The sequence below is a fragment of the Castanea sativa genome, chromosome 5, assembly GCF_040712315.1.
Source record: "Castanea sativa cultivar Marrone di Chiusa Pesio chromosome 5, ASM4071231v1".
Classification (NCBI taxonomy): domain Eukaryota; kingdom Viridiplantae; phylum Streptophyta; class Magnoliopsida; order Fagales; family Fagaceae; genus Castanea; species Castanea sativa.
In genome coordinates, this window is record NC_134017.1 from 10,713,667 (window position 1) to 10,765,157 (window position 51,491).

At 34.7% G+C, this 51,491-nt stretch overlaps 2 protein-coding genes across 2 annotated transcripts; one reads left to right on the forward strand and one right to left on the reverse strand.

The window, feature by feature from the left end:
* The first annotated feature begins 19,288 nt into the window (after window positions 1-19,288).
* LOC142634119 (histone chaperone ASF1B-like) lies at window positions 19,289-22,872 on the forward strand. The gene is made up of 3 exons (XM_075808397.1): window positions 19,289-19,563; window positions 21,812-21,927; window positions 22,031-22,872. Exons 1-3 carry the CDS (start codon window positions 19,455-19,457, stop codon window positions 22,382-22,384), a joined length of 579 nt encoding a protein of 192 aa, XP_075664512.1. The 5' UTR covers window positions 19,289-19,454; the 3' UTR covers window positions 22,385-22,872.
* A 5,991-nt stretch (window positions 22,873-28,863) lies between these two features.
* Window positions 28,864-34,981, reverse strand: LOC142637269 (protein HOTHEAD). The gene is made up of 6 exons (XM_075811546.1): window positions 34,792-34,981; window positions 33,680-34,058; window positions 30,588-30,898; window positions 30,026-30,411; window positions 29,296-29,864; window positions 28,864-29,087 (listed from the first exon to the last, which is right to left on the reverse strand). The coding sequence occupies exons 1-6, from the start codon at window positions 34,865-34,867 to the stop codon at window positions 29,033-29,035; spliced, it is 1,776 nt and encodes a 591-aa protein (XP_075667661.1). The 5' UTR covers window positions 34,868-34,981; the 3' UTR covers window positions 28,864-29,032.
* Window positions 34,982-51,491: the final 16,510 nt, after the last annotated feature.

Below are 51,491 nucleotides of genomic sequence, written 5' to 3' on the forward strand. Positions count from 1 at the left end.
GTTACTTTATCTATTTTACCTACTCATTTTACAAAACATGCTGCTGTAGTGGATCTATTTTAGCTTTCAACACAATAAAATAATATAAACACCACAATAAAATAATATATATATCACAATAAAATAATATATCAATTACAATAAAATAATATATCCACTACAATAAACAACAATCATAACCACCCGCAACAGCTACCGCTGCCACTACCGCCGTCACCGCCACTAACTCTTCCACCGCCACCGCAATCGCTACCGTAGCCACTACCGGTGCCGCCGCCGCCACAATAATCTTTATTTTTTCTTCCTCTATTCATTCTCAACAATTATATTTTCAACAAAAAGTGTTACATCCACAATATTTTTTGTAATACTTTCACAAGAATCATAACAAAATCTTATATGGAAAGTTGTTATTAGTTCTAATTTGAATCCACCATTGAAATTATATTTTTACTCACCAATATTAGCTAATTAATTAAAATTTATTGTAAAAATATTGTGAAAATATTGTGGTAGTATTTTTAAATTTCTTATTCTTTGCCTTTCTTTCATCCATACATTTCCCTTTTTTTTCTTTTTTTTTTTCCTCTTGCATTTTGTCCACCACACACGTATACCCATAGGATTCCATCCTCTCCTTTTTTTTTCTTTACTTTCCCCTTTCTCCAGAACCTCCCTCACTCTTTCTTTCTCCAGCTCTCATTTTCTACTTTTTTTTTTTTCTTTTTTTTTTTCTTTTTTTCTACTTGATTCCATAAATTCGACGGTGGCTAAGCATGGTGGGTCCGTAGTGGTGCTGTGGTTTGGGTTCGTGTGTTTGGGTCCGTGGATTTGGTCCGTGGAATGGGTCTAGGTCCGTGTAGATCGGTGGTGGTGGTGGGTTTGCTCATCGGTGGGTTTTTTTTTTCTCTATTTTTGAGATGGGTTTGGTGATTGGTGGTAGTGGGTTGATGGAGTTGGTTTTGGTTGTGTTGATGGTGATGTGGGTTTAATGGGTTTTGGGGTTGCTTTGGTTGTTGTTGGTGGTGGTTCATGGTGCATTTATGGGTTTAGTGGTGGTGGATTTGTGGGTTTTTGTGTGTTGGAGGTGGTGGTGGTGTGTGTATGGTGTTGGAGAGGTTGCTGATTTTTTTTTTTTGTTTTTGTGTGTGATTGTTGGGGTGTGTGTGGTGGTGAGGTGGTGGGTGGCTGAACTCCTCTTTCTCATGTGGTGGTTGCTGGAGACATAGAGACAAAGAAGAGAGGAAAGAGAGAGATGGGAGAAGATGTGGTGGTGGTGGTGGTAGGGATTGCTGTGGTCGGAGCTGGGTTTGTGGCGGCGTTGGTCGACGGCGTGAGAGGTCTGAAAGTTGAGAGATTGTGAGAGTTCTGAGAAGAAAAGAAAAAGAAAAAAAGAAAGGAAAAAAAATATTTTAATCCGGCTGGAGGAATAAAAAATTGATTTTTTTAAGCTCTCAGCTATAGTGCTCATGTATCTATACATGTGCACCGTAGCAATTAAGCTAAAAAATTTAGCTATACCTCCATTGTTGCAAGGGGATTTTTTGTGTTTTGGTGGAGCTAATATAGCTATTTAGCTCCACTGCTACAAGTGGACCCCAAAGAGTCCAATAGTGTGTGTGTGTGTTTTTTTTTTTTTTTTTTCGGTGTTGGGTACAACTCCAAATGTTTTTTGTTTTTTAATGCTATTGTAATGGAGCAGACCCAGCTATCTATCTTGTAAGAATTCATTGGGTTTGATGGAGAATGAAAATAAGGTAAAACCTACAAAACGGTGGTGTGGTTGTGATCGTATAAACTTCTAAGAGCTTGAGGGGAGAACCTTAGCCTCCATTGGGAGTGTGGTCGTGCAAAAATGGTGTTGCTGATGTCGACACAATACCAAAATGGAGGCCTTTTGTTCAATCATCAATGAAACACGAATCCGCAAAAAACCAAAGCTAAAGTTCAAAAGCATTAAAAAGTGTTTGATGATTGATGAAAGTATTAAAAGCCAGAGAGAGAAAGGTAGAGGTTACTGGCCATTGGGATTGTGAGTGAACTTGAGAGAAGAGTGTGGCAATTTTTATTCATATCTATGAACCCACCCATTACCCACATTTATTTGGATAAGTCTTAACCCAACCTATTTGAATACTTGGGTTAAATGGGTAAAGACCCATTCGGTTATTTAATTAAATGGGTCTAAATAGATACATCCACTAATACCCACTAAACCCATTTAAAATTTAAATAAACAACATAAAAACTAAATTTCTAGAAAATTACCAAAATACCCTTGAAACCTAAAAAAGACCAAATTACTCCCAAAACCCCAAAAAATAACCAAAATACTCCCAAAACTTAAAAAATTTCCAAAATACCCCTAAAACCTAAAAAATGAACAAAATACCCCTAAAACCTAAAAATTACCAAAATACCTCTAAAACACAAAAAATGACCAAAATACCTCCGAAACCCAAAAAATGACTAAAATACCCCCAAAAACTAAAAATTTCCAAAATAACCCAAAATCCCAAAAATTGACCAAAATACCCCCTGAAACTTGAAAATTACCAAAATACTCCCAAAATCCAAAAAATGACCAGAATACCCCTAAAACCCAAAAAATGACCAAAATACCCCTAAAACCTAAAAATTACCAAAATACTCCCAAAACCCAAAAAAATTATCAAAATACCCCCCAAACCCCCAAAATAACCAAAATACCTCCAAAATCTCTAAAATAAGCAAAATACACCCCAAAATCCAAAAAATGACCAAAATACTCCCAAAACCTAAAAATGACTAAAATACCCCCAAAACCCAAAAAATGACCAAAATACCCCAAAACCCAAAAAATGATCAAAATACCCCAAAATCCACAAAATGAGCAAAATACCTCCAAAATCTCTAAAATGAGCAACATACTCCCCCAAACCTCTAAAATGTCCAAAATACCCCCAAAACCCAAAAAATTACCAAAATGCTTCCTAAACCTAAAAAATGACCGAAATACCCCATAAACCTTAAAAATGACCGAAATACCTCTGAAACCTTAAAATTACCAAAAAATACCCTCGAAATCTAAAAAATAACCATTTTGTGGGTTTTTGGGGGGTATTTTGATCATTTTTGTTGTTTTGGGGTATTTTGGTCATTTTTTGGGTTTTGGGGATATTTTGGTAATTTTTAGATTTTAGGGGTATTTTGTTCATTTTTTAGGTTTTCGAGGTATTTTGGTAATTTTTAGGTTTTGGGAGTATTTTGGTCATTTTTTGGGGTTTTGGTAGTATTTTGGTCTTTTTTAGGTTTCAGGCATTTTGGTCTTTTTTAGGTTTCAGGCGTATTTTGGTCATCTTCTAGAAATTTAGATTTTATGTTGTTTATTTAAATTTTAGATGGATTTAGTGGGTATTAGTAGATTTATCCATTTAGACCCATCTAATTAAATAACCAAATGAGTCTTTACCCATTTAACCCAAATATTCAAATGGATTGGGTTAAGACTTATCCAAATAAGGTGGGTAATGGGTGGGTTCATGGATATGGATAAAAATTGCCACCCCTAGCTAGGTGTGTCTCCGTTGCCATTGCCTGGCACCCTTAATCTCCTCTTTGTAATTTCTTTCTGATGTCTATCAATCCTAAATGCGGAGTTTGTGATTTTTTTGGGTTCTTTTTTAAGTTTATGTTGATGTGATAGTAAATAGTAACACCTATGTGGCATGAAAATAAAATTTTATTTTGGTTATTAGTCCAATAGTATTTTGATCGATCACTTAATGACAGAGTCTATTACGTGACAAGTATAATATTAATTAGTGTAATGTTAATTATGCTCTATTGATTATTTTGGATCAAGAATTATGAGCAAGAATTATGTTCTTTTGATTATTTTGTGAGCAAGAATTATGTTCTATTGATTATTTTAAATCAAGTTATCTCACAATATCATATCATGTAAATTGATGAATTCCATATCATCTAGTGACATCAATCGCAATATTAATTAGTGTATTTCTTTATATATATATATATATATATATATATATATATATATATAAAAGAAATTTACATTTCAATATAAATTAAAAGAACAATTGTGTGCGTGTGACCTCAAGTCGCACACTAATTGACAAATTACAATAGGCTATTAGGTGTGATAGTCTTACAAAGAAATGGGAGGACGCACATGATCACACAGTCATAATTGTGCACATAATTTATGCTTCTCAAAATTTCATTTCTCCTTCTTCTCGATTTGGGCAAGTGAAAAATGAGGGGCCATTTGAGGGACTAGAGTCCCAACAAGCCCATGATTTTAATTAAGTCCATCAGCCCAAAACCTGGCCTTGAAGGGCTTATAAGTCGAGCGTCATGTTTAAGACTTGGAGTTGAGTTTAGTGGGGTGCAGTCCCTAGTAATATCCTAGACTAAACAATAATACAATATCCAGAAGTGCCTCCTTGATGCTCAGCCTCCATCGCCATTTTACCCACCACCCTTGTCATTGCCTTTCGATGGGATTGAATGCCTTGAAGAGCTCAAATATATGCCTAAAGGAATCTCCCATTTGAACGACCTATGTTGCTCTTAAAGGGAATTGCTTCATAATTGTTACCGAGTGTTGACTTCCCTTCACATCAGTAGTTATTACGTCTCACTAATTTTCAATCACACTTAAACCATTTAAACATATCCATATTTGCAACATGTTTTGTCGAAGGGTACACGCCACCAGCAAACCGAATGAACAATCTTTGTCAATTGTTGCACGCAAAAGCTAGCTAGTTTGCATTATTATCTTCAAAATAATAGATTCATGAGCTTTCCCAATTGTTGATTTCCCTTCACATTAAAAATTACCGTCTCATCAAATTTCAATTTCATTTATGCGATTGATCATGTCCCTATTTGAAAACTAAGCTTGTTACCTAGGGTACATCTCATCAGCCAACCAAATGAAACAACCTCTATCGCATTAAAAAGCCTAGATTTGGGTGTGGTTCCCACGAAAACCAACCCCATTCCTTAAAAAACAGACAATTTTATCAATAACTTAGATCCACATAGTATTGTAGCGTTGATGTAACTATCGAAGTGTTTTTGGCTAACCCTAACATTGGGTCAATCTAAGTTTCACTTAGGGTCTATATGGTTGGGGTATGGGAAATGGGGACATAGAAAATAGAAGGGGATAAAATTAAAGAGATTTTAATTCCTCTCATTTTGTGTTTAGTTTGGGGTGAAAAAGTGGAGTGATAAAAAATAAAGTATGTATAAAGTTACTCTTATACCCCTATTTCATAACTTATATATTTTTTATATATAAAGGAAAAAAAAGGTATTGTTGGGGAAAAAAAAAAACCTAACATTCAACAATGAAGGAGAAAAAAAAAAAGGAATAAAGTTATGTAGTTTAGGGGGAGGGGGAGGGATAGGTGAGTAATTTCTATCCAACCCCTTCTTCTCCCCATTTTCTCTCCCCCAAAATTACTCAAACCAAACACTCCTCCCACCCAAAATTTCCCCTACTTACTCTCTCGGTTTTCTATAATTTCTATTTTCAATCCAACCAAATGTTAGTCTTAAGGTTTTTCTTTTCCTTAAAAATAGGGGTGACGTTTTTGTGGAAGTTTATCATATTTATTTTACCCTTCTCCTTCCATTTTCTCTCCAATTTTGAGAGGTTGAAAAATAGTGAGTTCAGGAAGAAACAACTGATCTCACAATTTTCTTTCCCCAAAAATTACTCAAACCAAACACCTCTCCCACCCAAAAAAATCTCCTAGATTCTCTCCCCTATTTTCTCTCCTTCTTATTTTCACTCTAACCAAAAGTAGCCATAAGGTTTTTCTTTTCTTTACAAATAAGGGTGATGTTCACGTTGAAGCTCATCATATTCAGTTTACCATGGAAATTCCCTTACAATTCCATCATCTCGTTTTACTTAACCCACCCACAATCTTCAAGTCTAAAAATGCTTCCATATAATCTTATAAATTCTAGCTAATCATTAGTGTTAGTACCAATGTAAGGAATAACATAGTGTAAGATTACATACTACTTAACCATAAGATGTTCTTGCTATGCAAGATTGTGTTTGTGAACACACATGGCTTGCAAGAAACAATGATCCATTTCGCTATTAAAACAAAGTCTATCAGCTCCCCAAATCTTCTTGGCCAAACAACTCGGACTCATGCTCCCTTGTCACGATTCTAGTTGCGTCAGCGTCAGAATCAACTTTGATGCAGTTGTTTGTCCCACCACAAAGTTGTATTATATGCTGTAATCATAAGGTGAAATCCTATTTGCTTGGATTGACTATTCTTCAAGTGGGACTCTCTTTGGGCTGAGCCAGGCCCTTTTTCATTGTTCAAAAAGCGAGGAAAGTGGGCCAAATCGGCCCAATACCACCATTTTTAAAAATATTTAGGCAAAAAACACTGTTTCGGAACTAATTGGGGATGTAGCACTTTTTCAAGTACTCGAGTTTGGTGAACTCGAGTACTGGATGTTACACCTCCACCGTGGCATGCCAGCGTGGAATATCTATTTTTAAAAAAATTCACCAAGTACTCGAGTTTGAAAAACTCGAGTACGGGCAAATCTGGTACCCGAGTTTTTCAAACGCGAGTACTAATCTGGATTCCCATCCCTTCTTACCGGACAATCCAGACTGGTACAAAATTGCATATCCAGATTGGTACTCGAGTTTTTAGAACTCGGGTACTTTTCATGGTACTCGATTATTTGAGGCTCGAGTATAAATCTGGATATGGAATTTTGTGTATATGCCCATTACTCGAGTTTCATGGGCTCGGGTATTATTTAAGGTACTCGCTTATGTCAAACTCGAGTATGGCGAACTAAAACCAGTCATCCCTCATCTCTCATTTCTCACTCAGTTGCACACTCTCACTCTCCAAACCGAAAACCCATTTCATCGCCGGTGAAACTCGGACTCCCAAACCCGTTTCATCACCGGCGCCGCCGTAGAAACCCCAAACCCCTTTCATCGCCGGCAACGTCGGACTCCCAAACCCGTTTCTTTGCCGGCGCCGGCGTTCAAACCCCAAACCCATTTCATCGCCGGCGTTTTCGCAAGATATCCACCCATTTTATCGCCGGCGACGTCGCACTCAAAGGTTAGCAATGTTTGGGGTTTTTTTTTGTTCTTTCCATGAGTTTTTAACTAATTGTGGTAATTTTTGTCTTGTAACTGTGACTGAGTTTCTTTGCTTCTCTACTGGTACATAGTTTGATTGGGATAACACCTAGAACATGTTAAAAGTGAGTTAGATATTTATTGGCCATTCAATTGGTGCTTCCTTGAAAATTGTATGCATTGGTGGACTGCACGGTTTAACTGTTTCAATTGGTAGGTGCTACGGTACTTTCATGCTATTGATTTTGTGGATATGAGTAATAAAATGTTTGTGTTGCATTTCCACTATTGTGTAGAACATAAAGTTCACACCGGGAAAAATAAATAAAGAACGATAATATATTGTTCGGTGCATGCTTAGCCTATGCCGATTCTTGTGTTTCCTTAATTGTAATTACCAATACCTTGGTTTTGTGTAGAAATTCTTAATTATTTATAGGTGCACCTATCTTGAGCCGACTATGAGGAATAACACGGGGTCAAAGATCTATTCAGTCCTTTATATTATTTTTTGAAGAAAGTCATAGATGTGTGAAGAGGGAAAGTTATTTGACTATTCTTTGTGAAATCAAGTTGATACACTTTGGTTAATTGAGAACTAGAAGTATATTGGTAGTATTGCCATAACTGGATTTTCTTATGGATATGAACTGGAGAAATTCATATCATGTTTAAATTCCAACTCCAAAATGTTACATTGCCCACATAGGAAAGAAGCGTCTTGAGGAATTCTTTTGAGTATTATCAAAATAAGACTTATATACTATTATACAGCACAGATTTGAGCTGTTACTGTGTAAACGTTCTTAAATAGCTGTCCTTGCAAGTGAATGACCAAAGCTGCCATGATATGTCATTAAAACAAATCTTAATTTGGTAAGAAAATAAGCATAGTTTTTTTTTTTTTTTTGGGTTATGATGTGAAGAGAGAGGACACAATGATGGCAAAGGACTAGAAGGTTTTAGGATGAAGTCAATTGTGGTTATTTTGAATAGTTCCTAATTTGCTCCCTGAACTTGGGTCATGTCACTGTTTCTTACCGGTGCATTAATCGCTCTCCTTTGAAAATGACCAAACCATCTCAAGTGACTCTCTCTTATCTTTTCACAAATAGGGGTTACCCCTACCCATATCTTTGAGCGGATTTCCTTAGATGTAGTTAAAATCTTGAGGAAATATCTTGGAATAATACTAAAGTTGAATCTAAATGGAGTTTAGTTGAATTTTGACTAGATTACCAGTTTTTATCCTCCATAACCAGTGTCAATTCTTCAATTTTCACCAACTAATATGCTTCCATTAGTGTTTGATTAAGTTATTTGCTGGTTGCTTCTTTTACTTTATGCTTCCAGTTTTTTCATGGCTTAAATAACTCAAAATGATGTAGAATCTTTATTGGGCTACGGTTTATCCTAGTGAGTGTAGGTGGTTGAACTTGATTCAACCATTATCTACTTTTGTTGGTTATCAATGTTGACTGAATCCATTAAGTTGTGGTTTGTGAAAATCCACCATCTTATACCTTTAGAGTGTGAGGTGTACATTTCATGTGTTAGGCCTTAGAATCTAGCTTAAACATTTGCACTGTGGAACATAAACTTAAAAGTTGAAATGTCTCATCTTTCTTTTTCTTTTGCTTTCTTAATAAAAGCATGATCTTTTTATGTATATCTAATTGTACAAGTTCTTATAATTATTCCAAAACATATTTAGTTTGTGATTTGGTAGCTGTGGAAATATTCCCTATAGAATTATATTAGTTTGTGATTGTGCTATGTTGAATCTTGTGCTATGCTAATGGGCCATTAATCACCTTTAATTTATGCCAGGTATGGACCCACATCGAGCAAGACCCTCTATAGGGATTGTCTTGACGAGGCAACCTATGCATCGTTCAAGTTTGCTTTGGGATGCTCCTTTGGCAGGCGAGGTATGCACTTGTGTCATTGTAATCAATATATGTAGTAGAAAGATTTTGGGCATTATGTTTGAAGTGTAATTATTACGTGGTTAGTGAATGTTATTATTAATACTAAGCTGCTTTGTTTGCAGGAAGTGCCAGGTGTTTTGACTTGTCGTCACCGAGATAAAGGTCTGTTTGATGGTGGGTTAGATCCACGGATTGCCACTTACATCACAGATGCGGGGTTAGATGGGCTACTTCGAGTCCCACATATGGACCTTGACCATGCACTGATCACGGCCTTAGTGGAGAGATGGCGGCCAGAGACGCACTCATTCCACTTGCCACACGATGAGATGACCATCACGCTACAAGACATAGAGGTCATCCTGGGGGTACCTGTACATGGCTTGCCGGTGGTAGGATTTACCCATATGGACAACTGGCGTGACTTTTGCATAGATTTGCTAGGCTTCCTTCCACCGGACAGACCAGTTGGTACAAAAAAGAACACTGCAGTGTTGGAAGGGCCGAGGATAAAAGCCAAATGGTTGGAGGAGCAGTTTCGCAACCCTCTTCCTGCTAACGCCACTGAGGTGCGTGTGCAACAGTATGCTCGGTATTACATACTCCAAATGTTGGGTAGTATACTGTTTATGGACAAATACGGCGAACGGCTCTCAATCATGTATCTACAATTTTTCAATCCAATCGGCAATGGAAAGAATTATAGTTGGGGTAGTGTAACACTAAGTTGGCTATATAGACACCTCTGTAAGGCATCGAGAGAAGACAGCCAAGCAAATTGGTGGTGCAATCGCTATTAGTGCGGTTGTGGGCGTGGGCGAGGTTTCCACAAATATGTCCTGTGATGAGGCATCCACACCGAGCCTTTGCCCCCAGGGTCCACTTGTCGTCGGTATGTAGGATCTTCAACTTAGTTATCGTTTTACATTTCCGCATTAATTTCTTTCGCATGGGAATTATGTAAGTAATTAATATGAAGGTTATGTCTGTGTTGTTTGATAGATGGAAAGAGGCTAAGATAACAACTGACCATCCAATGCATGTCCTACGCGCCTATCGTGTGTCGCTTGCTTCGCTCCGGCCAAATCAGGTATCGTGCCTTACAAGTGGGAACCAACCACTTTATGGTTGTTTGTATGGTTGTTTGTAAGATATCGTTACACATATATTGTTAATATGGTTGTTTGCATTTGTTGGATCATTGTAGATTGTCCGGGAGCCATATAGAGATTATTTGGGTTCGCTGCCCGCATATTGTACGGCGAGCCAACACATATGGAGGTCCATCGTGCCGCTCATACATTTTTGGGTGATTGAAGACCATCACCCCGAACGTGTTCTTCGACAGTTTGGGATGAAGCAAGGCGTACCGGACAATGTCGATACTTCGATTGAACTTCACAAGATAACGCTCCAAGGCAAGCAGGAAAAAAATTGGGTTCAAGAACATGCCACTCATATTGCTAGATGGGCTGCGCATGCCACAATTGCTGAAGCACCGCCCTTTCATGGGGTAATGAGCTACAATGACGAGTATATGGTGTGGTATCGTTCCATCACTGTTCGGCATATTACAAAAGAGACCTCATACTGGGACACTTTGGTAAGTTTACAAAGATTGTTCTATTATAAATGTACCTTGCTTTGCATAGTTTAGTTCCAAATCCTAACACTACTCTTGTATACTTGTGACAGGTTGAATCACAGTTGAGGATTATGGCGAAGTTCGAACCAGGGTCTGAGATCTACACGGACTGTATGAATGCCTTGCAATCTGTTGAAGAAATCAGTCGATTGACCTTGGACGATGTACGCACTGTGGGCAACGCACTATGAGGTTAACTATGATTTGTAGATTGCTATTTGGGGGAAAAAAGTAGAGAAGAAGACTGTGATAGATGATATTTCTTTTCCTATTTTGATTATTACTCTAACTTTCATCTTCATTAAGTAAAGCCATCAGTCCCAATTTTTTTTTTGCAAAAAAATTGTTGAACTTCCTATGCATTAAAGATAAAGAGTTTAAGGATGTTTGGATTGCTTACCACAATGTTGAGTTTATTCCTAAGAGGCTAAGACTAATTCCTTAAATTCCTAGTTGTGGACTTTCATCTGCTCTACGTTGATTATGTATTTGGTCATGTATCTCAAAATTTACTTGATTTCATTACCCCATAGCTTAGTGGTACCTCTGCCTCTTTCCAATGGGAAGACTGGTGAGTGCCGATCTTGAAGCCTAATACTGCTGAAACTATTTGTAGGGGGGAAAAAAACTTTGATTTGGTGACATCTAATTATCTGATTTGTACAGAGTTTGATAAAGTTTATTAGAAAAAACAAAGACACACTTTAAGATGTTCGTGACCAGATCTTGATTTAACATGTCAAACTGATATTTTAATTCTAAACTGTAAATCATAAATCCCTTTTTTCAAATGTCTCGCTTGAGCTTATCATTGAAGAAGATTATATGTTTAGACTTGGTTAATTCTCTTGTAAGACAAGCTCGAACTTGTTCACGAGCAACATGATTAACTTATTAGTTTTTTGTTATATGCAAATATGAATGCATTTATGTCCATTGTGTGCGTGTTGGTATCTCTAACTGTCTTGGTCATTACAGGATGATTCCAAAAGGGAAAGATCAGCCAAATCTCGATATAGCGTGTGATCATGCAATTATTTACTGTGCGGTTTTCCTTCTTTTGGTTGTGAAATTGGGATGAAGACCGTTATCTTTGTTATGATCACCGAATGACACTGCACCACAGAAATTTTTCATTTTCTTTCAGTGAGTAGACTTAAGGGATGTAATGCTATAACGTTCTTCATGTTTTGTTTTTTTGGAAAATTTCCATTTATATAACTGGCTGTTTTGCTCTGCCCTGTACCTGTAACTGAATGTTAAATAGATATTGCATTTTGCTTCTGTTCTTCCTACTATGGAAACTTGAGAAAAGCTAACCGCGCATTGTTGATTTTGATCTGCATTTATGATACTCTTGCTTATGGTTGTAAATGAATCAAGTTGTTTACGCTCTTCTTGACAAAATTCTGTTATGTTCATTTATTTAGCAAATGAGAGCTCATGTTTAAGTTTAGACTCAAATATTAAACAAGTTAAGCTCAAACATAATAATGTGCCCGTGATCATTACGCTTATTTGAAGTATATACTTTATTAGATATTGATATTTATAAATGTATATTGTAGGGATTGGACATTTGATTGTGATAGTATTAATTAAGTTCATAAGATTGGATTATTATTTGTACTTTGTAGTTTATTGATAATATTAATAGTTCATTTTTAAGTAAAATTAGATACAAGTAAAATTAGGTACAAAGTTGTTGAATCTACTTTTCAAAAGTTTATACACAAAAATCATTAGGCATTCTAATTTTTTTTTTTCACGTGAAAAAAAGTTAAAAAAGAATATTTTATAGATTTTTTATGTGATAATTTTTTTAAAAAAAATATTTTTTTTGCTAATGTTTTTGATACACTGGAAAAAGGATTATTTTTTGTTTGCATTTAGGGGAGGTGCTAATGTTCTAATCTCATGAAAGCTGAGCAACAAGAAGGACCAGAGGAAAACCTTACCAAATTTGTAATTAGTGCAATTTTTTTTACTAGAGATTAATATGCATGCATGCCCAGTTAAAATCCATCTATACCCTTGAGGCCTTGAGCATTATATGAGCAATTCCAATGACATTAGCCACTCGGGGGAAAAAAATAGTGACACTGGCACGACATGACAGGATAACTCATGGCACATGCATGGCTTCCTCACCAGATAAACATTGCACACAAAACTCGAATGGTTCGGGTATGAGGACATTGCAATCATACAGCTCTGTACTCGAGTTTAGAAAACTCGGGTACTTTTACAGAGTACTCGAGTCTTAAGAAATCGAGTACTAAGCTGTATGGTTGTACTTTGTATAATGAGGTATGCCCGATCCATACTCGAGTTTTTAGGACTCGGCTACTATAGCAAAGTACTCGCGCCTCATAGAATCGAGTACAACTGTGCAGTTATACAATACTGTGACTAAGTACTCGAGTTCTAAAAACTCGAGTACCACGCTGTGTCAAAACACAACTCTTAGAAGCCGTACCCGTGGAATACTCGAGTATATGTAACTCGGGTACTATGTCACTGTACTCGAGTTCTTAAAACTCGAGTAGTATTACACCGACTTCCCTGGCAGCAGCAACCACCACAACCAACATATTGAAAGGATAATTAATGGTACTCGAGTCTTTGGAACTCGAGTACCCGTTTAGATACTTATTACTTAGCCCGACTTCCCTGACAGCAGCAACCACTAAAATGGATAATTAATGGTACTCGCGTCTATGGAGCTCGAGTACCTCTTCAGAATACCCTCCCCGTCAGCTTTCATCTTTCTATTTTGAGCTGCATGGGGGCACATCTGAACCTGAATATGATCACGGACTTGGTGACGATGCAACCGATATTGATGTTACAAGGGATGAGTTTGAGGAGCTTGTAGACACCATGGGTGAACATGATGATGTTGATCATATCGAGGATGTGGTTGTAGAAGAGAATAGAGACACATGCCCTGCTCCCGATCCTACGCCGGAATGGTTCACCAAAAACACTTGGGATAATATGTTTGATCCATCACCGGTTATGCAAGCAGAAGTATCAAGTTGGACGCCTGGGCAGCAGCCAATGAAAGGAATGGTATTCGCGACTAAATTTGCGGTGCGACATGCATTGACTTGGTACGCACTGCGAGAGAATTTTAGGTTTAAAACTGAGCATTCAGACTCAGAGAGGCTTATGGTGAGTTGTGAGGATGATTCCTGCCCATGGTCAGTCCGTGCGATCTGTTGCAAGGGAGACAATGTCTGGAAGATCGCAAAATGCAAGGGCCCCCACACGTGCGACAAAATTCAGAATGCTCATGATGGACGGATGATTGATTCGGTGTTCCTAGCATACGTACTTGAGCGCTATATACGAGAAGACCCCGCGTATAAGATAAAGAACTTACGTCACGTTGCTTTGGCAGACTTAAAACACGAAGTATCTCACTACAAGGTATTCTTTAACTTGCATTCTTTTTTCAATACATGGAAGTATAAACATGATTGTAATTCCCAAAACCCATGAATACCTGATGTTATGAAAAATGAAATTGAATTGAAAAAAAAAAAACGAATAAAGAGAAAGAAATATTATCTTCATCTTATAGCCTTACAAGTCTTGATTTGTTTTCTTCAACTATAATTATTTGGCTTGTACTTAATTTCTAACATAATCATTATGGTTCACATACAAGGTTTGGGATGCCAAACAAAAGGCCGTTGCAGCTATATACGGGGATTTTAAGGAGTCTTATGCAGAGTTGCCACGTTTTTGGCGGGACTTAAGGATGCAAGTCCGGGTACTAAGTATACCTTAAACGTGGACGAAAATGATGAACCAGAACCCGTACATTCAAGTCCGTATTTTGGGCGTTTCGTCCATGTATTATTGGGTTCAAGAACTGTAGGCCTGTGATTAGTATTGATGCAACCCACCTCTATGGAAAATATAAAGGGAAATTGATGATTGCAATGGCGACAGATGCTAATAATAAGATTTATCCACTAGCCTTCGCCGTTGTGGAGAGCGAGAGCACAGAGACTTGGGGTTGGTTCTTGGCTTGTATAAGAAGGTATGTTACTGACCGGAGACACCTGTGTGTCATATCTGACAGACCCCCTGGGATACACGCTCTCTTCCGAGACACGAATCGAGACTATTTGCAGCCTCCCATGACGGAACATCGTTATCGCCTTCGTCATCTATGCGGTAACGTGAACACTAGATGGAACAATGAAACTTTACAGAAACTAGTATGTAGGGCAGAAAGTGCAACCCGGGAGCGAAAGTTCAATGCCACCTTCGATTTAATTGAGAATGTGAACCGGGATGCGCACCAATATACGAAGGATGTGCCCAAAGAGAAATGGGCTCTAACTTTTGACGAGGGTTACCGTTATGGGACGATGACTACAAACGTCTCCGAGTGCTTCAATGGTGTTCTAAAGGGTGCTCGTAGCCTGCCCATTACAGCAATGGTGAAATACACATGGTTCAAGCTGAATGCTTATTTCGATGATCGTCGCAATAAGAGCATAGAGCGAGTTGAATTCGGGGAAAAAATGGTGTAAATATGCCTTGGATATCTTCATGAGAAATAAGGAGAAGGCGGAGCATCACGGGGTGACAAGATTGAGTGCGCAACAACGGTCATATCAAGTAGATACACCGCATAATCCGGGGACTTCTTGGACATGGGGATCACACACATGGAGTTAATTTGTTGCAAAGAACTTGCACATGTCAGAAATGGAAATTGTATAAGATACCATGTTCACATGTCATTGCAGTTTGTATTAGGTATCGACATGATGCAGAGCAGTACATTGACCAATGCTATAGCGTGGACGCATTGTTTCGGAGCTATGCTCCCGTTTTCCCTGTCTTGAAAGATAGATTATCATGGCCAGATCCTAAAGAAACTCGAAGGGTCCTCCCTAACCCCCAATTGATTCGAGAGAAAGGTCGCCTGTCTCAACACGAATCGGGAATGAGATGGACGAGGGCGGGAATCGGCCTAGAACCACACCATGGAAGGAGGGGGGGAGGAAGGTGCAATGCGGGTTGTGTGACCAAGAGGGGCATAACAGAAGAACATGCCCTAAGCGGAACGAGGCCTCGGCGAGTGGTGGTCTCGCAGACTAGGTACGCTAAGTTTGAGCTGTGGCATCCTTCTATATTATGTCATTAAGCGATAGCATTATAACCATGTTGTGAAGGTTTCAAGGAAGGGAATATTGCATGTTGTGGAATTGGTCCATACAAAGGAATAAATAGTTGTGGAGGGAAGAGATCAGTTAAAGAGTATGAATTATGTGAGAATGCTAGTGAATATTTGTTCTTTGACACTGGTCATCTTTCCGAAAAGGCCTACCCGGCAATTCGCGAGCAAATGTGGAGTGGAACTCTCAATGTCACGGGACCTTACAATCTTAAAGAATTGTTTGAATGTTGTGTAAGAGTGGTTACTTATTTTGAGTGTTGTGTAATTATGTTATTGTTTGAATGGGCTCATTCCTTTTGTAATGTAATTGCCGTGAAATTTCTCTCTTTTGTTTGGACATGGCATTCAAATGCCTGCACTTGTTGAGAAGTTTAAATTTTAGTTTTTTCATTTGTGATAGATATCAAATCGGTTGTTCATAGTTACATTCCTTACTGGTGCCAAAAGCAGAAAATGCCAGGTGCAAATAATGAGAATATAAAGGAGCAGGAGCTTACTGGGCAAATTTGGGAAAATCCAGATTAGTACTCGAGTTTCAAGAACTCGGGTACTCTTCAAGTTACTCGAGTTTAATATACTCGAGTACCAGTCTGGATATGCAATTTTGAACCAGTCTGGATTGTGTGGGAATCCAGATTAGTACTCGCGTTTAAAAAACTCGGGTACCATTCAAAGTACTCGAGTCTCTTGAGCTCGAGTATCAGTCTGGATTATCCCATCCCATGGCGGTGTACAATCCAGATTGGTACCCGAGTTCTCTAAACTCGGGTAACATATCGTACAGTACTCGAGTCTCTTGAACTCGAGTACTAGTTGAATTTTTTTTTTTTTTTAAAAATAGATATTCCACGCTGGCATGCCACGGTGGAGGTGTAACATCCAGTACTCGAGTTCTCCAAACTCGAGTACTTGAAAAAGTGGTACATTCCCAATTAGTTCCGAAACAGTGTTTTCTGCCTAAATATTTTTAAAAATGATGGTATTGGGCCGATTTGGCCAGGAAAGTGGGTACCAAAGATTTGGTATTGGGAGAAGATGCTCTTAAATGTGTTAGAGCCCATCCAATATGTCTTCTTTTCCGGACTGGTCTATCCATTGTTAGCCTTTAATTCTTGGGTCATTCTCATGTTTTGATGTCTCCCTATTGTATGGCCCATTACATTGCATGTTATGTGTTTCCTTTTCATTTCTTTTTGGGATTTATTCTCATCTTTAATCTTCCAACCCTGGTCCACACTCCACACCAAGCATTTATAATTTTATATCAGTGGCTGGGATTGAAATTCTATAGCTTCTTATTAAAATTTTAATTTATATACCAAATGATTCCATACGGTTTTTTTTTTTTTTTTTTTTGAATACAGATTCCATCCATACGGTTTTTAAATAGCGGTGAAACTGCTATTTGGTTTTTTTTTTTTTTTAAGATAAAAAATAGAAATTTTATTAAATAAAGTATAATAAACAGTACATAAGAAACCCGTAACATCAAAACAGGGGATAAGAGCACTTGCAGCAGTGGAGCTAAATAGCTATATAACTATTTTAGCTCCACCAAAACACCAAAAAGAAGCATGCAGCAGTGGAGCTAAATCTATATTTTTTTAGCTCATTGCTACAGTGCACATCTATAGATGTGCACTGTTCATGAGAGCTAAAAAAAAAATTAATTTTTTATTTTGTGTTCACATTACCTTTTTATTGTTGTGTTTTTATTGTAGTGAGATGTATTATTTTATTGTGGTAGATATATTATTTTATTGTGATGTTTATATTATTTTATTGTATTGAAAGCTAAAATAGATCCACTGCTGCAGCATGTGTGTAGGTAAAATAGATAAAGTAACTTTTGGTGGAGCTAAATTGCTAAATTTTTAGCTCCACTGCTGTGGATGCTCTAACCAGACTTATTCGGTAGAAAACAAATACTACAGGAAAAAAAAAAAAAAAAAAACAACACTGCAGAAAAATACCACTGTGCAACCAAAAAAAAAAAAACTCTGCAGGAAAACAACACTGTGCAAAATACTGAAAAGTCTGAAATACATCACTGTGCAGAAAAACACCACTATGCAGAAAAACAACAGATATGCAGAAAAATTAGACCCCTAGACATACAAACCAAACAGCAACAGAAACACCCAAACAAATCACTGAGCAGCTACCAGCCTCTGATACTCCTGCAGAAAACTAATTGCTCCATCAAGAATAACCTTTAGATGGGTTTGGATATGCTCAAAACAAAATTAATTTCTAGCATTCCAAATTGCCCAAGCAGTTCATCCCTTGAAGACAATCTTGACAAAGGCATCTGCAGAATCTCCATCCTTGTCCAATGAGCAAAGAGATCAAAAACTTTTTCTCTATCCCATTGGCCCGTGCCATTATCAATCAACTCATTTACAAACAGATATGGCCGAGCCTCTCCCAAAAAGATTGGTTTATGTGTCAGCCATTTATGGTTTGAAACTTCAATGTACCTTCCATCACCCACCTTCCATTTAGAACCTTCCTTGATGACATCTCTAGTTGCTAATAGAATCCTCCAAACATATGAAGGGTTGCTGCCAATCTCTCCATCCATAAAAGAGCATCTTGGAAAATATTTTGATTTTTATACTCGATAGAACAAAGAGTGAGTATTATGAATCAATCATTAAGCTTGTTTTGCTAACATAGCTAAATTAAAAGCTTGAATATCTCTAAAACCTATACCACCTCTTTCCTTTCTATTACAAAGATTTTTCTAATTGATCCAATGGATTTTCATTTCATTCTTTTGACTGTCCCCACCAGTATTTTGCCAATATGGAGTTAATAGCATCACATAAAGCTTTTGAGATTTTAAAAATACTCAGAGTAAATGGGAATGACTTAAATAACTATTTTAATTAAGATCTTTTTCCTTGTTTTAGAAATATATTTTTCCTGTAGGTCTTTAAAAGCCTTAACCTTGAATTTTCTCTCAACCATTAGCAAACCAAGATACTTCTCACAATCCAAACAAAGCTTGTATATTATGCTTAACTTCTGCCCTTGTAATTTTGCTAAAAAATTGAATATTTCTTACACCATGTATTATTAAAAAAAAAAATCGTTCCTACGTTATTGAAGATTGGATTATGTCATTTAAAAAAGAAGAAGATTGGATTATGTCAGTATAGTCATTTTAATTTTTGAAAATAGTTCAATGGCATCAAAATTAAAGAACAATAAAAACAATTGGACATGTCAAAAAACTCCCGCCAAATTGTAAACCTTTTGTCCTTCCACACTAATCACCGGCTACAGCCGGTAACCCCAACATTCCATCTCCCAAATAAAAAACCAATACCACAGCCTCATTTTGATTCTCTTCTTCCTCCTCCATTTCTCAGTCACCGGTTCACCTTCCAATCATTGTTTCAAAAGCTTCCACTTTTCAATGAGAAAAACCGATCCCTATCCACAACCCGAACCCGAACCCGAACCCGAACCGTCAAATCCAAATCCGTTGTATTCATATTCCGGGTCGAGACTATGAGCGTCGTGAACATCACAAACGTCGCCGTTTTGGACAACCCAGCCACGTTTCTCAACCCCTTTCAGTTCGAGATCTCCTACGAGTGCTTGACCCCTCTCAAAGACGGTAACTACTTCACAAAACGCCACCGTTTTGTTTTTTGTTTTGTTTTTTTTAGCTTCATCTAGGGTTTGTTGTTTGTTAATTATTGTAACAATTAAACTACTACTTGAATTTAATTAGGCTTCTATTGCATTAATTTTTTGTTAAATTTATTGTAAAAGTTCGTAAATTTTAAGTCTTTTTGAGTTTGAAAGCTGTCTTCGTTGTTATGACTTATGATGATGTTTCTCAATTCTTTCTTGTACTCTAGCAAGTCTTATGTTGTTGTTCTTGCAACTAGTTAGGATAAATGTTATGTTATGTTATTTTATTTTCTTTCATTTTTGGGCATGAATTCTTTGCTTTTTTGAATTTGTTGAATGACTAGGAAGTTGGAAATCACAATTTCGACATTCTTGTTGTGTTCACGAAGAGTTCGAGTCCAGGATTCAGCCTCTCTAAAAAAATAGAAAATGAAAATTGGGGGTACAATTGTCTATCAATTGCCTATGCCAGACTCTGCAAAAGTGGGAGTTTTGTGCATTGGGTACGGCCTTTTTGTTTGTTGTGTTCACAAAGGGGTAAAGTCTTGTTGGGTGGCTATGGGTGGTTTAAATGGGTTTTTAAGGTCAAAAGATTTGGGTGGGGGGGGGGGGGTTTCTAGGACAATTTTTATACTAAAATCTTAGGGCTTGTTTGGATTGAGGGATGAGGGAGGAGGGAGGCAGAGTGGGAGGGAGTAAAGTAGAGTAAAGTTGGCTGAAAATAGGCTAATTTTGAGCCAATTCTACTCTGCTCTACTTTACTCCCCCTCCCTCCTTCTCAGTTGTTGTTGTTGTTAGTTGAACCAAATATGCCTTGGATCTAATGCAAATAAATGGGATATGCTCAAATGCATTTTTGTCCAACCATTGATTTTGTATTGTGAAAATTTATTCCCTTTTTTAGCTGGTTTTAGGAGGATATGGGGAAAGAGAAGAAACCATGGTATCAAACCTTATGTCAAAGGTAGAGAGAAGAAAAACAAATGGAATTGGAACCATGAAAGTTGATTCCTCATTATACCCTCTCTTATTTTTGAAGGGTTAAATTGGTTACTATGAAAGAATTTATAGACGTTGTTACATTTCTTTTGAGATCCAGATGCTTGTGTTGAAGTCGGCATCTATGGGACAATAGGTTGCCTGTTGCCACTATCTCTATTTCAGTCTAGAGCACTGAGGCTAAAGATGGGTTGTATATTTCACTCATTTCATCTCCCCTTCCCCCCCTCAAGCTTGACCAATCCGAATGGGGAATTAGTACGATTAATGCAGTTTGTTTGGTCTTAACAGTGCAGTTATCTGACAGCTTCATATATGCAGAATGACCAAGCAGTATCTGACTTAAAGGAAGATTAACCTGGGAAAAAAATTGTAACGTTTGAGCATTTGTAATCTGATTAATTCTTCCCATATATTTGGATGCTTTATAATTACTTTTTAAGAAAACTAAGAATCCAATGGTGTCTGATCCAGTCCTGATTTGATTTGAAGTCCATCTATTGAGAATTATACAACTAGTCACTGATTCATTGATAAATTTTGGATATGATAAGCTTAGGTGAAGTGTTCAATAGGAAGAGAAACTCAAAAATAGTTTGATTTAGTTAGTCCTATGTTAGAATCCGTGTGCTTGTTTAATATATGGCTTACACATGATGAGACAACAAAGAAGCCCCTGATGGTTTGAAGAAGGCACTGGATCTAAGTGAGGTTTTTGGCCTGTTCCTTTTAATTTTTTCTTTCTTGCCCTGAATGAATAAACTAATCTTCGACTTTAAGCATGTAGATGTTTATATCTTTGATAGAACTCATAGAAGAAGCATTTCTATATTTCCTATAGAAGTTCTTTTTTGAACTCCAGCTACCAAGTACTTGAATTTGAGATATTAAACTGCTTTGAGGATGTAGCATGTTTTGTCAAGATATTTTGTACATTTGCTAAGGGTAAAAGTGGCAGGTGCAGCAAAGCTGTATTTCAGTATTTGATGCTCTCTTTAACCACTCGATGCCTTCTCTCTTCTCCCCCACTCTCCCTGTTAGGTGGAGTCACTTAATTATACTAATGGGAATCATTCATTTATCTCTTTGAACTTTTTAAAATTTTTTTGCTCTAATATAAACTTTTTGTGCATTTCCCTTGTTTGTTATCACACTCTATGTTGTTAAATTTGTTTCTTTGACTTCTGCCTTGCTAGCCTTGCCATATTTTAACTCATAAAACATTGCAGATTTGGAATGGAAACTCATTTATGTGGGATCTGCTGAGGATGAGACATATGACCAACTTCTTGAAAGTGTGCTTGTTGGGCCTGTCAACATTGGCAACTACCGATTTGTTCTTCAGGTAGTTTGTGATGAATGCTTGTGCTAAGGCCTAAACTTGGTTTTCAATGCTAATTTGCTTATGAAAATAACACTAAATTTTTTGTTATTGGAGCCCCTGGCAGGCAGATCCTCCAGACCCATCAAAAATCCGTGATGAAGATATCATTGGCGTCACAGTACTGCTACTGACATGTTCTTATCTTGGACAAGAGTTTATTCGAGTTGGATACTATGTGAACAATGATTATGATGACGAACAGCTAAGAGAGGAGCCTCCACCAAAGGTTTCGGTTGATAGGGTTCAAAGAAATATTTTGGCTGACAAGCCCAGGGTCACAAAGTTCCCAATCAATTTTCATCCTGAGAACAATGAGCATGGTGAAGAACCCCCTTCTTTAGCTGAGAATGCCATTGAGACCAATGCTAATGGAGAAGAACCACTCCCTTCACCTGTAGGACCAGCTATTGAGCAGTAGGTTGTAAATCGAAGCAACTGCATGACATAGTGATAGCTTGACTTCAAATTTTGACATACTGATGATTTTGGGTGAAACTGGTTTTCCAAATCTCAAACACCTCCATCCATGATATGCTTTTGTGACCATGAGCTACTGTGAATTGCGCCAGTTGGAATGTGCTGTACCGTCACTTTACTTGGGTTGTTGCAATGTGGTACATAATGGGTTACAGATTTTGTATGCCGTGAAAATTAAAGTTTAGGTTTTGTTTTTTGAAAGTCTTTCATCACTTGGTCTTGTAAAATTTCCCAATTTTATTGGAAAAACAGTTAAATGTTTGACTGTGTTCTTTGGAGACAGAAATCATGAAAATTGGAACTGAAAGGTAACCTATGCTTAAGAGTTACTGATATGAATATTTAGCCTATCTGTAAAAATTCTTGACTTCATCATTGGGCAGAGATCATGAAAGTTTCTGATATTAGGCACAATTACAAATTGAGACAGCTTTCTGAGTTTGCATAAGTGAACATCAATAGAAGGACCAAATTAAAACCAGTTAAAACATTTAGGCATCTGATCTGATGACAACTTTTTAAACTTTGGGGATCAATTGGAACTTCAAGCAAATTTTTGGGACCAAAATTGGTGTTTGCCCGTTACTCCTAGTAATCTATAATTGCATGCATTTATTTTGTGTACATGAAGGAAAATAGGATAGGATAGGATTGATATTGCCGGCTTCAGTCAGGATAGTTTGCAAGATCTAACTTCTAAAACTTTGCAGGACTAGAAATGATAATATATTAAGGATATTTGTTTTCAGAGTCTAAGCTAACTTGAAACTTCTTTAAATCTCAACAAGAGCTATAATTTTTTTCTTTTTAATTTTTACAAGTAAAGCACTTCATTTGCTTTCTAAAAAAGAGAGAATTATTTATCAACAATTTATTTTCTTGATGTGCGATGAAAAGTGAAAATCAAATCTATAGTTCCTCTTCCTCCTCAACAATTATGCTGCCACCCCTTTGAGCACCACGCACAGCTTTATTTGCCTGAAAAAGGAAGGAAATACCATTATTTGGCAAAATTAAACCCAATGTTAGTAGGGAATAATGTTATGCCTTTGAACAAACCTGTACACATTACATTGCAGGTATAAATTTGGCACCAGAATAAATTATGAGAAAATTTTTGTTACACTTAATTTTAAGTTTGAAAGCACTTTTCTAGTCTAGTGCGTTTGGAAGTAACTTTGTATCGAAGGCTGCTTTGTAAAAGTTTGTTAAATATAATTGTATTTAAAAAAAGTGAGACATTAAAAAAATTAAACATAAGCAAATAAATTGAAAAAACAGTTCCCAAACAGATTAGCACATTTCCAATGGTCATGATCATTTTAGTCCTATGGCATGGTCCCAATTTATTGGATCATTAATTAATTAGTGCCTCTTTATAAAGAGCTAGTTTCTTACTTTTTTGTGTGTGCTGAATATGCTAGTTTCTTACTTGACTCCTTTAGGTTAAGTCCAAGTCATGGGTTAAAGTTAAACAAATGACATTTTCTTACCTCTTTATTCCAATCAGCTCGTAAGTTTACCATAACAAGTGCCATAGCTTGAACAGAAAGTCCACATATGATACCCATCCAAAGCCCGTAATTAAAATCAAATTTCACAACTCAAATATTAGTATAGCAAAGTACCAAAATTGCTACCTGTTGATACCATTTTTTGGCAAAGGGCTCAACAACTGAAGAAACCCAACAATATAGAATGTGAGGAAGGGAAAACAGTAAAAGGTATAAGGAAACAAGCCAAGTAGGCTAAAATGGCAGGATTGATGGCCAGTTGGCCCACAAGAATAAATAAATAAATATAAAAAAATAAAAGGTAAAGAAGAAGTAAATGGGCTAAGGATACTCATAGAATAAAGTAATATGCCCATGGAAATAATAAGAGATAAATAAGAAGTAAACGGGCCAAGAAAGCCGAGGAAATGATTTGGTAAACTCAATGGGTTGGCTTAAAAGCCAATAAGCCCGAAAAGCAATAAGAGATAAAGATATGGTAATTGGGCTGAGAAAGCCCAAAGAATCTAGCAAAAAGCCCATGGGAGGAAAAGATGTAAGAAGTAAATGGCTAAGGAAGCCCAACAAATGAAGTAGTGAAATGGGCTGGCACAGTGAGAATGTTGGCCAACAAAGCCCAAAAGAGGTAAAAATATGAAAAGTGGGCCAAGGGAGTCCTGAGTAAAAGATTAATGAAGAGATGGGCTAGCATGGCAGGTTCATCAGCCCGCAAGCCCACAAGGTAACAAGTAATGAAAGGAGAGGTAAAGCTATAACAGGCACGATTAAGTGATATAGCAGGATCAATAACCAAAAGGCCCATTGACATAGAAGAGGAAAACATGGGCTCGGTAGGAAGATAAGGGCTTTTACCCAAGCAATGCCCAGTCCAAGAAGGGTAAAAGGTAGGGAATATGAGCCCAAAAGCCTACACATCCTTCATGCTACAAAAGATAAATACCAACCAGCACGTACAACAGAATCAAACAAACACGAAGGTAGCAAAAATGATATGAAGGCCAGAAGGAAATAAAATTCAGATGACGTGGAGCATACACAAAGGGCCAGGGCACCACCTACTTGTACTCAGCCAATACATGGGAGGTGGGCCACGGATCAAGGCTTTTTAAGAGAATGGTTTGGCAGTGGGGAAAAAAGGGGGGTCTATTTTGAGATTTCTGCTTAAACTTCTTTGGGGAAAGATGTCCTGCTGGGATGGCATCTCACCCAAAAAATGTAAGTATGGGCTAGGACCACTTGATGCATGCCATAGAGGTAGGTAATGAAGAGGCTCGATCCTTATCTGGATGAGGGAGGTGAAAAACAGAGAGAGGTAAGAAACAAGACAAGCAATTTTGTCTGGGAATGAAGAGTGGTGCAACTAACACATTTAGAGTAATGGTTGTGGTTAAGCAGCTGGCTAGCCAGTGAGCAGTTTTGGAAGGACGCCCATATTTAGCCAAAAACAGTTGAATGGTAAAAATGATAAATCCTACCATGACAGATGGTATAAAAGGGGTAATTGTGAACAATGAAAAAGGGGAAGGAACAAAAAAGGAATGAGAGGTAGAAAAGAAAAATAGAGAAGAAAAAGAAAGAACATACAAAAAACCAAAAAGATATAAGTGGTAGGAATAGAGGCATGCATCAATAGACTTCGTTTTTTCTCTCCCTCTTGATAGACCCACTCTCTAAGAGATTGAGGATTGAAGCTTAAACCATTTAGGAATTTTTCCAAAGTGAATAACTTCTATGGTAGAAGCCTTCCTTAAGATTACTCACGTTAGGGATTGGTTCCCTTCTTAAACTCACTTTTGCTAAAAAGTTAAGCTTACTTTTTAGGCAGACAAGTTTTCTTTTTTTGTTATTTATGCTTATTGAGTGATCAGTTTACTGTTCAGTTATTAGGTTGTTTGTTGTAGCGTTTTTTCCATTTGTTATATTACTCTACTATATCTTTTGTTAGCTACTTTCCTTATTGGTGTTAGTCTTATTCGTTCTGTTGTACAGTATTCCTGCTGTAGCACCTGTAACAGTTATTCTTGCCGTGACTATGCCAAACACTCAACCCGTGATGTTTCTGCCAGAACGTGTCTATATTGGGACAGCTCAACTTGCACATAAGCTGGCCTAAAGTGTAGCCTTATTTAGGCCAGTCTCAACTCTCTTACCCCAGACCCACGACCGTAATGCAACAGGAGGGATCAAAGCCCAACAACACAAAAAGGCCCACCACACTATCAATTTTAGCATTTATTTGAAGTACAATTTTTGCATCCACATTAGAACAAAACTTGTTTGTAACTATTATGAATGAGATAGGGAAGGACTATATATGGCCCACTTAAATTTTTATTTTTATTTAAAAAAAAATGCAACTAAATTTTAAACTTGAAAGTGTTGCTTGGTTAGTTTAGAAGGAAGAAAAAAAAAATTAAAGTAATAGGTAGTCACATGTCAGCCATGTCATCATTAAGATATGTGTAATAGGATTATTTAACAAACACATATGAAGCTTATAAATGAGTCTATACTCGACTTGTTTCCTATCGAACCTTATAGCTCACGAGATTGTTCATGAACAATTTTTTTTGCATGGGCTTGGTTTGTATATTAAACAAGCCTAAAACTAAGACTCAAACTTGAGTTATTTATAAACAAACAAATACGAACAAACTTTTTATTAAGCCAAGTTTGAGTTGTTTATGAACAGTTTGATTCATTTATAGCTCTAAGTCTAGGAATTAATGGTGGCATGAAAGTAAAAAAAAAAAAAAGGTGAATATACAGAGTTTTGGCTGTGAGATATTAGTAGTGGAAATTTTTTGGATACTTTAGAAATTTCTCTTCTACTCGGTACCGTTGCAAGATTTTCTTTAATTATTTGGCTATTGAGTAAATAGTACATGAAAATATGTTTTAGGTGATATTTAAGTATTTAAGAGGAAATGTTAGGGAGGAGTGCATATTGTGGTGTGGTAGTTAAGGTAAATAACTTTCTCCTAAGTCGTTTTATTTTTGCTTATACTATTGTATTATTAGCTACTGAACATTGTTTTACAATTGTAACAATGTTTATTTTAATTGTGTTAGCTATATATATTTAATATAAAGAATATGGAATCATCAGATATATTTAATTTCTATTTATGTAATTTTACACAAGTAGTTTAATGAGATATATTTTTGTTTGAATTATGTTTTTAAATAATCTGACTATGCTCTGAATCTCTGATATCCAACCAGTGAGAGTTATTCATTGATATCGAAACTAATTTCATCTAGGGCATCACAAGCTTATTGTGTTTTTGGACTTAACTAATGAGAGATATATATCAGCACATAACTAGTTTTATCTAAATCTGATGCCTAGTCACGAGGATATAACGTGACCATAGTCATATATATAAGATTGTTAAGAAAGTGAATATCTTTGAATATATGAACTATTTCAAGTCCATGAAACTTCTTATGTTATTGGAATCCACATTATATATATTATAACTTTAATACATGTGGAATATTTGACCTTGTGCACAATGTATTATTTTGTCATTCTATATGCTTGTTTCAGCTAGTTAGAATTTGATTACTTATTGAATTGTCAACTCACTCCTTTTCCCTTTTAGATTCTAATCCTCAAGAGTAGCATGTTTATGGGCTTCTGCTAGGATGTGAGCATGAGTGAAGTTTAGGATTTGCTGGAATAAGATTTGGACTTTTATGTTTAAAAATTATCTTTTGTTTAGACTCTTAGTCTTATGAAATTTAGTCTCTTTTTAGTAGTGATGGAGATTATTATTATTTTGGACTTTTGTGCTTAATTTTATTTAATTTAATATGGCAACTTTCGAGGTTTATTATTGCTCTTTAAAGGCATTGCATGCTTATAAGGTGAAAAAACTTGTAAGTGTGTAGCTATTGTTGTGTGCTTAGCCCTCTTGGTCAAGTTTAGGGCGTGACAATATTTATGGTATAAGAGTCAGCCCGGTAACCTTATGTAGGCTCAAAGACACTACCCTACAAAGTGGGCCCTAACGTGGATGTCAAGGATTTAAGTAGGAGAAGACTATACATTAACAACTCCTGTTTGGTTCTAATAAGTGGCATATTCACTTTTTATTTTCCCTTTTCTATATTCAAATTCTAAAATTGAATATAGAAAAAATGACCAATTTTTAAATTTGAAAATGATTTGTAAGTTATTTTGAATACAAAATTTAGATATAAAATTAATCATACACGATTTAGTACTTTTTTTTTAAGTTACTCTTTTCACTTGCACACACTCAAATCAATTAGGTGAAGCCCTTTGTGTTTTTACAATATTTACAAAATTGCCACTATATTCGTTTTTTATGAAAATGAAAACACTGAAAAAAATGTTTTCATTTTTATAAATCCAACTTTTAGGATATTGAAAAATGAAAACTGAGTACAAATTCTTAAACCAAACAAGTTTTTTGTGGTGGGTTCCAATGAAAAAAAAACACCACTTCTTTTAGCTAACCAAACAACCTCTTAGTGTGAATTTAAGTTACACTGCATTTGGTTAAGGAGAAATTTAGGAAAAGAATATTGACTCTTAGAGCTTATACAACAACCCTTAGTCCCAAGTTTTTTGGGGCTGGCACTCTTAAAACATATAATACCAGAAAAACATCCACTCAACCAGACCTAATATAACTAGTTACTAGTTTAGTTTAGTTGAGATGAGGATTTCTTTTAGTTTTCAAACCACAATAACACATGACATTCAAAATTGTAATTTTCTTTCCACACTTCTTTTGACAGCCAGATGGAGGGTTATCAAAAAAAAGAAAAAAAAAAAAAAGGACTTCTATTAACAACCAGATGGAGGGTTATCAAAAAAAAAAAGAAAAAAAGAAAAAGAAAAAGAAAAAGAAAAAGGGAGAGTTATCCGAAGTGTTCAAGAATACACACTAAAATTATAAATAGCTTGGGATGGAATAAGGATTTCCAGTGGCTAGCCATTTTCTACATATTTGATATTACTGCTTGCTAAGAATTAATATGATAAAATTACATTACCAATCAACACTTTCTCATCCTCCTAACTGGGCTTCCACCCTCCCTCATATGCCAGCTGCTCTTCCCAATCTCTCCCTCAAAATCTTCACTGCCATGTACCTAAATATCATTCCCAAAATGTTAATTAGTAGTACCTAAATATCATTCCCAAAAACATGTTAAAAAGAGAGGAAAATATATTTCAACATTACCATAAACTTTTTTTTTTTGTTCGTTTTCTTTTCTATCTTTTCTCTTCTACTTCTTCATTTTATTTTATTTTTTAAGAAGGGAAAATTTTAATGCAAAAAATGTTAATTAGTAGTACCTGCCCATCATCATTACAGTGGCTTGAGGATTTGTGCCTGGGGATTCACTAAATGTTGAGCCATCAACAATACGGAGCCCGTGAACACCAAGAACCTTGTGCTCAGGGTTGACAACCTTGCCCACATGGCACCCACCATGGTAGTGCCAAATTGTGATCACAGTGTCTTTGCAAAATTGCTCCATGGACTTAGTGTCATTAGTGTGCCTAGGTATAAGGTTCACACTAGCCGCGACACTCATGTTAAGTATCTTATCCACAGTTTCCTTGTTACACCTTGTGAAGTTTGTTACATGTTCTGACTGGACAATCTTCGTGGCCATGCGAATTCCTTCAACGCAGCGTTGGAGATCATATGGATGTTTGAAGTAGTTGAAGGTGACAGAGGGGTTATCATCAACATTGGTGTTGATCAGGTTGAGCTCACCTGTTGATATGGGATTGGCAATCTTTTCTAGAATGAAGCCTCCCTTGAATGCTTCATGAGGTAAGTTCCGCTTGTTTTTGATGTATTCTTGAACGGCCTCTGGTGTTCTTTGCTTTGGTGGGATTGTGGAGAGCTGCCCAATCTGGTCATACCACAAAATGCAGTTCAGAATGAGTATTTTCATAATCTAAGAAATTTCAAGGAAGAATGTTAGTTTGACTTTCTAGTCAATGTTTTCAATTAATACTTGACAGCTCCAATGTTGTTAAAAATCATGCTTAGTTTCTAGACGTTGGTGCTTACCTCGGCTGACATGATACCATGGTGGCAGTGAATGCTATCGCTGGATTGTCCAAATCCGCTGCTAGCTTCAATGTACACACCCTTCTTTGTAATCCCTACAGTTTGTATGAGTGACTGCTCAACTGGCCTATTAGAGGGAACGAATATTGTGTTCATGGGGTTATCGGCCATGCCTTTCCCAACAAACTTGTTATTAAGCACTACTGGAATGTTGAGCTTTTTAAGATCAGCTTTTGGTCCAATTCCACTTAGCAGTAGCATTTGAGGCGTCCCAATTGCTCCACAAGACAATATGATTTCACTCTGTGCCTTATTTACCAGAACTGCTTGATGTTGGTCACCATTTTCATCTTTGAAAATGACACCCACAGACTTTGGTTGCTTTCCTGTATTAGACATTATCATCTCATTAGTGCTATGTCTATGATCAACTTCTAACAAACTTGAAGTTCGCCTTACTTCTTTTCATTAGATAGTTATAGTCATAAAGTAAGTTGTGACCAAATGCCTAGACAGTGTACATAACATATAGATGTAAGTCCAAGTGAAGATGCTAACTTACCTGTTGTGTCGAATACAATCTTTTGGACAGAGGCATGAATCAATACAGTAAGCTTCCGAGGGTTCCCAGAAGAAAGTAGTTCAGCAGCTGTGTGCCGACGGCCAAACCTGTCAAAAATGGTCCCACCAATCTTGGTGCCATAGATGTGATCATATGTGAATCCATTAAAAGGTGACACCCCAATATCCAGAAGGCTGTCCCTTACAGCTTTCTGCCAAGGTGCAAGTTTAGGCCGGTGAACAATTTGTTTCTCAACCCAAGGGTAGGACTCATTCACTAGCTTGGCATCCCAACCCATTCTCTTGATAAACCTGCATGCCATTGCTTAATCAGTAACAAAAGTTTCACTAAAAGGTTTAACTCTCTAAGAATGGCTATAGGTTCGCCTTGGCTATATGTTTCTTACCAGAAATGTTCAACTATATGTGCAGTCATTTTGTATGACCATATTTGCTCCTACAAAATCTATATGAGTTCTATACTTGACCAATTACCATGTAAACTACACGATTTTTGTTCCTGTTTTATGTACAATTAACTTTTTATCAAAAGTCTTAATCATTAGGCCAATCTTTCTCCCCACCCTTGAAACTTACAGGGTGTCAATTGTCAAAGCCTCAATCCTTTGTCAGGTAAAAAAAGAAAAGAAAAGGAGAACATGACACTCAAAAGTCAAAACCCAGATCCAATTAGATGGAGCAAATATGTTCTGGGCTTTTCGCCAAACATTTTCTGGGCTAAGGTTATCCTGAGAACTTTCAATCCAGCCCAGGCAGGCCCAGCTTAACACTATTAATTTATTTATTTTTGGTAGATGCAATAGAAATTGAACCTTTAATCCTTTGTTTCATTACAGTGGACACAAGTCACAAGTTGTGGCTTGTGTAAAAATGTAGTACTTGACATTGACATTTTAAAAATGTACAAGGTTTCAAAATATTTAAAATAAAAATGTACTTTGTTTTAAATACCAGATTTTTTTATTAGAAATAAACTAACAATAAACTGACCATTTATATAAAAAAAAAAAGACACCAACGTTCCACCACTTTAATGCCCCCATATATAGGTTATAATAAGTTTGCGTTATTAAACTCAGATAAATTTGGGTAGAAAAGTTAGAAATATTGGTGAGATATAATGTCATTGACATTTTATGGTTATGGACCACATGTTTATTTTTAGTGGTCACAATATGACCGACTTAAAAGTTTGGATTCCTTTTTGTTAGGAAAACCACAATTTGACTCCCTACAACTACTCTAAAAATAGGTCCGCGTGGTGTGATGTCGAATGCCATAAAAGATTTGAGTATGTCTTCCTCATCACCAATTGGTCTTGAGGTGGAATGACATAACTTACGGTCTGACAAATGGTATCAGAGCCAAGGTGGAAGATGAAATCATAAATGTTCTGGTTCATAGTACAAGGACATAATCATGAAAGTCATACGCATACCATAAATTTTGTATCAATTACACTAATAAATTGTTCCCAACTAAACAATCTTAACTGTCGATTTCACTAACTGTCGGTCAATAAGTTCTAATCGGGCCACACAATTTTTGTTTCCAAGGACCATGTAGCATTTAATTGACTAATATTAACATCTTCTTAGTAGAAAGTGACTTCTATTTAGCAATAGCATCTAGTAATCTTAAAAGATGCTATCTTGTCATGTTTATGATTTAAATGGGAGATTAATACATCAATGGATTGAGCATAATCTTAATTTTTTGGATAATGACTCTTAAATCATTACTAAATAAGTACATTAGTGTGTATCTATCCTCAAACCTTTCCTAAAACTTCAAGAGTTTATCCTCTATTTAACTATTTTCATTTTTTATGAACCTTAACTTCAACATGCTAGTTGTGTGAGGAGTTATAGCTGGCGGGTTTGGTAGTTATATTGATTGGTTTTGCTTGTGTTTTCTCCCTCTCAAAGTAGTGGAAACATGTACGTTTGGAATAACTTTTTGTTGATTTAATTTTTTTTTTTTTGATGAAATTTGACAAAAGAAAATTTGTATTTTGAAAAGATGAGGCTTGAAAAATATGTGAATAAACAAACTAACTAAACAGAAAAAATCTAATTCAATAGCATAATTTTTTTTTTAATCTCAATAGACTTGTGAAAGAGCATATGGTATGCCAAACTCACTCATTCTACCCCCCAAAAAAAACCATATAATTTACAACAATTTAGAAAAAATTTTAAAAGTAGGTAGCATAATTTCCCAAATGAACATTGATAGAATTTAGGCTTTGCCATGTAATGAGGCCATTTGTAATAAGCATAATGGTAAATATATATTCAGCAAGCATTGTACAGGAGGAATTCAAAAATTGGGTTGTCATTGCCGTTTAAGGATTGGGGGTTGGCATTCAATAGGTAGAAAATACCAGCGGAACTAAAACAGAGCAACAATATTTATGAGACATTGAAGTGTTCATATCAAGGGTACCTAAATTAGTAGGTTATTGACTTAAACAAAGAGTCTTTTTTTTTTGGGGAGGGGGGGGGGGGTTCAGTTCTGTTCTGTGGCCGTGATATCAAAATGTTGAAATGAACTTTACAAATATCCATTGGGGTTATTCTTATATTAGTACTTTCTACTTTATTTCTTACCTTGCTCTTAACAAAATAGTAAGTGTAAAAAGCCAGCCTTCTAATCTATTTTTCTTCAACCTATTTATTAAAAAAAAAAAAAAAACCCCACTTTTTTATTCTTTTCCTTCTGCAGTGTTTTCTTCTAAACCAAGTCCGTGGATGTAGAGTTTAATATTTACTCATTATTGTCTTTTAACTAAAACAAACACTTGGAAAAAATAAATAAATAAAGTAACCAAAAAAGTTGTGCAACAAACATTTTAAACAATCTAAACCCTTAAGAACAATATTCTAAAAAATAATCCCAAAAAGAAAAAAGGAAGGCTCTAGAATGTACCAATTGCTAATTGAAAGAACTGGTACATTTTTTTTTTTTTTTGTATAGGTAACAGGTTTTAATTAAAAAAATATTGTGAATTGATTCTAGGATAATGCTCAACTCATTAAACAAGATAGACTTTGTGCGTGCATAACATACCTTGCGCTTGCTCTAGTGTAGAAGCCAGCATTGATGCAAGTGCCACCACCCAAAACTCTAGCTCTAGCATTCAGGACTCCATCCGTGGAAATGAAGAATTGGGAGGCAGAAGTTGGAGAAGTGTCTGCTAAGGCAATGTGGAAGTTCTGTAAAAATGAGACATTTGAATTGGAGAAAGGGACACCCCCTCTTTCAAGCAACAGAACACTGAAGTTTTGAGAGAGGGTGGCAGCCAAAGGACACCCAGCTGTGCCTCCTCCCACAATTATGTAATCATAAACATTGTCACCACCAGAGGATGATGAGAATGATGATGATGTTGAGAATGAGCTCGCACGTCTGATAAATGGGTACCGGTATTCGTAGAAATTCTCCTTACCTGCATTGCAAAAATTTTAAGGACATTCCATTCGACTTAGAAAACTCCTCTATAACTTTACTGAATTTTCAGGATTGCTAGATCTTGGATAATGTAGCAAAATACTACTTTTCATTACATTTCATTTAACTTAGCACAATGCTATATCTACTAGTACATAATTATTAGATCAAACTAGTTAACATGGAATTGAATGCTAATTAATGTAAAAGGAAAAACAAAATCTGCAATTTGTAAAGACAACCAATTAGTCAATTAAAGTTGGGGGCCTAAAAAAATGGTCAAAACCAATTACTGCTGTTGAAGTAAAAAAAAGCAATTTCCAGAGAGAATTCACAACAGCATACATCAACACTCTTGAAAGACTATCACATACTACATTTCCTAATTTTCTTCTTACTCGTGCATATGGCTGCCCATCAAAACCAGTTGTACATTCCATTGCTGGTCAACTATTAGAGAAAAAAAGAGAGGAAAATTAAGAAATATGAGCCAATTCTAGCCAAAGAAGACAAAAAAACAAACCATCTAAGTCAAGATAACCCATCACAAAGTTCACTGTTTGGGGTTTTATTTTGCACCCATTGATCTTGAAGAAAAATGTTTTGAGTAAAGTTAAAGGTAATGATACATAACACATACAGACAAACAGACTACAGAGAATTGTGAATACAAGAAAGCACAGAGCTAGCTAGAGATGTTAAAAATATATGGGAGCAAGTAAAAGAAAAACCTTGACAAGAAGAGAGTATGTTTGAAAGCCATAGAACGAAACAGAAAAAGAGCTTCACCGCCCCAACTGAAGCCATTGACACGCAAACTTAAGAACTCAGAACACTTAGCAGATGATTATGCTTCTCAAGGACCTCTATGTGGCTGACTCTGGTTGGCCTTGTTTTATGTGTGTTGACACACATATATATATATACCCAAAATACAGGAAAAATTATACATGAACTTAAATGATAACACAAGTCATTATTAGCAGATGTTTAGCAAAAAAAAAAAATTCATTGTTAGCAGATAAACTTAAAAAAAAGAAAGCAAAATCAACTAAGATTTCAAGCTCAACTGCATTTAATAAGAGAGAGACTAAAACTGCAAGGTTATTTAATGGTGACATGAATGTCACGGTTTGGAGTTAGCAATTCAAGGCCGTTGGATTTAACTCTTTTGTAATCAGATCAAAGTCCATGAGATCAAAGACAGCTCACACTCACTTGCCAGCCTCCTCTATGAGAAAGGTGTCTATTAATTTAGGCCTATATATTATTGTTACAACCACTGCTATATGAAGTCTATAATGCCCAACTCATAATTTCAACTGCATATGCATGTAAAATTTAAGCTGGGTATTATTGTACAACTCTTGAAGGCAATGCATGAAGTGGAATCATGGTTGTTATTATGGTTCAAGTGTGTATGTCTGTCTCATTGCTAAGACAAAATTAGTCGGTCAATTTGACGGGTGGAAGTACGTGATTTACCATTTTTATCAACTCAAGCTTTTTGTAATAAGTGATGATTGATCATAGTATAAGAGCAGGTAATTTGAGTTCGAATCACGTCCCGACATTAATAAGTTGTAATTTATTAGGGACAATCAAATGGTAGTTTATCAAGAACAATTAGTGGGGCCAACCTTTCCATTCCTTTCATTGTACTTTATCATGGACAATGAGGACTAAGGAAAATTTTTTTTATGTATTTTAAAAGTACAGAGAAATGATATTCTCTCCTCATAAATTCTATCATAAATTTAATGAATAGATTATACTATAAATGTGAGAAAAATGAGTATCATTCTTCGTATCAAAAAAACATAAGAATCACTCCAATACCAAATGAATTAAATGTAAAGGAAACAACGCCAGCAACTCTTCAATGTGGTTGGTTCACTGGATTAGTGTAAGCAACTAACAATCAAGATTAACTAGTCACTTCATGAGGTGGATTTTGTCTTTTACAGCTTCATATATCTAGTACCATCTACCGTCTTTATTTTAATGGTTAGAAATACTGTCGACAGCTATGCTACCCACAGGCCACAGCTTGAGCCCCTACCGCTTTCAACTCGTCTAAGAGGAGTTGGGGATAATGTTATTTCACAAAAACTCTAGTATACCTTCCATCAAAAAAAAAAAAAAAACACTCTAGTTTACCATAAAATATAAAGATATTACCCCGTTAGTGCTACAACATATCCTGTAACATGAGAAATAAATTGTTATTGTCAATTCCATGAGTTTAGAGGTAGTAGAGTTGAGGTGTAGACTAGTTCTCTCTCTTGAGACAATATGTGCTATCTATGAAATTTTTTTGTGTAGTAGACCAATAGTTTTGCACGCCATCCTCAGGATACAACAGGCTCAGCCACCAAATTGTATATCCTTAGAAGTCTACATTACTAGTAGGATATAGAGTTCTCAAATAAATTTTTTTTAACCAAAAAATATAGTATATAAAAAACAATATTTTCATATTTTTTTACTTAAATTGATATGTGTATAAAAATGGAAAAAATTTAATAAATTCCCTAAAGGTATTGATTTAAAAAAAAAATAGAAGATTTTTATGGGAAAAAAAAAATTTACAGCTTTTTATATTTTACTTGAAAGTAATTCATAACTTTCTTATAATTGCCTATTAATAAATACCTAAAGGCCACTTGTTAACTGGACTCTATATAAATATATGGCCAGATGGTTGAGAAGAGTTGCTAAGAATTTACCGACAAAATGGGATGGTTAGAATTTTTTTTTTTTTTTTCACCACTTAGCTGACCACATATATTTATATAGGTCTGGAGGAGCCTACTCATATTTGATATTTCAATTGAATTCGAGCTTTGTCTGCAGTTGGTTCATAGCTTTACATATAAGTTGTTACGTTTATGAATTTAAAGAACTCAAAACGTTTGTCATTAAAACAGTAACGCATAGTAATCAATTTTATGACATATATACCTTTTAAGTTTGTGGTCAAAAACTATTTAAGCTATGCATTCTATGAGTGAGAGGAGACTAATAACTAAGGAAGTCAATACCGTACTGAAGGCTGTACCGGTTTGGCCATCGGTACGATATATTTTGGGTACCGGTCAATACCAGTATACCGTTTTGGGTTTACCGCTATTTTATATATATATATATATATATATATATATATATGAGAAATGATATGTCCACAATATTTTCACAATATTTTTATAACAAATCATATATGGCAGGTTGTTATTATTGGGACAAAAAAGTAATATTAGCATTAGGTTTAAATTTAAACCAACAACAACTAACCACATGTGATTTATTGTAAAAATATTATAGTAGTAGCATCTATATATATATATATATATATATATATATATATATATATATATATATACATATACATACATATACACACACAAAAAAAATCTCTATTTTATTTTTCCTCCACGTCCTATTTAGTCAACTTTATCTTTTTTGTTTATTTATGTACATCTTTTATTACTATGGCATTTCTCTTTAATTCTCATCCACACATATTTTTAGATTGAATCTTATTTGTACAGTAGCCCACGTTCTCTTTCATTTCTTCTCCCTCACAAATCTGCTTTTTTCATTCTCTCTCTAGTCTCTCACGCATACTTTTCTCATCAAAAGATTTAAAACTAGCCCATAATCTCACTAAGATCTACTTCTGTCTTTCCCTCACAGATTAATTTCTCTCTTGCAAGTTGCTTCTCCTCAATCAAACGATGCACCTGCTGGTCTGGTCACTCTCTATGCTTGAGCTGTGCCTTCTTCTTCTCTCTCTCTCTCTCTCTCTCTCTCTCTCTCTCTCTCAAGTTGTAGAGGAATTACATTCCAATCTGGAATGCATTTTTCGCCCGGAATGACCGAAATTCGGCAAAAAGGCCGGTACAAACGAGAATAGTCCGGTATTTAAAACGAAACGAAATTAGGGTCTATCAGTACCGGATTGTTCACCGGTACGAAAAATTTCGGTTATACCGGCCGGTACGAAACGGTACTGACTTCACTACTAATAACTACTAATAAAGGACTGAAGGCTTTAAAATTAATAGAAAGAGAACTGAAGCATATTAAAAAGGATAATTCCTTATATTAATTTGGTTAACACTTTTAAGAATGAAACCGAAATCCATCAGTGAAAATGAAACTGAAATTTTCTTTTCCCACTTAAAAGATCATTTCATAAATTTTATAAAAATATACTCCAACACCATGTATCTATTGGAGTTAAAAGGGGTCAATAATGAAAGAACAAATAGAAAATTTGAAGACTTGAGGAATAATGAAATATTTACTCTTAAAACTATGAACTTTCAAAATGCATAATTACCACCCCAAATTATAATTTGTGTTTTACTTTACACCCTACCATCAGTGGAGATGTTAACTTGGATAGAAAAACATGTCATATGCGACTAACGCAATCTCTACATACATGACACCACATTAAAAAAACCGAATTGCCACTCTTCAATCCATTAAAACAAAATCATTTGAAAAATGTAACCCTTGTAGTGCCACATAACCATTGTTTTAAGAAATTAAAGAGGGGCCGTTGGGTTTTTTCATGCGATGCCATATATGCAAAGGTCATATAAATCGCATGTGACATGCTTTTCCGTCCAAGTTAATAATGGTAAGGTATAAAAATAAATAAATAAATAAAAACACAAGGTATAATTTAAGGTGGTGCTTGTGCATTCTAAAAGTTTAGGGTGGTAAATATAAATAATAGTATAGTTTATTATGGTAAAATATAATTGTATTGATAATGTTTGCCCCTCACATAAGTATTGCTAATGTGTTAGAACAATTTTTTCCCCATAATACAACTAAGGCTGAGTTTGGATAGGGAGTTTGCGTCTGGCATCCGCGTTTGAGATTTTTTTTTTTTCCTTCCTGCGCACATTTTTCAACAGAGACAGCATGTACTGTTTACCACTGTGCGTGAACAGTAACCGCACAGTGGTGCACTGTTCATGTACTTTTCAGGTTTTTTAAAATTAAAAATGGGACCCACAATACTATTCACACATTTAAAAATTATTTTGCTACAGTGTTTTCAGTTTTCAGCTGTATCCAAACGGACCCTAAGTTTATTTGGTTTTACAAATAGCTAGCAACATTTAACAATACATACAGAATTTATTGTGTGTTTATATATATTATGGGTAATTATAGATAAAGTGCCATATATGTAAATAAAAAATTTTAAAAAGTTAGAAACGATTTCGCAACGTTAACAAATGTTCAAATATCAAGTAGTCCAACTTTTGGCCAAAAATTTGCAGAGAATTGCAACTTCTGCATAATTTCACTTCACACTTTTCTCCTCCGAAGTGTCGAACAAATTATAAAATTTAAAGAATTATTTTCTATTTTTCTTCAACATAATTAGAACAAGCATGCAGAATGGTCTCCGGCATGCCTAACACAAAACACATTCTACACACAGACACGCCGTAGTTTTGAAGTGTCCGTTCTTCTTACAACACGATCCACACACGCATGCATGCCAGCATTTCTTTTTCTTCCTTTTATTTTAATTTTTATATTATTTAACGTCCATATTTCCCCGAGCTATGATTTAAATGCATGTTAGCAGGAAAATTTTGAACCTCGAGACCTCTTAATTAAACATGACTTTATATAGCACCAAGATAGAGATTGAGCATAGCTAGATAGGTGTCATGTTGCAAAGCATTTCTTGTGTCATTACATCATTATTGTGTGTATTATGTATTGGTTGATGAAGTACTCTTTGGATCATGTGGGAAAGTCACTTTGATTGAGTAAATCTTTAATTGAGGTGTAAATGCAGCTCGATCAGCTGGTCAATTACGTTCCTTTAGATCCATGTTGTGGGGGTAGTATGAGTAACGACCCTTGTCTTGTTCTAGAAAACCCTTAGCTTTCTTTTTGGTTCTTATTTAAGAAATTTGTCAATCACCAGCCACAGAAGCAACCCCTCATTAAAATTGTGAAGTACTTCCCTAGCTACACACTAGATTATAAAGTATATGAGAAGAGCTTAGTAAATGTTGATAGAAACCAATAAATGAAAAATGGTTGCCTTATCAGGATTATAAGTGCACCATTTCGCAATCCCAGGCCTCATCATATCAGTATGTTTCTGGGTTCAAGTCTTCCTGACCCTTGTAAATTGTAAATACTAGGTGTGTAATTGGGGGAGCCAAAAAATTTCTTTAGGAGGCAAAGCTAAATATATCAATAATTTTCTTTAATCTACAAAATAACAAACACACATGCATATGAAATAAAAATTTATATAATTCAAAACATATATTTTATTTTATCAAGTCGTGTACAATTATCTTTTAATTAATAAAATTTATACAAAATCATTTAATTTATTTTAGATACATTAAATAATACATTTTACGTTTTTTAGTGTGATAAATGTCACTTCTATATTTCTTAACATACACAATCTAAAACAAGAGAAATATAGTAATAACAAAAATTAAATGTTTTTTTTTTTTTGGTTGATGGATGATAAACTAAATTATTCTAATTAAAAAAGAAAACCCCATATATCCCTAACTCTCTAAACACAAAATGAGGAGTTTTTTTTTTTTTTGAAAAAGAAAAGGCACTTTTACAGTTTACTTAATTTATTTGCTTATATATTTTTATGAATATATGGCTTAAATGCTCATAAAGATAATGAGTTATGTATGAGAAAAAATTGAATATTATAAGATGAAAATAGAGAAATTATTTCTTTCAAATAGTGTTTGTATAATGTTTTTTCTAAATTCAAAAATAATTTAAATGTTTTTAATAGAATTAGGGGAGGGGGAGAATTTGAAAAACCTGGGATAGGAGGACCACACAAAGTTGAGGAAAAAACTGGCCTTTATAACCCACAATTTGGCATGCATGTTTCAATTTTTTCATTTAATTTGAGTTGACTCCATGTGATTTAAGATTATAACTTGTCTACTATTGTCATGTCTGCTTCAACTTGGACCCTATACATGTCTATCCCATTCCTCCAAAGAAGTTTCTGTTATTCCGAAAGGTCGGGGGCACAAAGCCATATCAGTAAACTTTGCTACTATTTATTTCCTATAACATGAGTATTGGACTCCATGTCTCTTGCCTATTTCACACCAAGAATTGAAAACAAAGGAACAATTTGGCTTACTGGCATTGACCTTTCTTTTTACCTAATTAGTAAATTAAGCAGTTTGGATTACAAGTTTGGCTTTTTTATATTTACTAGGTCTTAGATTTAAAACCTTTAGCCTACAATCATTTTCAAGAAATTATTTCTTGTAATAGAGCCTGCAAATAGTCAGATATTTGAAAAGTTTTAACTTCTATGATTTTTCAAAAAAAAGAAAATTTAATGTAGATAAAGATAGTATTAAATTATCCAACGATCACACTCTTTTGTGGGGACAACGCACAGAGAATGTTATATATATGTCTAAGCATACTGCGCACATTCATATGACACTTCTTCTGATGGGAAAAATGGTTAAATACATGAAACTTCGATACATATAAAGAACATTTGGATTTTAGTGATTTTACATATTTATTTGTTTTGGTAGAAATTAAAAAGAGGAAATTGTTAAACCATGAAAACCTGTAGGATGCACTGAATATGTTAATATTCGATGGCTTTTTTGTGTTTTCACTTGGAAAGGAAACATCATGAGGAAGAAAACTTAGACTGCATTCTTATCGTGACCTTTTCTTTTAAAAAACTCTTACCGAAAAAACAATGAGCTTAATATTTATGTGAATAAAACGGTTATAATTTTCATTAATTTACCCTAAAAATATATAAATTTATAAATACTCATTTGCAACATCTCTCAATATAATACAACTGTTGGTTTATTGTATCAATCACACTTTAATCTAATCTAAGTATATATGTGTATGAAAGTCCTTTATGAAAACTTGAACCTCAGTCTTGCCCCCCACATCTCTCAAAAACTTTATACTAGTAGAGTGACCATCATGCCAAGGGTGGATAGTGATCATGATATAATTGATAACAATAGAATTTAGGGTAATTATAAAATACTTTCGGAATATCATAAATGCATACTCCTCCCTTTCACATAATTGTGAGTCCCACTAATTAAATTCATAATGAGATCTACAATTCATGTGAGATGAGAAAATACGTATTTATGATACTCCTAGAGTATTCAATAATTTTCCTAGAATTTAAACTTGTAGTGCTTGCTCAATGAAAATTGTTTTTTATCATTAGGCCAAAACATTAATATCAACCAATAGTATTTGAACTCTAAATCTTTTACTCTAATAAAAAATTTTACCAATTGAACTAATTGAAATTCACATTATATTTAGATAAATGCTCTTCGTCACTATACTTGTATTGTATTACTAGAAGTACTGTAATTTGGCCTCTTTAATTATATATAGATTTCTTATGTATAGTGTGTGTGTGTGGGGGGGTTCAAGTTACACCTGGTGTAACTGCGAATTTTGACTAATCCACCGTTAGATTACATTATTTTCGTATATTCTTTATACTTGCAAAATTTCAAGGCGATCAAAGATTAATAGTCATGTCATCAATTAATTGTTTAAACTCAAGTTTTTGTAGTTTAAAATAATGCATAAAAGATGAGCTTATGGTCGAATAGTAAATTATATCCGATTGGCATAAAAATTAGTATGCATGTTAAGAACAAATAGAACATATAATTCAACGGTTAGATTTTCAAAATATGAAATTTATAACAAGTTCTTGGATGATGTAACATTATTTAGAGCATTTAAAAGAGGGAGAAGGAATTTCAACCTTGAATTTCGTGGACACACTTGAAGGTGTTAATCAATTGAGTTACAAGACTCGACCTATGTATGGTACTTACTACTATTAATTATGCAATATACTTAGTTAGCAAAAGAAAAAGAAAATTTAATGAGAAATGATATGTCCACAACATTTTTACAACAAATCCTAAGTGGCAGGATGTTACTGGTTGTTATTGTTGAGGCAAAAAAGTAATCTTAGTGTTAGGTTCAAATTTGAACCAATAACAACTAACCACCTATGATTTGTTGTAAAAATGTTGTAAAAATGTTGTGGACGTAGCACCTCTCAAATGTAATATACTTGATCTTTCATCCCAATATTTTTTTTTAATTTTTTTTTTCTTTTAAGGTTTTGACGCCTACCATCAATCTCCTCTTTTCTCTTTCTAGTTTTCCTCCAACAACGCTCCCCTCCTATCCTTCACAACCTTCTATGCACAATCCCTTTTGGATCTCTACCTTTTAAGCCTCTTTTTGAGTCGATGATATGATCATCACTGTGTTGGGGTTTATGCCCTAAAACCCAATTTATTGGCATGTATTTAATAATTAAATTGTTTAATTATATGAGACTATCTATAAATGAACTAAGACATTATCATAGTCCATGAGATGCATTGTATGTGATTTATGTGAAAAGTCACAGAAGATATAAATCACAAGTTCTTTATAAACTCAGAAGTTTAGTTCGTAGTCGGTGATGAAATTGGGCGTTTCATCTGCAAAGACTATAACATATCAACTAAGATGATTTGTCTTGATCATGGAAGTGGAGACTTCTAGTTGGTATGTTGATATGTTTTAAGAGTTAAGACATATTGAACTGGACCGCTGTGAGATTTATTATTCTCTTAACGACTGTCAAATGAATAATAAATCTCACGACTTCTATTTATATCAACTCTAAATCCTGAGAGAATAATGGACCTGATCATGAGATGTATGTTACTTTGATATGTCAGGAGTGAGATCTATTAGTTACGGTCAAAATCTCAGTATGTTGGGCATCCGCATTTAGTGTTGATGGAACATATATTCTCAAGATGGAATTCATAGTCTCTTAATGGAGATACAAAATATTCCCTTGAGATAAGTTTAATGGATTTAGTTATTCAGAGTGTTGGGCCCAACCACTTTAGTAAAGAGTTACTAAAGTATATATTTATGAAATTGGATTTCATAAATATATGACGAATAACATAAAGGATTAAACTGGGTACTCAAGGATTAAGATGTAGTAATCTTCAAAGTGGCAGTCTATATTCATGACTTTGGATTACTACGAATATTTTAATGAAGGGGTTGCATGCATAATAAAGTCTTGGGATATAATTTATTAATAAGGCCTAGAGTGCAATTATATTTATATAGTGGTATTAAATATAATTAATGGTAACTTTGGGCTTGTCAAGAGTTGACGGAAAAGCCCAAGGCCCATTGGAGCTAGTGTCTTATTGGTCCCTTTTGGTCCCACTCCAAGCCACACACTAAAGCCCAATTGGAAATGCCTAATAGGCCAGCCCAATTAGATAATCAATTACTTATAAAGGGAAAAACATACAGAATTTTTATTAAAAAAAAAAAAGAAACGGTGTATGAGAGAGTGTGAGACACACTTTCATTCTCCCTTTGAAAACTGATTGAGAGACCACACATCTTGGCGTAAAGTGGAATTGGAGTGAAGATTAAAAGTGTTCCCAAGTGCTTCTAATCTTTGTTTTGAATTTCTCCACACCAAGGTACGTTATCTTGTTCTTAAATTCTGAAATTTACATAGTGCACGTTATCAATCATGAATGAAATAGATCCTTGCTTGTTACTTCTGCTGTGGGTTTTGCATGAGATGCAAAACCAGAATTTTTCCTTCACACTGGAGATGATCTCATTGTAATCCAAGAACTCAAGGACTTTCTTAGCTAGCTATGTTAAGATGAAAGACCTTTGTACTCTCAACTATTTTCTTGGCATTGAAGTATCTTCCTCCTCTAATGGACAACACTTGACAATTCAATGGCAGAGCTAGAATTTCATTTCAGAGGGGGCAAGATTTAAAGACAAATTTGATAATCCAAATTTTTTTTCTACTTAAAGAGGGATTCACAAGAAGATTAGAAAAATCTACCTAAATACGAGTTTGTTTAGAATTCAATACAAACTCAGTATTACGTTCAATATTTTCCATATTTACAATTAACTACAAATATACATTTCATCTTTATATATATATATATATATATATATATATATATATATATATATATATATATATATATATATATTAATAGCTAAAACTCAGAGAAAATCTAATTAGATTTTAATTGAATTCTCAATTTTGCACCATATGTCCAATTTAATTTTTAATTTTTTGCTAAGTGAATTAGTGAGTGTAAAAATCAAAGAGTCCAATTTTCTATCAAGTGTCTATTTATTTTTTTAATTTTTGTGGCAAGTGAATTATTTGGTGAAAAAACCGAAGGGTCTATATAAGAAACTATTACATATTTTAAAAATGTATGGTTTAAAAAAATGTAAGATAATACTATGTATAATTTAAATCTCTTCTAAAAAAATTGTATAATTGTGATTGTTTTTAATTGTACCCATGCATATGCAAGAGGCTACACACTAGTTCAAATAATGAAACAAAAATAATCAATTTATAGTTACTAACAATAAAAACAAGAGAATAATCTAAATACATAAAGTTTGTACATCAAATTTGATTCCTTAAATTAAATTGAGGAAATAAGTAAATGTAAAAGTGTTAAAACTGTAGCAATAAACTTGTATCGTTGTATATACACTACCTCAATTGCTTTCAAAACATATGTAGAATTTAATGTTTTTTATATAATTTAAATTATATAATTTGGTTTCATAGCAAAAAGTTGAAGTTTAAACCATTTGTCATCTTGACTTACCATTGATATTTCATTTTATCTACTAATAACAGTTTGTCACCTAGCTTTGTAATGAATTTTTTTTGAAAATATTGAGATCGTAGCTTTACTGTTGTGTATGCAATATAAGACCCATAAACAATTGAAATTCCATGAAAAAAATAAAATAAAATTGAGAAAAACTTTTAAAATACCATGAATAGTAACATGTTGAAATCCAAATACAAGACAATTTTTTTTTAATGACATTAGTTTTTGCTTAGAAAGTGCTTGTAGAGTCCATAGTTTTAGGTTGGCAAACCATGATCAAATGTAATCCATTTATAGTCTTTTGGTGAGTTTTGAGTGTGTTAAATGTGTATTATATAGTCCAAGACCAAGACCCAAGTTCAAATCAAGAAAGAATCAAGTTCAAAGCAAGAAAACAAAAGTTTTGTCACTTGGACACCAGCTCGACACCTGGCTCGACCGATCGTGAGTAGCGGATCAGTAAAAATCCGAAACATGAAAAAGCGCATAACTTGCTAGTTTCAAGCCCAATTCTTGATCCATTTGTTATGCTATTTAAAGAACATCTTAAGCTATCTCTAGTGAGGCTTTTTATAGACAAAAATCACCATATGTGCAGCTACGGTTTATATAACCAAGTTTCTCTCAATCTCATTATACTGGAGACATTCAAAGTAGATTTAAACCTCCATCTATTCAACCCATGAGAGTTAAAGAGCACATAGAGAAAGATCAACATGGTGTTGCTACTACCATAGTGCAAATCTATATGAAGCCATAGAGAATTCAGTTAACCACAATTACTGATTTAAAACCTTTGAGTGGAGATCTCAAAGTCACAAACTAGAGAATTCGTGTGCAATAGTCCTAAAAAGAAGAATCCATGGATTCGAAGCAATGTGTGGTCACGCCAATAAGTACTACATGAGATAACAGTAGATTTAGGATTAAGTCTATTATATAAATTTCAATTGTATTTGATGAAAATGTTGCCTTAAGAATTGTTTAGGTTAAATCTTCCCTAGATTTTTTACTTTGAAATCACAGTTTCAAAAGTTTTCCTAGATCATCATTCTTGGTGTTCTTTTGTGTTTTGTGATTGTGTGATGTTTGTTTTAAATTAGATCAAATTGAATGTTAATCACTTTAATTAATTGATTAGAAATCTGATTGAATCTTACTCAACTAGGGCCTAAAACCCTAACAATGCTGAATCCCTCAATTGTATGACTTTTTTCCCTTCCTTTAATGTCAGAGTTGTCTTCTTGTATTAAGTAGGGGCTGCCTTTTGTTTTATTGTGGGACATACAAAAGGGGCAAAGCATTTGAGAGATCTATATATATACGCTAGACTTATACTAGTTTTTTTAAACTTTTCTAAAAGGAGTCAAGGGGGCAATTGCCCCCTCTCGAACGCCCTGGCTCCACCCCTACCTAACATAGACTAAGTACATATACTCCTCCATCGAGCTAGACTCACAAAAAAGAAGATAATTTATACCATGTTAGAACCTAATGCTGAATTACTCCAAATGATGGCAAACTTCTATGTGAACCATTCTATATCTCAAGTTTGTTGGTAGTCTCATCTATCTCACTCTCATTCACTCCAATATCTCTCATAAAACTTATAGCATTTGGTCTATGATAATTACTCTTTATCATCAAGTTAAGAGACCAATCAAATGATAAGAGACCTTATCAGTTGAGCGAATTAGAATCCATACTCCTCTAATCTAATTGATTTGTTCTAATTTTGAATTCATTTTAGTTTTTATTGTATTTTAGTATATTTCACAGAAAAAAAACTACATTAAGAATTTGACAATCGTGCCTGATCTATCTTTTGACAATCACATTTGAACTGATCATTCTGGTAATTAACTGGTAATCAGAAAATTATACAATAGCACAGAAAAATTTGCCAAATAGTATGTTTTTAGAAAAAATTTTGGAAAGCAGTACACGAAAGAAATTATTTAGTTAGTTAGACTGTTTTTGGAAGTCGAGTTTGGCAAACTCGAGTTTGACAAACTCGACTTCCAAGCAGGATGTGTCAATATTGCTTGGAAGTTGAGTTTGTCAGACTCAACCTCCGGCCCAAACTCAAGTTCGCCAAACTCGACTTACAAAAACAGTTTACCTAACTAAAAAATTTCAAACATATGCTATTCACCCAATTTTTTTTCTAAAAAAGTACTATTAAGCAAATTTTGACAATAGCACAAGTTGAAATATTACCCATTAAACATTTGTCGTTGCTTTGTCTATTATTATGAAAAACTTTAATTAATTGAAATAATAAATCTTAATGGAGGTTTAATCAAAGGGAAATTACATGATGTCCTTTAAATTTCTTGCAGAAACTTTTTGCACGCCGCAGCTTTTATCACCTACCCGGCATAAGACCGTACCATAACATTACATTCATACTTACCCTGTTTCGCCAATTTATGAGTTGGAATATGACCTGTGAGTAAGGAAATTTATGTTCGTCGTACCATTCTGTCACGAGAGACAGCATATCCTTTCATATTTTTGTGTTCTTTAGAACATTGGAACGTGTAACGCAACCTTGCTATATCTTACATGGTAATGTGAGTAAAATCAAATTAGGTGTGAAATAGCATTATAGCACCACCCTAACTTAGCCTCCATTGATTAGATCAAATTAGATGAGTACTTGTAAGTTCGCAAACAATGCTATCCTTTTTAAAACAAAGAGCAATATCTATTCAGTAGGACTAGGTTCTAGTCACTAAAAATCATCTAAATATTGATAAAATTTTCGACGGTGCAAAATCCTTCTAAGGCTCCTCGAGTAAGTAATACAATCTATTTAAATGGCTCTCATTTAAAAAATAAATAAATAAAATAGCTAAATACAAAGAAAAGAAAGAGCAATGGTTAGTTCAATATTAGCTAGGCTTCATCATATGTGGTCTATACCATTTTGAGGGTCCAATCATGCTGCCTACGAGACTAAAATTGGGGTGTTCTTTACCTCTCCTTAATTCCATGTTTAAAATGATTCTCAAAAAAAACAACCAAAAAAAAAGTCCATGTTTAAAACATATAAGTAAAATTTAATTAGCTAATCCGGTAAAATCTTTAATAGTTAAATAAGAGATCTGGAGTTCAACTTTTACTTACACAAAAAACAATAATATATATATAAGCAAGCTAGTTATTATGAGATTAGAAGATGAGGACTGCATGCAACACAAATCAGATAGAAAGTTGAACTTGAAACTAATGTGGTCATTTTGAAAATTAAATAATATATATTCTTTTCAAAAAGACAAAAGAACTTCTGGAAAAAAAAATTAACGAATGACCCAAGTGCATTGATTTAGAAAATAATTTTAAAATAATTTTTTTACAGTTTTTTATATTTCTCATGAAAGTTATATCAAAACTTTTTCAAAATGAACCATCAACAAATATTTTAAAGACACCTATTAACGAGTTAATTATTCATTGTCATACGGTAAATGCACAAATTAGTTGTGATTGAATGTGTCATTCTTTGAATATATGTATACAGTTTGAATATATGTATACAGTTAGACTTTATTTTTAGAAAATAAAGCAAGACGTGCATTTTAACCACAGCCTAGCACATTGGTTAACAAAATCCAAAATTAAAATACCACCTTACAAAAAAAAGTCAATAATACCTTACGGTTAGGGTAACAAAAAGTGCTTCTTACTCAAATAATAAGGTAATAATTGCTAGGAAGCTATTCTACCACATTCTTTAATATTCTAGTTTGGTAGGGGAAACTACCCCTCAAATGTTAAATGCAAAACATATCTACTTCACCCTTATTAGGTTAATCAAAACCAGGTTCTTTTTATCTACTTAATGTTATATTTTAATTTATTTAAACACTTTCTCTTTTTTCTTTTTCTTTTTTATGGAAAAACACTTTTTTTTTTTTGCAAAAATCCAAAATTGACCCTCTAATTTTTGGCTTTTGTCATTTCAGTCCTCTAACTTTCAATTTTTGTCAATGCAGTATTCCATTAATCCTCAATTACTTGCTACCGTTAAATGACTTTTATTTTTAATTTAAATTCGTAATTAAAAGAATTAAAAAAAAAAAAACTGTTAAAAAAAAACATTTAAGGGGGACAATGCCTTTCCCCTTCCTTGAAATCAAAACCAAAAAACACAATGGGTCGGTTTGAAGAGAGAGACCAAGATTGAGGCTGTGAAGGTGATGGATTTCTGATAAATCAAGTTTGAAAGAGAGACTAAGATAGAGAACGATTTGCAGATTGAGAGATTGCAAGGTTTCTATTGCTAACATTCTAATTTTAGAGAATCAATGTGAAGAAGAGGATGTTGAGTTCTATTTTCAGGATTTAAAATATGTATAGTATGTAACAACATAAAATACCCATCCACACAGAGAGCTAACAACCGCACATCAAACCAAACAATATAAACAATCGCAAAAGCAAAATTAACCACAAAAATCATTAAATCAAACACAAACACCATAATTCAATATAAAAAAAACTAAATAATTATCCATCCATATCATCTAATTACCTTGAAATATCTCAAAATTCACCAAAATATCCGATTTTTTTTTCAAAATTAAAATAGAAGAACCTCTATCTCTCTCACTCAGTCCAGAGGGACTTCCACTTCACCATCGGAGATCTCCTGCTGCAAATCCTTAGGGTCTTTCCCATCAACAGTGCAACCCACAGAGACGCACGTGCCATGATATTCATCGTCTTCTTCTAGTCACGCTCTGGCTCCTTCAGTGCCCTGATGACCAGAGCCGTCGCCAATGGCACCACCGACACCTTAGCCTGATGATTTTGCACATTCAGCTTCACCGTCACGCGCGGGCCCTTCTAGTCATTCGTGGTCTCCTTCGCTATGGATCTTTGGAGCGAGTGCACTCATAACACCGACCTCACCTCCAGTGACTCAATCTGTCTCTCAAATTGACCCAGTTTTCCCCAAAATTAGTATTCATCATGTTTTCTGTTTTTTTTTTTTTTTTTTTTTTTGAACATGTGTTTTCTGGTTTTGATTTCAAGGGCTCAATGTTTTTTTTTTTCCCCTTTTAATTCCGAAACTAAAAACAAAAAATTCTGAAACTAAAAAAAAAAGTCAAAATGACATCGTTTTGGCTTACTTAACTGCAATATGTAACTAAGGTCTAACTGAATATTACATTGACAAAAATTAAAAGTTAGAGAACTGAAATGACAAAACTAAAAGTTAAATGACTAAAATGAAAAGTTAAATGGTCAGTTTTTGATTTTTTTTTTTTTTTTTATCAAGAAAAACACTTTCTCATTTAATTCCCTCATTAAATCACCAATGAATGCTCCATTCGTACCATTCACTTTTTTTAAGGGAACGTACTGTTCATATTTAATTTACCGGGTACAAAATTCAGACTCAATTTTTTAGGAAAACTGGAAAGTCATTGTCGTACTCTTATTTTGGTCATAATGTAGCGTGGATCGAGGTGAGATGCTTATGTGTTTGGACAATGTGAAATGACTAGAACCTAGTAATATACAGCCCGGTTGTCCAACTCCAACTCATAGAATTGAAGAGAATGGGCCACTGATCTGAACAAAACAACTGGTGCTCAGTGCAGTGAACTTATATGCTGTTTGTTTTGTTTTGTATTTTTTTT

Excerpts from the sequence above, each read along its gene's own strand:
- LOC142634119 (XM_075808397.1), top strand. The coding sequence starts at position 19,455 with ATGAGCGTCGTGAACATCACAAACGTCGCCGTTTTGGACAACCCAGCC. Across the intron at positions 19,564-21,811 it reads CTTGACCCCTCTCAAAGACG|ATTTGGAATGGAAACTCATT; the intron begins GTAACTACTTCA and ends AAAACATTGCAG. Across the intron at positions 21,928-22,030 it reads ACTACCGATTTGTTCTTCAG|GCAGATCCTCCAGACCCATC; the intron begins GTAGTTTGTGAT and ends AGCCCCTGGCAG.
- LOC142637269 (XM_075811546.1), bottom strand. The coding sequence starts at position 34,867 with ATGGCTTCAGTTGGGGCGGTGAAGCTCTTTTTCTGTTTCGTTCTATGG. Across the intron at positions 34,059-34,791 it reads CATACTCTCTTCTTGTCAAG|GTAAGGAGAATTTCTACGAA; the intron begins GTTTTTCTTTTA and ends TTTGCAATGCAG. Across the intron at positions 29,865-30,025 it reads ATGGTATCATGTCAGCCGAG|ATTGGGCAGCTCTCCACAAT; the intron begins GTAAGCACCAAC and ends TGGTATGACCAG.